Source organism: Poecile atricapillus, chromosome W, assembly GCF_030490865.1.
Source record: "Poecile atricapillus isolate bPoeAtr1 chromosome W, bPoeAtr1.hap1, whole genome shotgun sequence".
NCBI classification, from domain to species: domain Eukaryota; kingdom Metazoa; phylum Chordata; class Aves; order Passeriformes; family Paridae; genus Poecile; species Poecile atricapillus.
The window spans coordinates 22,228,182-22,289,129 of record NC_081288.1 but is presented as its reverse complement, the minus strand read 5'-3'; the positions used below and the strand labels follow the sequence as shown (position 1 = coordinate 22,289,129).

At 40.6% G+C, this 60,948-nt stretch overlaps 1 protein-coding gene across 1 annotated transcript; it reads left to right on the top strand.

Moving 5' to 3' along the window:
• The first annotated feature begins 271 nt into the window (after positions 1–271).
• LOC131591595 (tyrosine 3-monooxygenase-like) lies at positions 272–27,967 on the top strand. The gene is made up of 12 exons (XM_058862435.1): positions 272–445; positions 1,323–1,497; positions 3,424–3,512; positions 5,624–5,691; positions 6,865–6,915; positions 10,502–10,647; positions 15,126–15,261; positions 15,896–15,965; positions 17,663–17,719; positions 20,657–20,752; positions 26,076–26,209; positions 27,808–27,967. Exons 1-12 carry the CDS (start codon positions 272–274, stop codon positions 27,965–27,967), a joined length of 1,356 nt encoding a protein of 451 aa, XP_058718418.1.
• Positions 27,968–60,948: the final 32,981 nt, after the last annotated feature.

Below are 60,948 nucleotides of genomic sequence, written 5' to 3'. Positions count from 1 at the left end.
AAGTCACCCAGGGGAGGAGGGCCATCTTGGGCTCTTGCGCACATCCTACAGAGGCGGCTTCCCTTGATGTGTCTGGCACGGCAAAGATAAATGTCCCAACGCTAATACGCAGCAACCAGCTCGTGTCCCTGCCTCTGGCAGCTCTGAGCTCACCACACACTGCACCTCCAGTCCCACCAATTCCCCTGGCCATTGCTCACACACCCCCCACTCAATATCTGGCTATTGCAATCCACTCCCCTATCTCCCAATGAAGACTGATTTGGTGGGGATGTCAGGCCCAAAAGAAGAGGCCAACAAGGAGGAGATGTGCAGTGCAGAATCATCGAACAGTCAAGGCAGCCTGGACTCCAACAGGGAGGATGACAGAGCTTCTCTCATCCTGACCCTCACTCTCTGCAATGTGAGGAAGATTGAGCTCTCTAAGGCAGCCCAAGTCTTTGAGGTACAGACCTCAATATCCCCTTCCTTTGCTGAGCCCTCTCTTCTGTCCCTACTGCCTTCATGTCTCTCAGTCTGCATCTCTCCTCCTCCTCTCACCCCTCTCCTGCTCCCTGCCTGACTTACACCCCATGCTGCCTCCCTCCTTTCTCCTGAGGAAAGTCTCCTTGTCCTGGTTTGGCTCCAGCTGCTCAGAGAGGTTTTCTGGTCTCATGGCCAAGAGGGAGAGTGCTCTGGAGGGAGGCAGCATCTTCTTTCAGAAGAATCACCATTTCATGCAAGGGCTGTTTAGAGCAGATACCAATCCGCTGTTTCTTTCTAGCAGTTGTGGTGGCTGGCATTTCAAGCACTCAGACTGTGGGGATGTTAGAAGCCAGTGAATCTGGCAGGAGATACAAAGACTTAAAAGAGCTGTGAACCTCATAGGCATTATGTAGCCTGGGCACTTGAAGTCCCCCTACCAGGTGCTCACTCTTATCTGGGAAAATGAATAACTCTAAAGTATTGTATTTGTAACTTATTTTTTGCAATTATTTAGTGATTATGGTGCTATTTTGCATCAATAGATCTGCTTTCATTCTGGCAGGGTTTTAAGTTACCCAGCCACTCATTTGCTCTTTCTGCACAGATTAAATTCTACAGTCAACAGTATCTCATCTTTCATCTCCTTCTTTCTCTACCCAATACTATAGTGTTTAGTCTTCAGCTCTGTCTGCATTTTAGCTCTTTGTAAACCAGACATTATTTGGCTTCATTGCTTAACATGCTCTTCTAGTTAATATCTCAGTCATCTTTTAAAGACATTGCAGAAATGTATCTAGACTTACCTGGATTTTCAGTCTTTGGAGAAGCTTCATCATATCAACACTTGGCTCTTGCAGGTGTTTGCAACTCAAATCTATCACTTTGAAACCCGTGGAGCCAAAAAGCCCAAGAACTCTGTGGATGATCTTGACATTTTTGTTGAATGTGAAGTTCACAGCGCTGATGTTGGTATCCTTATCACCTCCTTAAAGAGAGTAGCAAAGGATGTGAAAACCAGCAGAGAAGACAAAGGTAAGAAATACATGTATCTCTTAGTGCAGTTCTTTTGGAGCAACTTTTTTAGTTTTAGCTTCAGCTTCATAATAATAATAATAATTCAATTTGGAAAGCCAGTGAGTGTGCATTCATTGTTTGTCTCTGCATGGCTGCTTCCCATTGCCATTGGTGCAGAAAGAGAGGCACTTCATCATAGCCAGTGGAACTGAGGTGAGAAGTGTTCCAGCAAAGAGGGAGGTGAGAAGGATACAGCAGCAGAACAAAGCTGAGAAGGAACTAAAAACTCCTCAAAGACAGGAAGATTGTGTGCTGAAAGCTGTGCAGATAGTTTCAGGACAAACACAGAAGCAGACAGGTATTTCTCCTGTTTTCAGGCAGGAACGGGTGAATACAGCTGTTAGAGACCTTTAATACAATCCTGAGGATGACAGAGGAGAAGGCTGAGGGTCCAGCTCACAGGATGAGTTCTCTGAATACAGAATTGCCATAGAATTTCCCTCCCTTGACAAGGCCAGACAGATATTCCCAGAGCACTTTTAACTTACACAGTCCTGTTTGGGCACCTTTAGGTGTTGTTTGAAATTCACTGTCAGGCTAACAGGGAGAGGCAGCTCTCCCACTGTTCCCAGGAACTGTGGGCATATCAAAAGGGCATCACTATTATCAGGGAAACTGGAGACACAAAGAGGGGTTTGGAGCTGGAGAAGCATTTCTTTAGGATTTCCTTGGGATTTGGGAGGTTTCAGATGTGCCAGGATTTGGAACTACAATAAAAACAAAGGACTGTTAAAAGAAGGTGTGTTAATATGTTTTTTTTTCTGTAGGGAATAGGCAAAATGTGTATGGGGACACATTGGGGCAGCTGTGATCAGGTACAGGTTTTGAGGGGATATGGCAATAGATAGCAGGAAAGGTACCTTGCATGCAGAACCACTGGTACAGCCAGAGACAAAGGCTCAGAAAAAAGCTCTGGGTGCACATAAGGCATCTGTCAGACTGGTATTTCTTACTACTTATCACAGAACTGGTTGTAATGTATGAAAACCCTATAATTTCCCCAGCATCTGTGGGTATTTTTAGATTTGTACTCTCTAAACTTGATGTGCTTGGATGTAATACAATACAGCAAAAGTTAAATTTACCATTCCATACAGAGATGTTTGATGTCTTGTCCAGTATGAGATTAAGGTGACCCCAAATGGATCTTTCTGAGTTGTAACACAGGAATTCTGATTATAGCATCAGTCTGACCTTGAAAATCAATATCAACTTTGTGGTTTTCCAGCATTTATTTTTTAATTAATTTCTCATAAATGCTGGCATTTAAATTAATATGATCACATTTTATTTTAATTTTAGTCACTGGAAAAGCTTCCCACTTCATGAGAAGGAAGGTGTTTGGAATTATAGCTAAACAATAATGTTGTTGGAAAAAAAATTACTCAGAAGGAAAAAACTTGAAGATTCCTTTTCACCTCTTTGGTTTCTAGAGACTTCAGAAATTTCATGTTTTCCTTTTAAAATATTGTTTCACTTTTAAAGGTATGAAAATGTAAGACTGCTTTTTAGGCAAGATCAAAATATATTCTTAAATCCAAAATGTAGAAATAAATTTGCTGTCCTGTGTCAAACAGAGAGCATATTCGATCTAAAAAATTATTTTTGCCTTTAGAATTTGTTTCTACTAATTAAAACTGAGAGATTATCACAGCAAGTCAATTTCAAGTCAATTAAAATTATCTAATTTTTCATGTAATGTGCCATTTTGGTTAGGAAATAAGTCAACTACTGAGATATATGACAATTATGGTAACATGTAGATATGAATATTCTTAAGTATTGACAAAAAGTAAGTTTGTAATCTTTAGCACAGCTTTTATTTTCTCTGCCTTCTAAAATGTATTTGATTTTCTCTCACTGAACTCTCTGTTTTCTTTCCAGTGCCCTGGTTTCCCAGAAAAATTCAGGATCTGGACAAGTGTCATCATCTGATCACTAAATATGATCCCAGTTTGGACCACGGTCACCCAGTAAGTTTAACATTACTGTTATTTCCTCTTTTGAAGACAAACTCTGTAGGGAGATTGTTGTAAGGGAAACTTCAGGAGTAAAGAAATACTCATGAAAGAAGAGGAAAAAAGCACAGGGGCAGATAAAAGCTCATCATCAGTGGAATTAGGGACTGTGTGAGTCCCTGCAGGAATGGACCACAAGAAGGGTTTTACTGTAACAGCTTTATGTGTGCACTCTTAGCCATGCCCTAAGCACAGACTCTAGGAGAGGGGAAGAAAAATGCACTGTGGAGTCCTGCTCTAGTGATGATAGTAAGGCAAAGTCCTGGGAACAAAAAACAAACAATCAAACACCCGTTTCTCATCAAAGTTTTCCAGCTTTAGTACAGATGAGATGTGAGCTAGGCACAGACACAGAAGGGATCCAAAGAGCTTTTTGTCACTTGACAAGGCAGGTCACAGAAGTATTTTATTCTGTCAAGCATCACACAGAAGGGATGCATGCAAAGGAAAAAAAGAAGGCATACTTTGCTCTAAGGAATGCAGTGAAGATGTAGATGTGTGCCAACAGAACCTACAAGAACATTTTTGTCGTTCCCTCCTCTACATGTCTAAATTCTATTTAGTCCCTTTCATTAACCTACACCCTGTTTTGTTGTGAGCTGCATACAGTTCTGTGTAATATGAAATAGACCTTTCCATGTCTTTAAGTCTATCTTCTATTTTTTGAGAATCACTGATTCAACTATAACGCTCTAGGAGAGCTTCATATCCTCCTTAACCAGGACATCTTTCATTCTTCCTTACTTCTTTCTGATACAAACCATCCAAGTGTTTGTAATTTTCCTGAGCTAACTCTTAGGCTGTTTCTCATTAGATAAATGAACAGACATAGGGAATTATTTGAACTTAAGTTCCCCTCATCCTTTGCCAAATAGAAGGTGTGAGCACTGAAGAGGTTGAGAGAAAGCAGCAGTGGTGCTGAGTTACTGGAGTATTGAGTGGGGATAAATCTAAATTGAAGAATGTAGAGCAATTTAGAAATACCTAACAAGTCGAAAACAAGTTACCTCAGGCACTGCACATCACTTGTCTGTGGCAGGAGGGAGCACAGCATGGGCTGATTTACCAGGCTTCTGAGCAGAGCTCAAAAATGGGGGGGATGGAGGAAAGCACAAAAGAAGCTGATTTGCAGGTAGCTCAGCAAAGATTTTGCGTGTACATTTCCTACCAAATAGACCCTTTGGGTTGTTTATCTCCACACTTTCCATTTATCTCCACACTTTCCATTTGTTCTTTACTGTCCAAAACAATCAAGCTGATGTCACTGTGGCACTGATTTCTGGGCTACCCTGTCACTGGCTGCAGGTCCCCCAGCAGGCTCCTGCAGCACAGAAGGTGGGTACAGAGCCCACAGGGACAAAGCTGAGATGTCACAGCATCTGCGTGAATCTGGCCCAACAGCTCTTCGTGGGCTTTTCATGGACTTATTACAGCCACTGACAAGCAAGGGTGGCACCTGAATGAACATGTTATCCACAGCACACGACAAAATAAACATTCTCTCAGGATCCAGCCCTTTCCTCAGAGGCATGCACACAACACTCATTAACTGCAGGGTTACTGGTATTATTGCTACACTAAAAATTATGTGAATAAACCTAAGGGACAGATTTGGCTTCTAGTGTACAAAGTGGTTCCAGTAAATTCTGAATATTTTAGGATAATAAATACTTGTACAGTGATGCTGATCGACGCTGTTTTCTGAGTTATATTACCACACAGTTCCAGATTTAAGTTTTAATTCCTTTTATGAATGATGTAAAATTAAAAAGAATGTGATTCCATGTCTGTATGCATATTTAATAGGTGGCAAAGCCTGCTTGAAGTTTAAATTCGGGTAGAAACAGAAGGAGCAGAAAGAAAACACTGGTTTCAGTAGGCAAACTTCCCCTTTAAATAGATACCACTGAGTCTCTCTTTATCACAATGTATAATAAATGGGCAGCAAGAATCGGGTGGGGAGCCTGTACTTCCCACAGATCCAGTGGTGGTTCTGATGGTTTCTGTGTATGCCCACAGACCTCACATAATGTAAAACTTTTTTTCCTGATTATTTTCTAACCCAGGGATACTCTGACCTGGAGTATAACAAACGGAGGGCATTCTTTGCCGACCTGGCCTTTAATTACAGAGCGTAAGTACAAGGCTGCTGAAGGGAAAGTTTAATGGTCCACGTGTGCTTCCATGTGCAAGAAATGTCAGAGATGTGATATTTTTGTCAATGTATCTGTGGGGCCACTTTTGAGACAACAAATTTCAGTCACAAAAGCTTTCACTCCATATGAAATAGACTTTTGTGGTGACACAGCAAATACATTTTATGACAAAATCTTAAGATTGCATTCACATATCCCAACCCAGTGCTGGATTTTGTTTTAGCAGAAGTGATTGCAGTATGACCCTTTGTTTCAATTTTCAAGTTCCTTTAAGGACTCAGTCCTGAGCTGAGGCTAATCTTTTTCAAGGAAATTTGAAGAACAATGTTTATGAACATATTTTCGACAGTGGAAAGTGATTTATTATTTTTGTTATTTGCTTTTTTAAATGTCTCTGTCCATGCACACTAACTACCTAAAAACGTAAAAAGCTCTCAGTTCTTGTGTAAGTGATGGAAAATGTTTCCTTATGTGTAAACCTTCACCAGAACTGCACTGCTTTCTGATAGGGTAAATCAAAGGTATAGGTACAACTGGTCGTGGATTATCAACTGCATGGTGAAGTCTCCAAAGTTTAGTGAGACTTCTGAATAGAGTTTTCTCTCCTCCATCAAGTATGAGAGTCAGCACAGCTCAGAACTGCCCAAGAGCAGAACTGAACTGACTCAGAGCTACAGAAGAGCAGCAGTGAGGAGAAAAGACCACCCATCAGAGAATCAGTGCTAACCACGCGGCGAACGCCTGGGCAGCGAACTCTCTGCTCCTGGGTTTATGAAAGCTTCCCAGTGATGGTACTGTGCTGATCACATCCTCCAGGGAGGGCCCCTCCAGGCACACAATGTGTGATGCTTGCTAGATTGCCTTCAGCAGAGGTGATGGCGAGCCTGGAGGTCTCTTATTCCATCTGTGAGCCAGAGCACAGATCCTGTTCTTACACAGCCCTCTGTTTCCTCCCCACATTGTAACAGAAGAGAGAACACCCACATTAGAGCCAACCAAGACAAATAGACAGTTCATTATTTATTATTTTGCTGTTTCTATTTTCATTGAGGCAAAAATTCATGGTGCAGGCAGAAAAAAAAAAAACCAAAAAAACTTGGAAACTGAACTTGAAATCTTGAGACGTGTCATATTTCTTCTCTTCATTACAGAGGAGATCCTTTACCTCACATTGAGTACACAGCACAGGAAACAGCAACTTGGTGAGTTTGGTACTTATCCATTCCATAGCAGTCCCAGGAAAGACTGGCCATGTGAGACAGCTATAACCTTTTAAAAATTTAATAATTGATGAATAATTTAAAAATTATTCCCCCCCCCCCCCCCCCCCCCATTTTACTCTTTGGTTAAATGTCATCTTTTGGTCATTTTTTTTGCAGAAAGCCATTCTCAGGGCTGGTCTTAACTATTCAATTCCTAGAGCAAAATGCATTTTCCTGACTATCTCCCTGCCTGCAGATCCCATCAGGATACTAGAAACCAGAAAATACCTGGACCCTATAGAATAACTTCTTCTAACTCATCTCTAATACACCATAGCTATGGTGCTGGCAGAAATACCATTTTCAAATGTGTTACCAGGAGAAAATGCCCACTCACAGGACAGAGATTTGCTCAGAGGATATGGCTAATTCAGTACTCACAGGACAGAGGAGCCTTGCTTGCTCTCCTTCAAGTATTCATTGCTTTTAACATGAATATGTGTCATTTTCTCAAACTGAAGGTAGAGGAGATTTTTAAATACCCTTCTAACATACATTATTTACACTGTAAAAGGGCCTTAGATATCATGTTAAATGATGATAAGTTACTTTTGCAAGGGTGCAGCATTGCTTTGTTTCTCCTGAAGATCTGCCACTCAAAAAAAAATCCCAAAATATCCCAAAACCCCCCAAAAAAACCCCAAAACCCCACAAATGAATTAAACAAAATTAATTCAATTCAAAGTATTTTTTTAAACATTATGTGAAGCATGTATCAGATTTGAAAGAGAGCAGAGTTCTAACTTCAAATCCCTCTGTTTCCACTGCCTCCCACTAACTTTAAAACATATCAGTAAGGAGCAGTAATTTCACATTTGTGTGATACTGCAAAGCATTAATATGTCCAAATGTCTCAAGTAAGAGCATAGTCCTGGGATTGTGCAAGGTGCTGCCACATGTGCACGTAAGAGAGAGTCTTTGTTCAGAAATTTAAATGGAAAGAAAGCCTAAAGCTGGGGGAAAGGAAGAAGGAAGACCACGTTTTCTAGCTGTGCAATTGAAAACTCTAGAACTTTAGTATTTTGCCCTAAATCACATGCAAAGTTTATTCCAATGCTAGGATTTAAATCCATAAAAGTAGATGTCTCATGCCAGAACCTCAATCACACTGCCATCCCATCTCTTTCAATACTTACTTTATTTTAAATAGAATCTACTGTGCCACAGAAATCCATGACCACATAAAAATCTTGCATCCAGCTCATCCAGGAGGACACGTTTTTATTAAGCTCAAATAGGTTTTTATAGCATCTTTCAATAGTCAGAGATTGATGGTCAGTGTCATGCTCTTGATTACTACCACCAGCCAACAATCTTGGCATGGGATGTCGTGTGGGAATGTCATATTTAAGAAAATTTAATTTTGTGTTCTTTCCTGTTTTTCTCTTTTGTGGCCAACCTTCGTCATTCCAGCTCTTCTCCACCTAGAATTAGATCCATTATGGCAACAGAATAGGTTTTTAAAGGAGTATCTTCCCATTTCCCTAAACAGCGAACCCCAGGTTGTCTTGTTATGTAAAACTGTTTCCAAAATTAGTCTTCCCAATTGTTATCACAGCCTCCTGAGGCTGTGCCCTGAGGTCAGCTGCTACAGCACAACTTAACTGAGCACTGTGCAGTTGCAGGGGAAATTTGCAGCACAGACTAAATTCCCTTGGTGTCACTCTGAGGAGTTGTTGGATGCCTTCAGTTTGCAGCAACATGGTTGTAAAAATGAAAACCAAGCCAGCTAAGAAATATGACTTTCAGAAAACAGAGGGTACAGATCATCTGAGCTTTTGTTTTCAAAATGACATCTTGGAAAGAAGGCCCTGAAACTAAGTAGTCAGAGATGCCACATGGGTAAAAGCTGTGTAAAAAAAATGGAGAATTCAGCAGAAAATTATAGGGATGCACCTGTCACATCTTCCTAATGAAACTGAATAGTGCCATTTTTTTTTTCCTGAACAATAAGGAAATTTACGTAAAATGAGGTTAGAATGCCTTTAAAGTCTTTCAAGCATCTGGCTCCATCTTTTTTTAGGATGCTCCTTTCTAGAGTATTTAATAAAGTGTGCTTCCAGCAGTTCTTTCATAGCTGCTCTTCTCTTGACTTTGGAGAGTGTACTTAGATGATTGTCTTAGAGGAACACTTAGCTTTGGATAATTCATCACTGGTCTCTGGGACTGCTTGCATTTCTGTGGTAGCCAATGTTTGGACACTCAGCAGAATGACACTTTGATAAAAGAGAACATATGTGCAGAAGTGTAAACAAGCCTGCTCTCTCTAGGCTCCAGTCTGGGCATGGACCCTGTCCTGGTTCAAATCCCACGCAGCCCCACTGAAGTCAGTAGTATTCTATGAGGAAATGAGCCAGGGCAACACTTGAATGCTAGTCCTCCTCATTTTTTCCTAATTCCTCCATGGAAAAGGCCCAGTCTCCCGTGGCTTTTGCAATAGTGACAGCAGCCACTGTTTCCCTCTGTTCTTGTAACTTTTTTTTCCTCCTAAGGTTTTCCTCCCCCGCTCCATTCTGGTTCATTACTCCCACACTGTGGAAGACATTCGTACAAATAAGGAGCCATTACCAGGGACTGGCTATCATCTCCATAGCAACAACAGCATCACAGAAAAGAGAATAAATATAATAATAATAGTGAAAAATAAAAATAAAACTTACAAAACCAGTGAAAGATCATTTCCTGTACCCAGCATTTCCAAGAATGATCTCAATTTTCATAAAACAATGTTTATAAAGTTGTTAACACCCTAGGGCCATGTCTGAACAAAAATAACCATTTCTATAAGGTTCTTTGCCATCCTATTACTACTCACTTATTTTGCAAGAGCTAAATATATTCCAAACCACAACTCTAAATCCAAACACCATCAAGTTTGTGAGAAACTTAAAGTTTGTGCCCAAATCAGGTTACATATATTATTTTCAGCTGGTGTCTTTTTGTGTACTGGGATAAATGCTTCAAGAAGCTGGCAAATCTTTCAAACACATAGACCATGCCAGGCATTTCTGAACTGCAAAAATACAACCTCTTCACCTGTCCAGACATTACTCTTTAGTAACAGAAAAGGTGCTTTTTCCAGAGGTTTTAAGAGGCAAATCTAGGCTAGGCTTCAGGGTGGAAAAGGAGGGACCAGCATTTCAAGTTGTACCCCAGCATAGAAAGGAGGGGAATACCTGATTCATTCCATTCTTAAACTGAACAAGAGAATATCCCAGACTCAGCTCTCTCCCTGGGATTTCCCTGATGCCTCCAACACCCTTAGAAAGAAAGTGCCTAATCAAGAAACACTTCTGTCCCAGAATTAGAGTTCTGTAACATTAAAGGACACCTTCTGAAGGAAAAGTGGAACAAAAAGCTGTAATGATTTGCTACATCCAGCCAGCACCAGCTTTCAAGTGCCAGGTGTCCCAAGCTTATACCATGATGTATGCTGGGGGTTTACCTCTCTCTGTGGATCTGTAGATGGTACAAATAAGCACTGTTTTATTGAGGTGTCTCATGCTGTCCTGTTTTTGATTTTCAGGAGAGAAGTCTACAGGAAGCTGAGGAGCCTTTACCCTACTCACGCCTGTACACAGTACCTGGATGCTTTCCAGCAGCTCGAGAAACACTGTGGCTACCGAGAGGATAACATCCCTCAGCTTAAGGACGTCTCCAGGTTTTTAAAAGGTCAGCCATTATAAGCCATGGTTTATTCTAGGGCTCCCTGCATATGTTTGTGCACCACAAACCATTTCCTAGGGAGCAGGCTGGTGAGCAGAGCTGATGAGCTGTAGTAGATCCTTCACACACAGAGAGATGTCACACGGAATGCTCATGTCAGGCACATCCAGGGACCAAGCTGTAAGTTTGTGTCTGCTCTGTGAGGGGCTGCAGCTGGTGTGGCACTAACCAGCTAATCCCAGTACTAGCAGCACTACAGTCACAGCAGACCCTGCTCAGCACCACTTCCACACAGCCTTTCTATGGGTTTGGCTCTGTTTTATGCTTCGATAGCCATGCTGACAATAAAACCCAAACACAGGTACCTGGTACCTCTCGAGTACACTTTTTTCCTGATCCACCAAGCACGATGGGGATGTGTGCTAGAGAAATGATATCCAGGAGATCCTGCTTATCAATCTGCAGTCGCCTTGAAACAGCTCTGCTTCTTTCTGTCTCCGTCGCACCACTTGTCACACCAAACTTTTTGGTGCCTACCTCGTGGCTGACAGGAGAGCACAAGGACTGTGGTGCTGGTCCTTAGAGGCACAAAGAGGTGACCTTAGAAAAAGGACACACAGGTTTGCTAGGCTGACCTGTTAGCTGGGGGATGACTAGCAAGGAGCAGGAGAGGAAGAGAGCCTGCATAATTTTTATGAAGCCACAGGCTGCATGGATTCCCAAGGCCATGTGCTTTCCGTAAACCACCTGATTATCAAGAATTACTAAAGAAAGGTGATCTGTAAAGCCTCCTCCTCAGTGAAAAAATGTGCCAGAGAGAGGACATTATTATAATAAATAATTATTATTGTTTATTAAATAAACAATGAAAAATATGGCTTAAATATAAATAAATTGTATCAAAATAAAATACTCAGGAAATCAAGTTTTCTAAGACTTTGGCCTTTCTCATGAAGATAAAGTTGCTTGATGACAAGGTTTTTATTGCACATGTAGTGTAAGGGAAGGGAGGGTTGCCATGTGAAAATCGTCTTCCATGAACACCACTGCATCCAGCTGTGGGAATTTTTCTGTGTAGGCATTATGTATCTTCTCATGTATTCCCACTTCTAGTCAACCACCCATCTTACTCTTATAATAACCCTATATATATATATATACATTATACATTATACATATTATATATTATTATATATATAATATATTATATATATATAGGGTTATAATAACCCTATATATATCCCTCTTATAATAACTGGGCTGATAATTACTTTTTGTCTTGAAGTAGTTGATCTCATTTAATTTACACTCTAGCTGACAGCAGGGAGCTCTAGGAATTGTGATTCTGACTTGACTATCACAGATATTCATATCCTTTAAGTGAATCAGGTGATTTCAAAGTGAGAGAATTTAGGATAATGTAAGACTGTCCTGCCATAATTCTATTTGTATTGCTCCTGTTAGTTGACAGGATTTAATTGCCCGGAGTCTGCTCACTTCCTTGACAGGCTCTGGTTCTAAATTTTCTCTGTGTCATAAACAAAACAAAACAAAGTAAACAGCAGCTCTGAAAAACCTGCCAACAATGTTTGGAAAGACGTCCTCTGTGAGTTTTAACTCATTTACTATAAACACAAGGTGTCTACTATAAGCTAATTGTATGAACTAACTGGGAACGAATATCAAGCATTTTAGAGACATTTAATTCCATTCTGAAATGGAAAGCTAAGGAAAATGTTGAATAGTTCTTGGGAGCAGTGATCCTACCCTCATAAAACTGCAGATTAAAATTGGATTATTTTAGCCTACAGGTTATGCATGACTGAAACAGAATTTTTTCAGAAGAGCTGTGTTAAGAGCTAGACACAATTGAGTGTGAGGAAACAATTTTAGTCCTATTATATTAGGCTTTGAATGGATATCTTGGCTTGCTTTCCTCTAACAAGGTCATTTCACTATGCAGAATACTTTCTAGAATAGCATGAAAACTGACATCACTGCAAGGCCCAAACTCAGTCTGAGTCAGAAACATCTGCAAGGTCTAAAATCTGACCAAAAGTTAAAGCATGTTGTTAAGGGCATTGTCCAAGCTCCTCTCAAATGCTGTTAGGCTTTGAAAATTGGTCATTTCCAATTCTCTAGGGGGCCTGTTCCAGTGTTTGACCACCCTCTCAGTAAAGAAATGCTTCTGAATATCTACTCTGAACCTCACCTTGTACAGCTCTGAAAAATAATAAAACATAGGAGGCACAGAGAGAGAGACAGGGATAACCTGGAAAGAAAGTGATCATGTTAAAACCAGCCCACACAGCCAGATAAACTTCCATCTTCTCTTTAACTTAGCAGTATCTGTGAACATAAGAAAGCAATTCCTTTTGATTCAGTCTGAGATTTGTCTGTTGTTAGCTATTAGACTGGTTTGAAGAGAAATGAACTGTTCTTCATGAATATTTCATAATTACTTAAAGGGAATGAAGAGGTTAACAGTGTGATTATTTACACATGACAAGTGTTTTTCTAAAGGGTTAACTAGAGGAACCTAGGCACATCTTTCTTTCTAGGAAAGATGTTTGGATTTAGGCAGTAATTGTGCTCCACAGCTGGAAGAAATTACAGCCAGTGAACTCAAGCAAACTCACACTACAATGCACAGGCTGCCTGTATACACCGGGTTTTAGGCCAAGAATTAAGCCTTGCAGATCACTTTAGGTCAACTGCTCAAGACCTTCTCTGCAATGCACTTTGATTTCCCAGATCTTTGGGCAGCAGGTCCAACCAGCCACACCCCCAATTCTCTACTGATTGCCGGTTTTATTGTGCAGTCATGAACTAGAAGTTCAGATTTTGCAGATATTACCTTCAGCAGATCACTTTTTCCTAGGGCTTTTCGAGGCAACTCTCCAAGTCTGTTCCATCAGCAGACTGTCTGATTCACTGGCCTCTATTTAAAAGGACATCTCAGGGAACACAAGCTGTAATTTTAATTTTCCCTCCTTCTCCTCCAACATGGATGCTAAAGCTATATAAATTCCCCTAGACTCTTTCGTAGTCCTTCCAAGACTGAATTACTAAGGTCTTGGTTTTCAATATATTTTTCAGCTAGTGCAATTTTCACTTCACTCAGAATTCAGCCCAAAGATCACCAGATTCTGAAATTTTTATATTCTTCTGGACTGGATCAGAAAATAGATAAAGGTAGATACATAATCTCCATAGGGTTTTTTTTTTAATTGTTCATTTTTGAGGCAGTTCTGTACTAATTACCTTTGAATTTGAGTGGAGCAATAGAAGAAATTGTGACAAATGCCCACCATCTAGTCCATCACAATGTCATAAAGAAGCACTCCTTGCTGTCCTCTCTTTCCTATATTTCTTTATATATTTTGTCACTTTTTTGAATTTTTTTCTTTTTTTCTTTCTCTGGGTGTTTTGTTTTGCTTTTTAATGGAAAAAGTACTGATAGCCTGACAGAGTAAGACAAGAAATTCTGGAAGAAACATGAAAAAACAGATCAAAACAAATCTTGAAAATGGCTTAGTTTCTGGGTGGGATTTTTTGTTTGTTTGTTTGTTTGCACAAAAAAGGGAAAGAAAAGGTTATAGGCTTCATGACACAATAGAATATGGATAAATAATTGAGAATAAAGCCATTTCTGACTTTTTTTTTAAATGCAGTATTATGCTTTAAAGAAGACGAGATGTCATTTATGGGAGCTGAGAATGCAGCACATTTTGAATATAGAACTTCAAAAATATTATCATTGGCTCACTTTGAAAGCAGTGATTTTGAATTTTCTTAGCTTTACAGACCACCAACATGTTTCCCATGGAAATGTAGTGTGAGTTCTATTGACCACCAGACTGGTTTTTTGTTTTATTTTTTGGTTGTCTCTCAGAGTCTTTTTTTGGTAATTCAGGGTGCTCTGGGGTAACACTGGCTGTACAAACTGAAATCACAGTGCAAAAGTGTTGCATTCTTACTGTCCTCTTTCATGGACTTGTGCAAAGCAAAACGCCTATGATCACATCACTGAGAGGCTTTGGAGTGAGTTCTAGACAAACAAAATGGTAAAAAAAAGAAAAAAATAAGGAAAAACAGAAAAGAAACCAGATGCAGGTTCTGTTCCCTGCTTGATCATAAGGACCACGTGTGACCTCAGACACACCACTGTCATGTGAAACACAGATTAATTGTGTGTATATGTGCAAAAATGGGCACTGAGGTGGGCAGTACCCCCACACCTTGGGACATTGCTATGTGAATGCACACAGGATGGATGGATGGGTGATTCCATGTTGCAGGAACTGGTCCTGTACCAGCACAGGGGCACATCAACAATGATAAGCCAAGGTGTGCCTGCGGTGCCTGGTGGAGGGAACTATTCCAGCAGAGCAGGAAGGATCCCTGAAACTACTTAGCTAAGGTAAATGTGCTGTGTAGTTAACCCTAGAAACAGCTGAATTTGGTGTCCCTTCCCTCTGCAGAGAGAACAGGTTTCCAGCTGAGACCAGCTGCAGGACTGCTGTCTGCTCGTGACTTCCTTGCCAGCCTGGCATTTCGTGTCTTCCAGTGCACACAGTATATAAGGCATTTCTCTTCTCCTATGCATTCCCCAGAACCGTAAGTTTGATGCCCTAATTCCATCCTTCTGAATGTGTTTGGGATCATTCTCTTGGGACTGGCCCTGGACTTCCATCCAGTAGTCCACAGAATGAAACAATTTGAGAAACTGGTAGCCGGAGAGTTAGAAGGGGAAGTCATGCATGAGAGGGTGTGGTTCTCTGTCTCTTGCAAAGTTGTCTGGGGAAGGAAAAGACTGAAGAATATCTGGTTTAATCTTTTCATCCTGCCTTCAGTTACCATCTGCTGGGGTTTGATTTCCTGCTGTGAAACTCTCCCAGTAAGTGCTGGCCAGACAACAGCAATTACATTTCATGAGAAATTACAAGTTCACACAGACGCTTTTGTTGTATGCTGGGACAAAACAGGGACCTTTCAAAGATGTTGTAACATAGAAGCTTAGTGCCCATGCCATCCCAAGGAGACAATAGACAAGGTGGCAGGGGGAAGCTGGCTGCCTGTGGCCCAAGGGAACGCTCTGATCCTTGCAGAGCCAGGCGAGGTGTGGAGGCAGCCACTGGAGCAGCACTCACACCAGCTCCCTTTGGGGTCTAGTGGCTAAAGTCCTTCACAGGAATTCTTGAAAGGCAGGAAAGGAAGCCTTTAATAAACAAGAAGGTCACTTATTTTCCAGAGACTGCTGCCATGAGTTGTTGGGTCATGTTCCCATGCTGGCTGACAGGGAGTTTGCCCAGTTCTCACAGGTAAGAACATTTTCTGCTGGCTCTTTAACCACCTGCTGTGGACAGCAGGCCAAAGGTGCCTCAAATACACACAGCTCACCATGAAATGCAATTCTGAGACTGGATTGTGCCTGAGTCACGACCTCCAGGCATGGTGGGCTAGCAGCAACCTGGGTTTCCTCCAAGGGAGTGGTAGCACTGCTCCCTACAGACACAGTGTGAAAGGAAGGGCAGGCAGAGCTTGTGGGACTTCTCTGTGGGAGGGCTGTGTCACTCTGGAGAAGGATGCCTCTGTGGGGCTGGAGTCTGAGCTCTGCTGACCGAGCTCCCCTGGCTTCCTGTCCTACAGCACATGAACCTACACAGCACCAGCTGCTGAGCCTCCAAGCTGGTTCTGTCTCTGGATGTACGTTCTTGTCTCACAACAGACCTTAATTGTGTCCATCACCATGTCATTCATCAGAGTTGTTTTTCCCTTTACAACTCACCAGATTCTCACAGCATTGCTCACACTGGTGAGGAGGCTTCAAAAAGCAAACAGAGCTCCTTTGTACAATAAGGGGCTGTTTAGTACGAGCAGTCAGTGTCAGACCCAGCTGAACTCAGTGACCTCTCATAATTAAAGACTCCAGAACTACGAATGTTCCTGAAAACCATAGCAGGGGGAAGAAGATATCTCATTGTCCAGGCTTATCAATCAGTGGACAGTGTGGAAACTGATGATAAGATCAGAGGGGTAACATGATGTAGGTATCAACATGATGTAAAGATGAAAATATCTTTAAAAGAAAATCAGTTCACCTCATATGATGTAGTTTCCAGTTTTGTCAGCTTGAATACATGCCAGTAACCATATTGATCATAAATATTGGTTATTAACAGAATCAGAAGAGCAGTACTTTTAGTATCCTAGTCATATATAATTTATTCTGGAAGAAACAAGTTCAGTTCAATGCTGGAACTTGAGACACATTAGAAAAAAAGAGATTACAGCATCTTCAAAGCTTCCAATTTTCTTTTTTTCCTATCAATAACACAGACTATACAACATGAGATCACATTCAGTGAATTTTCACACTTCACTTTTTTGTCCCCAGAAAGTATTTTCACAGTTGAAATTCACCCCATGAACATTCTTTTTCGCTCCATTCAATATGAGACGATGAATGGCGAAAATGCCCTAATTCTGTTTGTTTGTTGCATGATATGGCTCCTGGGATAGCAAAGAAGAGACATCTACAGATTCCTATTGTGAGAGTAACATTTAACAGGGAGAACAGATGAAAGTGATCATCCCTGATCCCTAACAGAATCACCCCTGCACAGATCTGACTCTCTCATAAGGGCTGTCAGAGTGAGGGACAGAAAGGTAATGGCAAAGATAAAACCCACCTTTGCTGTCCTTCCTTCTCATGCCCTCCTGTAAATTTTTGCCTGGTGTAGATAGCCCAGCATTAAGACAAGAGATGGTTAATTTTACACAGAGAACACTGAGGATTAAACACTCATCTAATGTGGCTCCCAGTGGTATGTAGCTGGGGGCCAGGGAGAGGTAGGCATCCTGGAAGCCATGGAAGGTCATTTTGGGTGACAAAAACAATGAATAGTTCATGCTATTCATGCTAGAAATGATGTGGCCCTCCCCCTTCCCCTCTTTCTCTCCCTTGGGCTGAATAATCACACTAGTGTAACACTGTCTGCTTGCTTACTTGCTTTAGGATATTGGACTGGCTTCTCTTGGATCATCTGAAGAGGAGATTGAGAAACTGGCCACAGTAAGTACAGATGGCCGTTTAATATTGGAGGCAAAGCCCAAACGATTCACTGCATATCCCTTGCTGTGCAGGGAAGGCTTGTTTTGTGTCTCAGATTGACTGCAGAAACAGGAGCATCAGCAGGATTGTCTCTTCTCCATAGGTTAGGAAGGTGCTGGAGCAGGGACTGGATTCCCTCTGGGGAGCTCAGAATGGTGTGATTCCATCAGGAAATGCTTACACTTCTTTATTTTATAAGAATATATTTCTTGAGCTGAGTTTTTACAATTTCAGACACAGGATGGTCCCAACTCACATTCCAGATTCACCTAAACACTAGATACCCAGTGGGATACCCGTATTTTCTCCTACACAAGGTGCAGGGAACCGTCAGAATTTCGTTCATCCCATATTCATTAACCTCGCCAAATAGGTGAACATGTAAAAGCAATTTGAGAGCAGGTACTGCCACTCAGTTCTGTGTCACTAGGCTGCCTGCAATCGTCAAAACAATTTGTACAGCCCATTACTGCCATCTTAGCTTGTTCTTGAAAGTTGTCTGGAGGCCAGGTGATGTTTTTTTTCCGATAATGGCAACCATTTACCAGTCTTGATGACTTTTTCAGAGGAGGAGAGGAGACGTACCCTCACCGAGTGAGACTCATTTAGTACAGGTAGTGAATGAGAGGAGAATGTCACTCCTGAAGTTCCCAATCCACAGTCCCACTCAGGAAGGAGGTTGTGGCTCACCTAAAATCCATCTGCACTTATCCACCCTTGGGTTAGGACTAAGTAAGACTACCATTATTTTTGAAGAATGCTACAAGTGCTGAATCCTTTATAACTTCATCCAGGTCCTGGGCTGGTGATGTGAGGAGACAGTGGCAGTGACAGTCCACATTTCCTCTTCTACTATTTGGGTCTAGAGAGGCTAGAGTGAGATTAAGATCCATGCCTTTTCTAGGTTTAAAAAATTCTAAGTCCCAGAGAGCCATTTTATATCATTCCCCAAGTCTTGGTGAGATTGGGCTAAGGCCTGTGGTTTAAAAAGCATTCTTCTGCAGGCAGCTCTTCCTGATCCCCAGCTGAATAGGCCTAGACAAGAGATAGGGTTAAAGTCAGTAGAAAAATGGGTGTCATGTTTGAAACTTTCTTTGTATCATCTAGGATTTGGGGATGTAGAACAAGGACACCTTTTTAAAGGGTTCCCTGCCATTCAGGGTCTGTGAGAATACAATTTTGTAAGTGTCGTTCAAGTATTCTGAACAGCAAACCTATTCTGGATTAAAATCCCAGTATTCAAATGTTTAATATTTATATACCTAATCTAGCCTGAGTTCCTTTTCTAAGAAGTGAAAATAGAGAAGGACCTGAACTGTATTCCTTATCCTGACATGACAATCTAACACTATTTCTATGTTTATCTCTGGAAGTCCCTGTCATTCTCTGTTCTTCATAAAAATAATTTTGGTAACTAACTTAGAAGTTTCTTTAAGAAACCTCTAAATTTTTTGTTGCTATGGTCTAAAACATTTGTAAGACAAATTTTGAAATGCCATTATTTCATTCAGGCCCTTGACTTCTCTAAGCAGGTGGATCCATGCAGATGGGAAACTGCCAGTATCCTTGTCATCCAGAGTGCCACTAATACATTTTTTGTACTCTGTTGAAACAGTGAGAGCTTAAAAGAACCTCACTAACCAAAAGCCAAATACAGGATATCTTAAGAAACTAAAAAGAATTCCTCCTCCTCCAATGTCTCATTTTGCAGTCAAAAAAGCCTCCTGCAAAATGAGAAAATACTCAAAAGACTTCACTGTGAAATAATAAGAATCAAGATTATTAACAGAATATAAACACATAATTATGTGCTGAACTGTAGAGAAAGCAACTCAGGATTCTGCAAAAGGAAATGGCATGTTATTTCTTCAGTGATAAATCTGAAGGCTAAAACCAAGTCATCATAATGAGAAAGTGTTTGAGGGAGGGTGTGAGAAAGAAAGATAATTTATGGAAATAGATGTAATAATACAGAGCTCCCCATAGTTTTACAAATTGCTTATGGTTCTTTAAGCAGGGTCCTGAAGATGCCATACCCATGAAGCCAAGGTCTGTCCCTGTGTATGAGGCAGAAAAGTGCTCTGTGTCTCTAAAGGAACCTTGAAGAGTTGTGAAAAAAAGCCATATTCTTGAAATGCCTCATTTACCATATTTGCCATGTTTTCCCTTTGCTCAATGCCTATCCAGCTGCTCAGGACATCAGGCTGTGTCCAGGACTTGTCCATTTCCTCAGATTTTATAATAAGGGAAGCACTAAGAGTTTGCCAGAGCCAAGAGTTGCTTTCATCCACTGTTGTCCAGCAGATAAAGGAAGTAGGGTCCTAAGTATGTTTTTATCACAAGAAAAGCCCAGAGAAATGTATCTTTGTTTGCTGCTGGAGCATGACTAACATATAATTGGCACAATATGGAAAAAGGCGTTCTTCAATTCTTCTGAGTGAGATCATACAGACAAAGAAGGAGGGAAACTCTCCTTTCAAGTACCTTTCCAAAGGTCTTGAACCCTCTGTCAGGATCTACTTGTCCTTCTGGGGGCTGTGGGTGGAAATCTGTCAGCTTCCACTGACTACGGTGACGCTCTGGGCTAAGAAGTTGCAGGGTAATTTGTCACATCTTTCAAAGAAAGAAAAGTTTATGACTTTATTTACCCATGTATTATCATTCAAAATTTTATTGTTTTTTTTCCAAGTGGGACAACAAGTTTTGAAAAAATACATGTTATGTTTAGTGTGCGTTATATGCTCCGGGGAAAAATAATTTTCTTAAAATATGCAACTATAAAATTTGAAGATACAAAGATATTAAGGAATGAGGATAAAATAAAATTAAAGGAACGATGAGAAGCTTAAAAATTCCTGCTACTTCAGACTTTTTTTCACGAGTTCCTCTTATTCCCAGCTTTACTGGTTCACTGTGGAGTTTGGCCTCTGCAAGCAAAATGGATTGATCAAAGCTTATGGGGCAGGATTGCTTTCATCTTATGGGGAGCTGATGGTATGTGTCAAATGCATAGTATTTAAAGATTCCTATAATCCAATATCCTGAACTCTGGTAAAGGCAAACTGTGTTTTTCTACAAAAATTAATATGATTTGAAATTCAAATTTTTCTTCTACAAGGAAATAATTCTCCCTTCACAGAAGCTACAGAGTAGGGGAAAAGCTACTGTGGTATTGTACCTGTATTTCATCTAAGGAGACAAAATGCAGTGAAAGGAACCATCCCACTAAATATCAGATTTACTTCTTCCTGCTTCTGCCAGTAGTAATGCAGCTGAGTTTGACACAAAACTCACGTTCCTTTCTGAATTACTCGCTAGAGGGCAATATTATGCCTATTATGAGCTTGGCTCTTTTGTCCATGCTATTGACATTCACACACATATGAACCAGAAAGGCACTGATTGACTGGACCAAATGAAGTGCAAAGAAACTGGAAATAGCACGGACACTGACAGAAAGAAATTGCTTTAGTATTTTTCATTCCTAAATACATTTCAAAACTAATGTCAGCTCCGGTTTTACATAGATCAAAATCTGCGAGCACAGGTTTCATACAGCCTTGCTTAGGCAGATTAACTGTAGAAAGAGGACTTGTACACTTTTACAGAAAATAGGATTTCCCTCCTTTTGACCAAACAGCTGATAGGAGAGATATTGGTTTTTCCTTAATTTTGAACAGCACTGATGCAGGTGATCACTTTTTATTTGCAAAAGCCCTAAACTGGTATCAGTAGGGCTCAAATGCTTCAAGCTGTGCAGATATTGGATGACATTTTTAATTGGTAAGAGCCAAAGGAAAATATATACTACTCTTTTCAAGCATTTTTATAAACCAAAAACTTTTTTTAAATTTTTTTTTTCATGGGAGATATATTTTAAGCTTAACACATAAACTCAGCAGCCTAACAGCCAGATACATAATACATTCACACAGATTTTTTTCTGAATTAGCATAGCTTGGACTCCCAGAACTGGAGATAGTTGGGTTGTCATGACAATAAACATTTTAAAAAACTCTCCCAATTGTGTACAGGTCAACTCACTTCCCAGTCAATTGACAGGAGGGAAAACAAAAACATTTTTATGTATCTCAAGGCATTTCAAGTAGGAGTCCCCCTAGAAGGGCAGCTGAAATTAACACACAGAAAGGGGAACCTTCCCAGATATCAACCTTCACTTTTACCACTTGCTGAGTTTAGCATTGTCTTTCCTCACAACACCTGCAATTTTTGAGATTTTTGTGAGGTTACTCTGTGGAGAGCTTTCTCTCTTGATAAGCTGAAAGCTCTGATGTTCATTAGCCCTCTAGAGGAACTAACATCACCTCCTTTCTACATAGCAGCCTGATCTTGGCCTGATTGCTCATCAACTCCACGCTATTCACTGCTGAAGCTACTGTTTATCTGGGAATCTTTCAGTACTTCTTATATTCACTGACAACAAACAGGAAATGCAAGCTTGTTTTTGTTTATGCAGTAAAACCAGAAATGTCCAGTCAAAGCACAATTCAAGGCAACATTTATTCTACTCTGCCTGGCTTAATATTTTATGGTTTTAAATCAAGGTCATTTGCATGCTAAGCAGCATAATAAAAGGCAGAGGTAATCATATTGCTGATATTTATGTAGCTTTTATAGCACTATGCAAAACAAAGTCTATCTGATGTGTTTACCCCCTTTTTCTGTTTAAGTTTGGCTCAAATGAAGGTGAAAATCTGATCAGAAATGCTCCCTTTTGGTGTCTGGAGTAAAGTGCACCAGACTTGTACACTCTCTCCTCTATTTCTACTCTTTTCTTCCTCAGACACCAACAAGCTCTTCTGCTTTTGGTTAAAACCATAGGTGAGGACAGCTTGTGTACAAAACTGTGCTATATACAATAAAAAAGTACAACTGCATCTCAAACTCCCTACCTCTGAGGCTGAGAGTGGAAGTCCTAACTGTTCCTGAGCTGATAAATGGCAGTTTCTTGTCATTACTTTTATCACTGGTAATTGTTGGGTAAAGCTACTGGATACACTTTTGATAGAGATGGGGCTACCTCTGTGTTTATCCATCATATTACTGAAAATGCATGCAGGAGTGATAGCATTTATATTCAACTGGTAATGAATAGGATTATCCCCCTTTCAGCATGTTCACCTTAAAGCACCTAGGTTGGAAGATGGGCAAGCAATTAACCAGCAGTTCTGCTGTGCACCCAGCAGAATCCCTTTGTGAGCTCTGCAAGTTCCTCACTGTGCATCTTCTGGAACAATGGCTTAGTGATTCTGTGAGCTTCACCTTGAGCTCCTGAAACTTGCTGTACACCAGTTAATTATATCCATGAACTTAAGTGCTGAAGTTTCCTTCTTTAGCTGACTGTTTTCATCTCATTGAATTTTATTGAGAACAGAATTGAAATATAGAAATATTTCCATTTATTCATTCTAGTCTGCCTGAGCATCTGACTAACTTCAGTATAGGCTCTGGCAGCATGGGTAAAGAGGTGAGGTTCAGTACCTAAGCACCTGTTAGCAAATTGCAAACCTGTGGCAGCTGCTTCTTTTACAGCTGAAGAGAGAAAGTATGTGTAGTGCAGTGCCTGTTTCATAGAAGGGATTTTTATTTTTTTAAAATAAAGCAGTGTCTAGACAGATCTGTTAGAGAAGATGAACACTGGAAGACAGTGAGGCTCATGGTAGACTTCAGTTTATTGCTCTAGATAGGTTTTGCTGCTGCTCGGCAGAAAGCCATTATCCAACCTAATAATTATCTGCCAGTCTTCTCAGAGGGCCCAGACACAGACTTCGGCATGGACCTCCCAGACTTGATTCCCTATCATTTAGCTGATCAACATATTTGGCACAGGCAGTGAAGTTTTGGCATTTTGTTGGCAGTGAATATAGCAAATGCTGTAGGAATCTCACTGCGGGTCATGTGTTGAAGGAGACAGACTGCAGCAGCCTGGGCAAGGGAGGGGTTTCCTTGTACCTGAAGGCTTCTAGGCCAGGAGTAGCAGAATGATTCAGTCACCAAGGAGGGAATAAGGGCATGAGTTACTGAGGTTAGATGGCTGGCTACAAGAAGATAACAACTCACCAGCAGGGGAGGGCAAGCAGCAGTCATCCAGCTTGTTATATGAGAACTTAGCATCAGCAAGAAGCCTGGGAACATCCCTGGACTGCAGCCTGGACTGCCTGTCTGTGGGTGTGTGACTGTAACCAAGGGAACCACATCCTGACTATGAAATCTTCAAAACATTTCCCTTCTCTCCACAGCACCCACTCTTACCAGTTTGATCCCAGCTTCAGGTAGATAATTTCTGTGGATGAGTTGATGCTGCCCAAACTCAGGGCATAATCTGAGGGAAAGGCAGAGGATGAGAGGTAGAGCTTGACACACTCTTGCACTTGAACCCCTGTTATCTAACAAAGAATTTAGTAACAGCACCTCGGTATCAGAAGGCTAACCATCCCTGAGTCTAAAGTGAGCAGTTGTAATGGGTGTATGACTGCTGGCCAAACTTGCCTCCTCTGAACTGTAAGAATTCCTCCCCAAAAGCTCTCAGTATTGCACTGTTTATTTCACTATATTCTGTCAGCTGTTCTACATTATCCCAAATGCTTCTTCTGTTAACACTCAGCTGGACTCTGTCCTACATACTGTAAAATCTTATGGCTCATACCGCATTTCTGGCAACACTCAGTGCTACATATGCTTTTCTTGCAGCACACCCAGTACTTAACTTGTAGAGGCCTTTAAGGCCATCCGGTTTCAAGCTGAACTTCCACTGAAATCAATGGGATTTCAGTTCTGCTTCAACACTGACAGTATAGTGGGACCCCTGTCAGGTTTTGAGTTACTGAAATCTTTTCCCATTAGTTCCCCAGAGCTTCTAAGATTCTAAGAGCAGCCTCATGTTTGTGTACACCAACCATCTTAGATTGTATGAGTGCTATCCAAGGTTTACTCTTCAATTACACACTGCAAATGAAGAGCAAGAAAAACACCGTCTTTTGTATATTCTTGGGGGGTTTTGGTTTTTTGGGTTTTTTTTTTGGTTTGTTTTCTTTAAAGCCTGGTATTTAATTCTGCACCAGTTCATTGAAATGTCTAAATATGTGCTTAAGAGTACTGTCTGAATTTTTCCAGCTAGCAGATTGAACTGAAAGTCTTGAGCAGCATCACCCACTCTTACCAGTTATTTACAAGTAATACTCTGAGAGCTGACATTTGGATTACAAAATGGTGAAGGGAGCCTTCTGAAGACTGGGGAAGAGGAGAGAAAGGGAAAGAGGCAGACCTCAGAGAAGGGTGGGTACTAAAAGACTGTCCCTAGGTGAATGGGGCCCACTGTCCAGTCTGAAGGTGGAAAAAAGGGTCTCAGCATTGATGGGATGCATTCCTTTTTCCTTTTGGTTTGTACCCAGGACACTACACCAACCTGGCCAGCTGGAGGCCCAACCAGCTTTTAGGCACATCCGTGATACAGTTTGAATGTCAGTGGGGCTGAGCTAGGTTTAAAGTACCTCACCTGGGTTTCAGGGGCAGACAAAGTGTTTGGGAACTCACTTTAAGCCTAAGCAGAGCTGCCTTCCCAGGACTTTGTGCAGGTGCCAGACTGGTGGCTGGTTTAAAGGGCGTTTCCAGTATATGTAAACAAATGATATAGATGTACTTATGGACTGCAGTGTGGACAGAAATGACTTCTATAAGCCTCCTGTTTTCCTGGGGGGGACAATGTAAAAGAACTGGAGAAGAACATATAGAAGAACCTCTGTGGGTTCCAAAATATGAACGTGCACATGCAGTACGGTGTTCATTTATATCTTGGACTTCAGGGAAGATTTTAGGCTGCTATACTGACCCAGGAGCTGTGCATAAAATACCAGAAGCATTCTGTCTTCTGTTCTTTGTTGCAGCAGGAAGCATGACATTTGTGACATGGGCTAGGGGACTTTAATCCTAGACAGGTCTGCAAAACTTCTCTGATACTACTTGAAAAAAAGCAGCATGATTTTTTTTTTCTGGGTATTTATATTTTGGGGGGTGGCATAGACTTTCCCCTCCCTGTCTGAGAACATAGCTGTGCTATCCAGTTGTACATCACTGTCATACAGGAAATACATATTTCTTTTTTCTTTTTTTTTTTAATCTTAAATACTTATTACTTGGTTTATTAACTGCTAATTATGAAAAACTGTTCTGACCTATAAAGGAACAGGACTTTATATTACCCCTAACTACTCACCAAAGAGAATTTCACAGCCCAGCAGGGACTAATTCTTTCTCTGTTCATTCACCTGCTCCAACCGGTATTGTTCCTGCTACAAAGTATGCTTTGTCAAACAAGCCAGAGTACAAGCTTTTTGATCCAGAAGTGGCTGCAGTTCACCCCTATCAGGATCAAGCCTTCCAGCCTGTCTATTTCGTAGCAGAAAATCTGGAAGATGCCAAGGTCAAGCTTCAGTAAGTAAAGAGTTTATGGGTATTTTCGTTGAGGGGGGCACACTGGGTTGATCCTTAATCTCAAATGCATCTATTACTATTGCAACAACCATGCCAGGCTATCTTGCTGCATCTGCATAGTGGCTTTTGTATGAGAAAAGTTAAGCAAGAGCTTGTGTATCTCAGAAAAGGTTCACAGAAATTCAGAATTTGTTTTTGCTATGCCCTGTCCCATGCTTCATCTTAAAAATGCCTCATTTTAGCACCTTCTGAAGTAAATTCTGTAACTGAACTGTAAGAGTGCAATCCCACCCTTTGTTCTAGTCCATACAAACAGATCATGAAGAACTGATTTACCCAAGGTCACATGGAAATTTTATGGCAGTCGCTGGAATTAACATGGATCAGCAGGGGGCTTAAAAACAAAATTGCCTTTCTCCTCTGATTATATCTTTACAAGAATCCAGAATCAGCATTCAGGGGGCAATCTAATTTCTACAAAGTAGCTGTCTGCAAATAACATTATTTTAAGTTAGCTTGAGATGTTTCTAAACACATTTCCTTAACTGTGTGATGTTGTGCAGTAAGGATCCGTTTGGTTTTTTTTTGGTTTTTTTTTTTTTTTTGGTTTTTTTTTTAAGTAAGCAGGGTTTAAATTCTGGCCTTCATCTCCAACAGTTAGAACAACATGAACAATTCTGGCTGGAGGCAGGATGTTGGTTGTGGAGCTACTGGGGAAGCATGTAGGAGCTGAAATGAGGAATTTATTAGAGGAAGAGAACCTGAGCCAGACTTTTCCTTACTCTCCCCACCTCTTCCCCAGAAGCACTGTTTGCTGGGGCTATAACCACGGCTAATTAGGCTCCTCATCTTAAATCTGAATGCTCACATTAAATTTTTAATATGTGTAAAAGCACAGGTGAGAACTCACTGGCAGAAGAGAGAGGACTTGCCAAGCATTTGACTCAGGCAAACCTGCAAAGAACGTACGAGGACAAGGAATACACCACTCAGGCATGAAGCTTTTTCATACATTTTTTTCAAGACAGTTGCACAGCCAAGGCTGCTCAAAATAACTGAAGGCACAAGAATCTGTCAGCACGGAAAACATAAGGCAACATCAGTACAGGGGGTTCCTACCAGCGGGTACTTAATGGAAATATTGTCAAAAATGGCAAGCAGTCATGTTTTTTCTTTTAATAGAGACAGAAAAATAGCCCAGGATGCCTAGTATCAACAGGTTTTTAGAATATTACACAGAAAGAGCTGCTCCAGGTTATTTCTTGGAAGTGAAGGCGGCAGACATGCTGTGCTCCTGCATTCCTCAGCTTGTGGTTGTAATAACTCTGAATTGTGTGAACGCAGAGCTGTGAGAGCACAGACGGGCCTCAGCCAGCCAGGCTGAGATGAGGCTCTGCAGATCTTTGGGGCTGCAAGTGGTTCAGCCGTGGGCAGGATGTGCTGCACCAGGCAAGGCTCAGGAGAAGCAGTGAGGAGGTGTCACAGCATCCTCTGCTCCCCAGTAAGGCCGTGACTACACCCTGAGAAATGAGGTCCTGTGGGTTTGGCACTTAAGGAAATGCCTTTTGAACTGGAAGCTCTGTCCTGTCTCCCCACAGGAGTTATGCAATGAAGATCAAGAAGCCTTTTGCTCTGCACTATGACCCCTTCACCGGCAGCATTGAGGTTTTGAACTCACTGCAGAAAGTCAAGAGGGCACTCCACCAGATAAAAGAGGAACTGAAAAACTTCTGCTTGGCCCTTGAAAACCTCTCATAAAAATGCAGCAGTACATCTCACCTGTCACTGAGATACTTGTAGGTGGTGCTAGCACTTGAAAGCTTAGTGATGAAGTTGTACTCGCAGGCAGAAATCTTAAATGCTCAAATCAGCTCACTTCAGGTAATCTTTTCACTGCAATTTAGGCTGCTGACATAGATGAAATAATGAGCTCCTGCTTAGAATGTTTTGACGACAAACAAGACTTACTCCAATTTGTGGTAGGTGATATGAGTTACACCTCTTTGTAGAATATGTATGAGTTATGGGACTCTTACCCTTTTCTTTTCCTTCCCTTGCCACCTTTTCAAGTTATCTTTCACAAAATAGCATAGTAATCTTTCATCAATACTGTGTTGTACTTGCTGCCTTAGTGACACAATCACAACCTCTTAGGCTGGCTAGCTGTCTCCAGTTAGCAGTCCTTGCATCTAGCAATTAGCATCAGCTATTGCCCACAAACTATGAATGGTCCCCTAAAAATATGCAAATAGAAGAATTTGTTAGAGGAGCACTTCTGCTCACTATTTATTTTTAAGTACTCATTCAGTAGTCTTGAAATACGACAAAATAATTTCTTGTCACATTTAAGATCACAGAGTATTTGTACCTTCATTGAAAGAAAAGGCAGGAAATAAAAGGTCTAAGATACTCTGCCTCTGTCACATACAAGGATGCTTAATTTGAAAGGGAAATTTAACTTCTGGGAAGGAAATACTTGTGTAAAGAAAGATTTGTAAAAAGCCCTTTAGCAAATAGGCTTCCATTGCTTTTTTCATTGAATTCAGATTCCCCTGGATACCATTAGAAATCTTTGCCTCTTATTGATGTCCTGATGATTGTAGTAATGATCAAAAGGCCAAGCCTATAATAAACATACTGGAAAATCTAAGATAAACCACTAGCAGCTGTATAGCTTTCCTATGGAAAAATACCTGGTATGTTCTACAATTCATCTTGTCTCCCTCTCCAGCTCCTGAGATGTGCCTGAAATTTATTTACATTCCACAGGTCACATTTCCCAGAATCAGTTTTATTATTGCCTATTCCAGATTTTCATGCTGTTTGTGTCCCCTTCCTTCCTTTACAATGCACAAAAAGAGGGTAGTTCAGAAAAAGAAGACAGTGCTCCAGACCAGAAGGGTTCCCTCTCCTCTTAGCGGCAGTGCAAGATGGGATCGATGCAGGTTACAGGCATGGCATAAGAAGGGAAAATGTGGATCTCATGGCTCAAGCTGGGTGATAGTTATCTACAAATGTAAAGGCAGATTTATCCCATGCCACTTAGAAGCTCTACTTATTTATTCAAAATTGTAATTATCACGTGGCTGCCTGGTCCGCTGCTACCCACCAGCTGCCAGTGTAGGGGTCTGAGCTCTGAGGAAAATGTGAGGTGGTTTGGCTCCTAATGGAAAAAGAGTTATTGGAAAGTGAATTACCATCTCTGCCTGAGCTGCTCACTGTGGGATCAGAACAGGTACACAGACAGTCACCACAAAGCAATCCACAGGCTGTTACTTCATACAGACCTTATCTCACTGCAATTTGTCCACTTGTCAGGCTCTACAGAAACTGTCTTACTGAAAGTTAATAGAATGCTGGTTCTTAAAGCTTCACGTCTACAGCACTTCCTAAAATTTTCCCATGAGCAGTAATATTCAGGATCTAGGGATCTGTTGCAACTGCTCAATTTTATTAAAATGTGGTGATGACTGAAAAATTTTGAAGTATCTTGGCAAAAATGGCTATGAGACCCCCTTCCTCTTAACAGCAGGAATATCCCAAGCTCCTTTTCTATTTTAATTTTCTTAAAAATTCTACTCCTGGAGAACACTTGCATATCACAAAACCCTGTTTTGCTAGAAACTGAGCCAGGGACAGAGCTGAAGTGAGTTCCTTTGCTTCCAGTATATTTCTGCTGTGATGGAAGATGATCTCTCAGCATGATTTTATGGGTTTTATTCTACTTATCCTGCTCATAAACACACACACATACAAATACCATGCCTCCTCAGAGCAATTTGTTTTCATACATATTGTAATAATTTATCTGTCTGCTTCCTGCCAATTGGTGCATAGGCAAAAATATTTGATAGCTCACAACAGATTGTTTTCAGAAGTATTATTTTCATCAATCAGTTCTTTTACAGTGAAAATTGAATCATGTGTTCCAATTCTATGTGTTTTCCTTTTCTTTCTTTTTAAGTGGAAGATAATGCCAGAGCGGAAGAGCTATCAAAATATTTTCTATAGACAGACTCTCTGGGCCATAGGGTCTTTTTCATGTATTCCCTCTGAAATGGTTGAATGAGGAATTTAGACTTGAGTTTGGCTATTACTCAGAACAGACCTATATTTGGAAGAAATGAGAGACCTGATGGATTTGTTTTGCCCAAGGCCTCACACTTTCTTTGGAGGGACTCCAGGCCCGCCCACACACCCTTGTCTTTTCCAGGTCCTGTAGCAAGGAGAGAAAAAGAAACCATTTTGGAGCCAGGTTCTCCCACCCTTACACATGCTGAGTAGTACCCAGCCTCTCAAGCAATCCCAGTGACAGCACTGAGCCTGTTTAAGGTGCTGCACGCTGGCAATAGGAGCAATATTATCAAAACCACTGTGGGTGTACTTGCTTTTTCCTTGCTGCAGTGATAATCAGCCGGCATACGGGGCTAGGGTAGGCTGCAGTGAAACTTGGTGAAGCTGCAAAAAATAATGGATTTGGCTACCTGCGATTTTAAGATGTGTAAATATTTTTCCAAAGGAGGTAAATCTTTCCCTCCTTGCTCAGGCAGAACCTACCCCAGGCTAGCCACGTTTGACACTCCCCTCTGAGAAGGTCCAAATTCTTTTCTTTTGATTCAGTGTAGTGACAAAACAAAAGCCTTCAGGGGTACATCCTTATGAGTTACATTTACTGGTCATTCTGCTCTTCCAATAGTCATTCTTTCATTTCCTCACAGAAGCCAACAAGTACCTCATCCTCCTGTCAGTCTAAGGCAGCGCTGATGGGAAAGGCAGCGACGGGGCCTCCTGATGAAACTAATGGCACAGAGGAAGAAGCACCAACCAGTAAAAATATGTCTTTTTGTCAGTTTGCGTTTCAGAGGTTTCATATTAATCTTGCACAAAAAGGTTCCAAAGCCAAGTAAAACACATCTTGTGACTTGAAACTGAACTGATGAACTCCCCATGGGCCCTTTGCTTATCCCGATAAACTTATTTTTCCTAGATGGAGTGCATTTAGAACAAAATAGTGTATGTTATTAAAACTGTATTGTGCTGTTCAGTTATACATGGGAGAGTTAGTAAATTCAGTTTGTGGGTTTGGGTTTGTTTTGTTTTTTGGCTAACCAAGTCTGTCCTCTACCAATTTTGGTCCACCTTCAAGCCTCCAGCTGCTTCACTGCTTCCCTGCAGATTTGCTAGTGATGCCAAGGGTACCACTGTGTAAGGAGAATACACAGTTATGCAATTTGGGGAATTTGGCAGGACAGCAAGAGGAAATTTAGGCTGGCCTCCCACCCACTCCCATGAGAAATAGTATTGTATTACAAGGCAGAGCTGTCATCCTCAGAAAGACCTTCTCAATCACTTCCCTCTGGTTCCCTTAACATTTTGATCTTTGTACTACCTGGTGAATATAAACCTTTCTTAACCACTTCAAGAAATGCTGGGGTGGTGGGTTATGGTGAAGTAGGGGTGAGTAGAGGAAAAAAAAAAAAAGAAAAAAGAAAAGACCTTCCAAGAAAGGAAACTTCATTACTCCTCAGTCTTCTTTGTCTCTGCTGATCCATGAGGAAAGAAGACAACAAATCAAGTTTCCATGGAAAAGACAGTGTATTCCCAAAGAAACCTACATCATTAAATTCTTCCATGTACAGCTTCACCCATGAAGATCTCCTTACACCCATCACTGAAATGCCATAACCCCCCCAGTGAATCATGACCACCAATTAACTGAGCACAGAAGTGTTACACGACTTCTTGACTCAGGAAATGAAGCTACCAGGAAGAACCCTGCAGCAGCTTTGCCTTACGCACCTACTGCAAAAACAGAAGGTTCTCTGGAGCCTGCTTCCATAGATATCCTACAGTATGGAGAAATTCCAGTTGGCACAGAAACAGAGGGGTACATACACACATCCCCAGCAATCTCACCCACCACTAATCAGGAGTTTATACGTGGGCTTTGAGATTTAGTCAGAAGACATTACTTCGCAGCATTCTTCAGCTGGCACATGATCAGAGGTTGGCAGAAAGGGTTATTGGCTGTATCATATTAAATATACATTAGGTTTGGGTAAAGCTGGTGGCTGAGGCCCAAAGTGAAAGCAAATCTCTGGCACCCTCTCCTACCACACAAATTCCTCAGGGGAAAGAAAGACAGACTAGAAAAGGAGCAGAAAGGCTGACAACTGGCAGAGCAAAGAGATGAGGAACAGAAAGGGCCAGTAGATATGCCTGAAACATGTTTGCTTTGCATAGGCTGTTTCATTATATTTGAGAAACATTTCTGTCTGAATGGGAGCTTTTTAGTGTAAAGGATGAAATTTTATACCTGTGAGAGTGTGGAGGAGTCAAGGTCACTTGAAGACTTTTTAACCCTGCCTGAGGAATGTTAGCCTTATCTAAGGCATTTAACTTGAACATGTGTTATAAAAGATAGAGAACAGAAAAAACAGATCTTTAGAAAAGAGGTTTTTATATGTTATGTGGAAAACAACACACCAAAGAAGAGCAACAAGTCTTGTGAAGGGTCTAGAAAACATCTTATGAGGAACAGGCTAAGGGAGACTGGTTTGTTTAGTATCAAGAAGAGGAGGCCTGGGGGGACCTCCTCACTCTCTACAACTCCCTGAAAGGATGCTGTAGGGAGGTGGGGGTCAGTCTCTTCTGCTGTGCCTGCAGTGAGAGGATCAGAGGAAATGACCTTCAGCTGAGACAGGGGAGATTCAGACTAGATATCTAAAAGGTTTGTTCCCTGCTAGGGTGGTCAAGCATTGAAACAGGTTGCCCAGGAAGGTGTTGAGGTCCCTGGAGGTGTTCAAGAAGTACCTGGATCTGGCACTGGGGGATGTGGTTTAATTGTTCAGGAATTACAATGGTAGTGCTGGGTGGACAGTGGGACTGGATCATCTTGAAGGTCTCTTCCAACCTTAACAATTTTATGATTCTACAATTCTGTGAAAGTTGAAGCTGACAAGATCTTTCTGCCTTGCAAGACACAGGAGGCCTAAATTTTGAGTGAAGGCTGCCTTAGGAAGGAAAATTGAGCAGCTGTCCAAGCACTGCGATCTCAACAGAAGACTGTAAAATTACTGTTGCTGTAACTATATGCTAGGTCCTGTCTTTTACCCTGTTTAACCATTTAATCAAAAGATTTTTTATTTTCATTAGTTTAAAATGTTATTTATTGATCCCTTTGATTTGTGTTTGTAAATGGGAAAAATTAGCTCATTGAACATGAGAAAGTTCAAGATTATTTTCCCAGAGTTTTGGGTGGAACTTGAGCAACACATGGAGATTCTTAGGCTTAAACCTGGCCCTTGATGAAGGCAGTTCAGACCTGGCAAAATTGTTACACTTGGGTAAAGAAGGTGACAGCCACCATCTGATGTATCCAAAAAAAATCTCTACTCCCATCCACAACCAGTGGTGTTAATCTTCAAGGTACGTCTTTCACAACATTAACTGTGATAGATTTAAACACAAACATCTAAATATAAAACATAGCACCTCACACTTGTCAGGTACAGTAACAAGAAGGATCCTGCCTTAAAACAATTTTGGATACCATTTACAATCGTGTGTTTTGTTTCAGCTGTTGCTGAAGTTGTGGAGTTTGGGCATGGCATGCAATAAAACAGGATGTACTGCTGACTTTAGTGAAGCCAGTTTGATGTCACTTGAAGACTCAGAATCAACAGCTAAATTTCTGTTGAGCAGGCTAATAGCTAAAATGTGGAAGTAAAAATAGAGGATCCATTTACAGTCATATCACTGTGCAGATTCAGTACTTTCCTATTATATTTACTGACAGAGAAAGAAAACTCCAACTGTCAGTATTATGAAATATTTCTTGAAGTGGTAGACTGGCACACTTTAGTTACTCTGATATAAACAGACAATTAAAATGAATTCATAGAAGGAAAATATCTATTAATCTGTTAATTAACAAATGCTGTCTTTCAATAACATCTCACAAGATGACACAGATGCTCAATGTGTTTTGTACAAGGCTGTTAGGAGCAGTCTCAATAGAACCTGTAAGATAAAAAAAAAAAAAAAAGAAAAAAGAAAAAAAAGGAAAAAAGGCAAAAAAGCCTGTTTTTAAGTATTTCCTGAATGAATCCCAAAACTGATGGGTTAGAAATGGAATGTGTGTTGGATGATGATATAAATTTTGTACAGTGTTTAATTCTTGCACTTCAGACATTTCAATTTGGTTCTGACTCTTGAATTAGTTCATATTTCTTGGTTTAAATCTGAGTAAACAAAATGATTGAACTTGATTCCTGTGTCTCTAGTGTCCTACAAAGGCAGGCTTTGCAACTGAATCTGAGGTTTAGCCCCTTTGTGAAATACTGTGTGAGCTGCAGGGAGGCTGAGGAGGAAGGAGTGTTGTAAATTAAACTTGCTAGCCATTGTTGCTTAGTAACTTTTCTCCAATTATAATCTTTATCCTTGGGCAGAAAACAAATTAAAGGTCACCAGAGTGGGTTTTCTGTTACAAATGTATCATCCAATATTGCTATCATGTGCATACACAGTGTGGGAATAATTCCACCCCATCACTAATGTGGTACTGGCTTTCTGATGATATTGGCTATCTGGGCAATTTCTCTGTACTTTGTTATACATCATTAATTTCTGTACTGCTATATTACTCGGTTAAAAGGAGCTAAAGATAGATTAGGGGGAAAAAAAAGAAAATCATGGAGAAAATTGACTTCCTATTGCCTTGACATCTCTATTTGTCCAAGACTGAAAATGTGAAGCAAAGAAGCAATGATGTCATTATAGAGAAGGCTAGAGAACACATCACTCTTTACTACTTAAGTGGAAAAGAAGAACTCTACAAAGAATTTCCTGATGAACTTCTGCAAATTCTTCCTCACATTCAGGAAGTTTACCAAAGCCTTAGAGTGTTGACTAACAGCTGAAGACACTAAAATTATTACAGAGGACTTTGGGGCCCTGCATGATTTGCACTGATGGCTTAGCCCTGTATTAGGCTGATAAAAAGTGGTATTACAACACAACTTCAGAAGAGCTGTCTTAGGCTATGCTATATGGTGTGCTATGTTGCCTGAGAATTTAGGCCAGGAAGTTCAGGTCTTTTGCTTTCTAACATAGATTTGGAGACTGTGAAATCTTGTTTATATTTGTGTGCAACACAGAGCAAGATATATTCTATCATTTAGGAAGCATGGAGCAAGACGAAATATTTTTTTACATAAGAAGCAGCACTCATATAAGTGAGGAAGAAGGTACTCATGTAGCTGAGGGCACCAACAAAAACCATCAAGAACTGTTTTACTCTGAATTCCTCCTACAACGCCATGACAATCTTCTGCTAGCAATTTCTCTCCAGAGAAACAGGTTCAGCATTTGTCACATTAACAGACTTCCACCCTCAGCAAAGGAGTTATTTTGAGCATGACATAAAAATCTTTCACTAACAAGATCTTGGTAGATGAAATTAGCACATCTTCAAGATATGTAGTACACAACCTGTTACTCCACAGCAGCTCTGCTATTTCACACTTTTGGTCAGTGGAAGAGAAAAGCAAAAGCACAGCAGGTGGGAAAAAATGGGAGAGAGTCCTGGATGCATGGTAGTTCTGAGCAGCAATTTTGCTGTGCTTGAAGCAGAGTAAGGGGTGTGTGATCTGTTCCTGAATTAAAGGACCACTCTCAGACAGAGCTGGAATGGAAGAGTGCCTGCAGTGCACATACTGTTCTTCATGCCTCAGGCTTATCTTGTGCTCACACCACACGAAAGGATAATACATACTTTGGTATTTTCCATGTCCTTGTGAGACAGAAGCTGGGGACAGAGATGAGCTGTGATGCTTCAATAAGTTTCCTTGGGCAACAGGAGAAGTAGGGCATAGAAAGCTGCTGAAGAGAGCATGAGGATTCACTCATGTCCCACAATAACTGTGGGTTGTATGTTATCCTGAAAGCAGAATCAAAAGATAGAAATGTTTTTCGTCTCTGCCACAAAGGAAGAAAAGAAGTTGTACATAGAAGCACTGGTCCTATCAGAACTGTGCCTGGAATAATAAATGTGTTACTGTACAGAATTACAGAGTTTGGAAAGGACCTCTGGAGATTGTCTATTCCAACACCCTACACAGAGAGGGAGGGTCAACTGTTGCATTATGTCTAGGCAGGCATTGAATATCTCCAAGGATTGAGACTACACAAACTCTCAGGGAAGCCTGTTTTAGTATTTGACCATTCACAATAACTTAAAAAAAAAAAAAAAAGCTTTTAAAATTTGAAAGGAATTTCACATATTTGATTTTGTGCCCTTGACTCTTTCACAGGATACTGCTGAGAAGAGTATCTATCCTCTTTACTGTCTCTATCAGGTATTGATAGAGAGATTGTTCAGATCCCATTGGACCTTCTCTTTCCCAGGCTGAAAACAGTTCTAACTTTTTCAGCGTCCTCCTGTATGTCATATGCTCCAGTCCATGGATAATCTTCATGTTCCTTCGAATCTTCATGTTCCTTCATTAGACTTGCCCCTGTATGTTTTTGTGCTTATCCTGCAGCACTCCAGACATTGCTTCTACACTGGTGAGCTCAAAGGAAGGTGCACCTGACTCCATCTGCCTGCAATGGTCTTCTTCAGGCCATCCAGGACGCTGTTGACCATCTTTGCTTCAAGGGCAGATTCCTGGCTCACAGTCAATTTGTTGTCCACCGGCACCCACAGCCCATCAGGCCCTTTCTGCCAAGGTGCTTTGCAGCTGGTGGATCTCACTGGTCTGTACTGGTGCCTGGGGCTAATCACCATCAGGTGCACTGTCTCACACCAAGATTCTGGTTGTCCCATATCTCCAGCCAAGAAGTCATTGGTCTTTTCCATGGTCTCATTCAGCAGCAAGCCTACATTCCACTCCCCCCTTGCCCTTTTTATTTCCTTTTCCTATGAGTAAATACACTCATAGAAGCCCTTCCTATTTTCCTTTATATCCCTCACCAGATTCAACTCCAGCTGGGCTTTCATTTTCCTAATCTCATCCTTGCATGATATAATGTGCCTATATTCCTTATGGGAGATCTGAAACTAATTCCACCTCTTTCATGTTTCTTTCTTTTGTATTTGAGGTTTGTCTGCAGCTCCTATTTCATCCATGCAGGTCTCCTCCTATCTTTCCTTGGCTTCCTGTCTGTCAGGATGGATTATTCTGACAGAATGATCTTGGAAGAGGCAGTACTGGACTAAATAGTCAATCTATCTTATGAAAATGTGGAGGATGGAGGAGGTGAGAGAGAAGGAAAGCAGAAAGAATTCTATTGTCTTCCACTAAGGCAACCTGTAGTCATGTCAGAGACCCAAATTCACCTGCTTACTCCAGCAGACACCTAATTTACCATGTGCAGAGGACTGCTCTAAATGAAGAGCAATAGAGAAAGGCTTGTTCTATAATATCAGATTAACTGGGTTTATTGGACAGATTCTCTGGATGTGGAAACCCTCAGTAAGATTTTGCATCACATCCTGCCCCAGAATTTGGCATCTGTATCAGTCTGGAACTCTGGCCTGTTGACCAACAGGAGACTCAGTTCCCCAAAAGCTTTTACCTTCAGCCAATCACAGAGTCATGGAATCATTAAGGTTGGTAAAGATCTCCAAGATTCAGCCTTTGACCAGCTGTCACCATATCAACTAAAGCACAGCACTAAGTGCCAGGTCGAGTCGTTCCTTGAACAATTCCAGGGCAGTCTTTGGCATGTAACAGATGTCAGAGAAACCCTTGTTTTCCAAATCCCTCTGTACTTATGTGTGAGGAGGCATATCAGACGGTACATCTGATTGTGCAGAGTCTCAGATCTTCTGGAAGACTCCATCCATTTTAGAGAAAAGGATGATAATGTTTTGAATACATCGTCTCTTGGAATCTGTTAAGCACCATGGGGTGCTAAATCCTGAAGGGATGAAGAGACTACCGATAACATTCTGATTAATAATATATTCAATACTTGACTTTTAGGTAGCTTTCTCACTTCTATTCTTCCCTGAAGCACAGGACTGAAATTCAAGAGAACTGCAGCAATCCTGGAATGTGGAGAGAAGACCATGGAGGTGTTGGTACTCCAAGGCAACACACTGCCAAGGGACTTGTCAGTGGAGTTAGCAAGTGGAAGGAACTCATAAGTAGCTCTGAGGATTGTGGTTAAGAGCAGGCAGATCAGAAGAGTTACTTTATATAAAGACATTGGTACTCTAGTATAATAGGAACATGATTTCATCCTACTTGCTTCTCTTTATATCCCACAGGAATACCATTCTGTCACATCCCTTCGAAGGGTACCCTTCACCTGCTATCACACTTCAGAGCTCCAGCAGATTTTCACAATCTGCTCGGCTTCTCTTGGCTGCCCAGATCCCGAGCTGCCTCATCCTGAAGGATCCAGGCTGTGCGGTCCTGGGCGAGCAGCCGGCCCCGGTGAGGTGCCCGGCCAGCGCGGCTCTGGCCCCGCAGGAGCCGCTCCCCGCGGGAGCGCCCGCAGCTCCGCGCTATTTACCTTTCGCCCACAAGGTGGTAGCGCAGCATCAGAGTCACGTAAACACGGGGCTTGGCTGGGCTCTCACCCTCTTACCTGACACACTCCTGCTGCTGGAGACACGCGGGCAAGTTTCTTCCTTTTCACTAACTTTCTAATTAAAGAACAGCCCAATACATCTGTGAGGATAAATATTTGAGAAAAAAGAAGATATATCTATTCCATGCCCCAAAGGGCTGTGTGGAAAGAATGAGTGATAGGGATAAAATCATGTAATCCAGCTTGGAGATTTTGATTTGTTTCCAGAACTGGGGAGGCCAGATATTATCAAATGCTGCTCCAGGGGAATGAACCAGTCTGGGCTGCAGTGGTCCCTATCATCACACTCGAGTGGTTGCAGAGTGTGACAGATTGTCCTTTCAAGGCCCACCAGAATCCATGTCCAGCAGCTTGTAGGACAATAAGCTGGGCATCTCTCTAGTGAAATATTTGAGCTCTTTTCTAAAACTAGTTTAAGTGACAGTTTTCTCCTTGGCACTACTGCTACTGCTACTGGTTTCAGACAGCCCCATCTGAGACCTTCTCTGACTTTCCATCGCTTGTTGCTACACACCACACCTGACAGCACAACTATGACAGAGCAGGAAACTACTTTGCCATTATTATTCCCTCCATTATGCAAACTGCTTTTCCTCAACCAAATTCCAGCAGTCCAACTCAGATTCATGAACTGCTGTGCTATCAAAAACAAGCAGACAGTCTATCTACAGCAGAAAGTCAGGAGTGGGCAGAAACATTAAACCAGATCTTAGCCCATGAATCCATTTTGTCACTGACCTGTGCTTAGTTTCAGATGTTGAACAAGCTCCCCTGCCAGGATTTGTGTCTTATTTTTCAGTCTGTTGTACTACATGAGGTAAATTTTACTTTAAAACATGTAATTTCCCTTAATGTTACAGAGATAACTACTTAGAAAGTTACTTAATAAAAAAATACCTATTCATTTTCATACCATAATTAAAATATAGCTAAGCCAATTAACACCTCATGAGGATTCATACATGTTCAAATCTTCTTCATAGAATTAGGTCACAAAATAAAAGTAAATTTTAAGAGTGTTTATTTGTAGGGAGTCTTTTGTTCAATGGAAAATCAGAGTAAACCCTTCAAGGTGACACCCTACCCCAGTGAATTGTGCTCAATTCTGGGATATGTAACATAATCAACTAGTGATTTTTGCTGGAGATGAAGAGGTAGGAAGAGAGCTTTATCTCCTAATTAGCATGGTCTCTTTCATCATATCACATAATAGTTAGGGCTGATTAGTAGGGCACTCTCTTGACTGTCTAAATTGTTCTCTCTTTCAGCAGGTCACTAAAGTGTTTCTAGCCTCAAAGCCAGGCTGGGCTTCCTACACAGGGTTGAGAGGATGTGGTGTATCAGCACCAAAGAGATCAAAAGATTTTCAACCTGGCTGGTCCCAGAACCTAGTACTGGAACAAAATTCCCTTCTTTGAGTTTATTTACCAGTAATTCTAGGTGGTCTCCCATTAAAGTGCTGGAAAGTCCTCCTCAGTGTCACAGTGATTGCCCACAGTCCTTACAACCAAGACAAAGTGTTGCACAAACTACGCAGGCTCTTTGTTCCCCAGGGCATCACTGCATACCAGGGGTCTGACTACAATCCTTCATCTCTTACTGTAACTGTAGTAGGAGGCCTTTATTTATGTCAGAGTACCCTTATAGTGTGCTGATAAAGTATTACAAAGTATTCCAAGGAATGGACATAGCTGTCTCCAAGAAATGGAACTGCTGTTCCAGTCTAGTGAAATTATCCAGTTGAGTGAAAATACTTGTACTGATAAAAACAGTTTTGCCAGTATGCTCATGCCACTGTTGGGGATCTCACACTCCTGACAGACAGAGCCTGGCAGGAATTTGGAGCATAGATGGGACCTAGATCAAATGAACAATTTGGAGTTAGAATCATATAGCAGTGATCCTTTCAAAATGCTTTTATTTACAGAAACCCTCAACTGAAATAAAGTCTCTTAACAGGAGGTCTTGATTACTTTTCCATTTCCAAACCACACATCATAATGGGGATGGAATGTGGTTACCATAAATTGTTGGTTTACAAATCATCACTGACTTGTTAGCAACAGCTAGGATGTTAGAGTTAGAGCAACAGTTTGGATGTGATAAAATAGCAAGGGCCCATTTTTTATGGCATTGTTGGAAAGAATATAAATGAATTCTTCCCAGAGATTCATTGTGGTGGTTGTGGTAAATAACAAAGTGCATATTTCCTGCTGATGTTGAAATCAATGGGAGTTTTATTATTGGCATCAGGAGAAGCAGGATTTGACCTTAATAGAAAAGAGAAGAGGAAAAGAGAAAAAGACGAGGAAAAGAGAAGAATGAGATTGAGAGTTCTAAAATGACTACTGCTTCAGTTGCCTGGGTGGAGGCACTTCAAAAGAGGAGTCTGAAAAGCAGAAAACTGGGGCCCCTTTTCATTTGGATTTTCATCCAAATTTTCCTTTGAATTCTCTGTTTGTGAACGTTGAAAGTGAAGAATAACCAGTAACAGTCACTGCTGAAAATGCAGATTTTCAAATTTTCCTTTTTCTTGGAAATGTTTCTGCCTCTCTAATGGCACTGAGGAGTTCACTTATTGAGTTTTGGATGAATCCTATAAAAATCAGCAAAGGCATTCCTTCAGGGAAGGCAGCACAGACTTCCTCCCATACTTGTATTTAAGTCATGACACAGATCACTATCGGTCATTTAACCTTGCTCAAGGAAAATACATATTTGTTAATATGCAGGATTAGCAACCTTCCCTCTGTCATAGAGGCAAATCTTTACAAGAGAAATTCTGCATTAGAAATAGGGAAACTAAGATCTAGACCAAAAGAGGTCACTACACTCATTTAACTCACAGACTGAACTATACAAATTTATGTATTTCTCCTCAAGTACTCTATAAAAACAGATTAAACCAAACAAAATAACAATGCATTCTTACCACATGGGACAACACATTACGAATTTTCGTTATCACATGAATTCAAAGCACTCACCAGCATCATGATTCCTAAATATAGTTGCTTGAACATTTAAAAGAGCAAAACCTGGTGCTCTAAAGTTGACAGATGAATTTTCAATTTCTTCAGAGACCAGAAGAAAAAATTAGCTGAGTAAATTTAGTATCAGTGGTGTTATGTTAGTCTCTATTTTCTGAACATTTAGTATTTGCCCACTTTGATTTTAACAAACATATAACCATCCCTTCCGAAGTGTAGATGTCCTTAAAAATAGCTAATGAGGGTTGTCAATAAATATACAAAGAGCAAGTTCAAAAATAATTCTTCTGCCCAAAAGAAGTATGTGTCCATTTGATTGATATTTTATCTTTCAATATTCACAAACCACACCTCCTGAAGTACAAGTCTATATCAAAGGACCCTGGTCTTTAAAGTTCACCAAACTACTTCTCAAGCAGTAATGCAAGGCAGGGTGAATTTAACCTTTGCTAAAACCCCTCAGAATCTGAAGTATAAATTAAATGGACCCTAGCACATGGAGAGGGAGAAGCCAAGTCCAAAACCACTTTTTTTTTTTTTATTTTAATTGTAAAGGGCTAATAGAGTTCATTATTTCCCATCTGACATAATTTTTTGGTTATCCATGCAAAATTCTCATTAGTTGCAAGACAGTCCTTTAAATAGCATATGTTGTCCCAGTCAGATGAGGAAGGTTTGTAAAAGAAAGTTGTGTCTAATAAATATCATTTTTCCTTAACAGATTCGGACATTGCTGAACTCAAGCATGTAGGAGCAGATGATCCAACTGAGATTATCACAGGAAGTCCAAGAGGAATTTAATCCAATCCTTTGAACTTTCACTAAGATTACTTAACTGTGAAGTACACAAGGAACTATGTTGACTATTGTCCTATTTGGCTAAAGACCCCTCGTTTACCAAAGCATTCTCTAGAAAATGATCCTTTATCCCCAAAGTGTTTCTGTTGTTGCTTGAAACAGACAGCAAATGCAACTGAGACTGATTTTGAAGGAAGAGCTCTTCTTGAAGAAAATATTGTGTTCTAGAAAATCCTGACCAGTCAAAATTTCCCCCTCCTGGGGCAAAAGGTAGTTTATGCTTCTCAGAAGATGCACTTAAAATATTAGCTCCATTTATCTTTTGCCTGGATAAGTTACCCCAAATCTAATCACTGGAGTACACCAGGTCTCTACTGAAGAGGCAGCCATTGCCCATTTCACTAATGTAACAAATTTGTTTCTCATTCCTCCAGAGTGGAACAGAGGTCTTGGGTCCAAAATAGCAAAATGCATGCACTCCACAGCAGGACAACTTTCCCTCATCAGTGCACTGCTCTGTAGAGGCTTTCAGAAAGAAGCATTTCAGCTTCACTACTTTCCCCTGACCACTGGGATGTTCAGAGAGAAGCATTTGAACTGGTACCTTGGAGGTGTGTGGTCTCCTTTTTTTGGAAATGGATGTGATTGCACTAGTTTGAATTAATTACTGTGGCTATTTACACACTGAATAAGTCTGGACTATGGTTTTACTAGGTGATACAATTTCCCAGACTCATAATGAATAAAGGCACTGCTAGTAGAGGAATTTCAAAACGTTTCAACATTTTTCTACGTGGCAGATGGAATGGTTTTGCAATGTAAACTTATCTAACCTAAGCTGCCTTGCTTGCACACCGGTAGCTGACTCACTGTGCCAGCAAGGAGCTTAGTCAGGGCTAATTTGCCCATCTTGGGAGAGTTTTGCAGCCTCTGCTGAATTTCCTGCTCCCATGACCAGAATTGCCCTGCTGGCACTCATCTGCAGCTGGAGGCCAAGTCTGCCACCTCCACAATTCAGTGGAATCACAGCTCACTCAGAACTCACTCCTAAGACGTCCTAGTATGTGTCACAGTAATACCAGTTAATAAAGTACTTGCCTGACCTATATCAGTTTTGTTAAGAGCAAAACAGCACACAAAAGCAGGCTTGGGACTCTAGGAAATATGGACCAGAATATTTAGAGGTATGCACACCTTCTGCAGCATTCAAAGTTGTCTTTGAATGTACTAAAATTCAGGCATAACAAAGTCATTTTCTCTAACAAGGTGTTCAGGTCCAGTTTTCCCTAATTCTGTACTTTTCATATATTTATTTGCCAGTACCTGAACAGTTCAGATAATGACATTATTTCAGGATTATCCTTTTATCCACAAGTGCTTCCACATCCCCTTTCAACTACACTTTTCTCCTTGGACTCAATTCTTGGTTAGAGCATTCTGGGGCTTAAGAGAAATGTGTAAGTGCTTCTTAAAAGCCACAGTTAATGCAGGGAACTACTCCCAGTCAAGCAGTGGGCCGGGAGAAAGGTTCATTGAGACGTCACGTTTGGGAGGCACTGAGGGAGGCAGCCAGCACAATCCTAAGGATGCCCAAGAAGTTGACAGACTGTAGAAACTCCTGTGGAGATCAGAAGATGCTTCAAACTGAGTGCTTCTCACATCCTGCTCGATGGATATAATAGCAACTGTTCAGGCATCTGGTAGCCTTTGGCTATGTGCTTCCAAAGGAGTGTGTAGTGCTGCACACTGGTCAAACAGCACAAAGGCTCTTGGGTCTGTGGTTTATAAACAATGCACAAGCCAGAATGTGGTATTTGGAAAGCTGATGTGTTTCTAATGTATGTAGACATTGTTGTAAGTAATATCTAAATTATAAACACTTCCCCCTCCCCTCCACCTTCCAAACCGAGTCCAAAGTACCAATCCTTGCCAGGGACAATAAAGTAACCCAAGTTTGGAGCTTCTCGGTCAAGATAGATTTGAGTCATGACATTTCTTTAAAATAAACATCAGGAAATTATCCAAAAAAGTGAGATCACCCTACTTTGTAAAATACCTTTCTATCTCCCAAATATTTTGCCTAGTATCAGTCACGTTTTCCTGGAAAATTGTAGTCTGACATAGAAGTTTCCCTGTGCAATTTCAGGTGGATTAATTTCAGCTTGAAAAAGTCAGGGTAGGGTTCGAAATTGACCTTAAAATGGAAGATCTTGCATCAAACTAAATTATGGAAGAGCTTCTCCATTTCATATTTTCTCTCAGCCACCTCACATTAACTATGCCTCTACTACCGAACAGCCAAGCCAAAAAAACCAGAAAGACAAAAGCCAAAGCCAAACCAAAAGACAAGAAGCAGAGACAGCAGAGAAGACAGAGAAAGAAGAAAACAAAACTACCTCACATACAGACCTTGCTCTGAAAGCTCAAAGATAAAAACAGCCTCTGTAAAAGTCAGTTTTAACATTACAGATGACAGAAGCAGCAGAGGTGGCAATGCACCTAACCTGACCTACTATAAAGGAAAGCTAATAAAAAAGATGGGAAAAATATGGGAAGCTTGTCACTTTAAAAGGAAAAGGTAATTTTTAATACTGAATGTATGCAAACCAACAAAATATTCAGAAGTTGGATCAGATCCATATCAAAGTAACTCAGCCTGTAATTACATGAGAATCAAAAAATGTGTAATGAAGATACTGTAGAATACTTTGTCTTCTGTGGAGCAAGCCCATTCACACCACCAAATAAGGAAAAAAGTTAAAAGGAGTTCAGCTTAAGGATTACTGAAAGGGAACCATAATGGATGGGAATGGGCAGAACTGGGAAGGAGAGAAGAAAATGGGCTGAAATTAACAGCAGTAGTGAGTGAAAAACATGAGGCAGCCGTGTATGAGACTGACACCTGAAAAAATCTGTTACAGACAGTCCCATCTTGAAGAAATCCTCATATCTAAGTTTGCAGAGAAAGGTAGTACCTCACATCAGTACAAATGATACCATTATAAAAAGAATAAACGTGCCTTCAGAAAAATAGATCAACCTTCAGGTATGAAATGGGAAAAGGATTTGAAATGCCCTGAAGGTTGTCTGAATTTCCAACAATATAAGTTGGAGTAACAAGCATACCACCGCTTCCCACATAATTAATTTTGCCTGTATACTTAACCCATCACAGTTATATCAGTAAGTCATTAGGAATCCCCAGAACAAAGGGTCAGATACGAATTTATCCATCTGCACTGAGTAAAGTGAATCCACATCTAATTTCATCAGCTGATAAATCACTTCAGGATCCATCCAGCAGCAATGCTTAGTACTAATTCCTTGACAGGGAATGCTACCAAATATGCTCATTATGTATCTTTGCTCCTATTGAAGAGAAAAGAAACCTTAACCTGTCATTTTGGTGGGAGAAGCCAGCTTTGAAAAATCATACCTATATCAAAGAAAAAAATTCTGTGCCTTAAAGATATATCCCATCATTTAAAAATCAAACACCAGAGTGCATGAATTAAATCATTTTTTGTGTGTACAGCATCAAATATTTTTCACATTTCTTCATCAGACTTTGAACTGTATATCAAAAGAAAAGAAATGCAGAACAAGAAAGCAAAGTTATCACTAGCTATTCTACCCAATGGCAAATGGAAGGATCAATCCCTCAGCCAGGTAAAGCCTACATGTCTGCACATTTATACTAAAGGGACAGCGACCTTCTGTCCCCAGAAGCAAGTTCTTTTTCTTCTTGTAGACACCTCATTTAATCTTGGAACATAAATAATAATCCTGAACTTCCTGCATTTTACCCTAGATCTACTACTGCCATCAATGGGAGCTTTGAAAGAGGAAGGCATAGACACTGGGATAAAGCTTTAGGCTAAAAGATCTATGTCCAAGTCCATGCCATTTTCTACGTCTGAAAAGTGCCCACAATTTTATGGGTAACCTATAAAAACAATTGAAGTAATTGTGGTGGTTGTACATTGTTGAGATTGTTTTCTTTCCACTCCCCAACCTCGTAATGTGAACAGAGCCATGACAATGATCTATTAGAGCTGGGGCCAGACTCACTACAGAAAACTTAATATGACCTGAGAACCAAAATGCAGTCACAGCCCCAAACAGCTCAGGGGTGAGATGGATTCTTTGTCCATCCTGTATCCTAAATGCATCCAAATTTTCCAGTATCCATATATCTATGTGGACCACTTAACTCCCTCTTGAACTCTCCTTAGTGCTTTAAATTGCTTGTCAGCCACATGTGAAAATATCTAGCTCATCTAAAATTTACATTCCAGGGCTTTCTATAACTGATTTCTCTCAGCAGTAAGGCTTCTTCTGATCTCAGTGCCACTGAAATGGTGGGACTGAATTTTGCACAGATATTCAGAATTGTGTGTGGAGCAGAAATGTAATGAGCCCTGGGTCAGAATTTCAGCAGTCCCTTATTTAGGGCATCAGCATGGGGGAGGGCTAGCTGAGATAAAAAGGTAATATGATTGCTGCTGCTGGCAAGAGGACAGATGTCAACATTGCCTCTCCTTTTCACGGAAACATACCTGGCTTTATGAAGAATAGGTTAGCAAATATTTTAATACAAATAGCAACCTCAGCAGAGCTGCCAAAGCAGGCTCCAAAGAGACTGACTTGTTTACAGTCTGGACCAGTGCCTTAAAACCTGACGTGCTTATTCAACAGAAAATTAACCCCAAAACAGGTATCATCATTACTGTAGGGAGAAGCTCCAGAAAGATAATATCCTAACTCACTCCAGCTGAACTCAGGACATTGTCCACTTTTTTATCACATCCAGTGCCCTTGTAGTCATTCAGAATAATCAAGCAAATAAAGAAGTGAGGTATATCACATGTGATAGCTTGGGTCACTGGGACTGCATGGATATTTGGATCTGGCCCAACATCCTGCCTTCACTTGAATTACTACTGGAATCTAACTTCTTGCATTGTTTTATGAGACTAAATTGTTCTCTCTATGTACTTTGGTCATCCCAACTCAGATGTTATCTTTTTCTTTCCCACTCTAGTTTTTGGCCACAAAAAATATACATGAAGAGTGCTGAGAAGAGCCTTTCTTTCCCAGCTGCTGAGTGTGTGTGTATGTGTCTATGTTACTGTTCTCTCTGAAAAGCCTTTGACAAAAAGTGCACTTATGAGGTCATTTGTTTAAGAGGTTACTAGTGATCCTCATGAAAATGAATTCTGATATAGATTTGACCTTGGAAGCAGCACTAGTAATACCAAACTGGTGTGGTCAAAAATGAGAGAAAAAACTGTTTCCAAAGCTACTGTAGACGTGCAGTGACAGAAGAAACTTTCACAGGGAATGGTCACTGCTCTGGAAAAGTCACTCTGCAGAGGTGTCATAATCTTTAGCTATCAAATTTCTTGGAAGATGGAGAGAAAGACTGGTCCTGGAATTATTATGCAAAGGCCTGTAATACTGGATTTACCAACAGAGACCTCGGTCAGCTTTCATTGCATAAGTCAGTTCATTTTGAGCAAGTCCATGGGGGAACAAGAGAGACAGCTGAAGAGGGACAGGTATGAGCCAGGGCTTTCCTGTGTGAGCCAGTGCCAGAACTCTGTGTCAGACCACACACTGCCCTGCATCCCAGCTCTTTGTGAGAAACTGACCTCAGACCTCCATAGAACCCGGAAACTAAAGTAACTCGATTTGGATTTCATGCAGGATTTAATTTTTTCCCCACAAAACTTTTACTGAAACTAAGAATAAAAGGGGTTTTTTTTCTATCCCAGACCACTGGTATCCCAGACTACTGGGATAATACCACTAATATTAAGAGACAGTAGTTGTGATCTAGAAGAAAGGGTGAACAGAGGGAGTTATTGCTTGAGATGGCCAAAGGGGATCATAATTTGTGATGGCCACCCTTGATGAGCAGCATGGAGGGACATGACTTCCTTGTTCAACTATTCTTTCAGTGAATTTGTAGCTGGACTTTCTGGGACTGCAGCAGCATGCCATTTCTTGTAGGGATGGAATAACAATCCCTGTCAAAGCGGTGAACTCTTGAAGAATGCAAAACTGAAGCAACCTGCAGTTATCAGGCCACAGGAAGTTTTGTGGATCAAACACATAATCCAGCTGGGATTTCGTGAGAACTGAAAGCACATACTTGCTTCCACTGAAAATACCTGCCAGCGCCACCTTCATACTGAAAGTAGAACAGAATGCAATGAAATCTGAAAGGTTTCTCACAATAACCTGAAAAGCTTTTTAAAATAATTGTATATCTTTTGTAGAATTCTGTAACTGTTTAAAAACAAAACAAGAAAAAACCCCACACTGCTTCCTCTTGTGTCTGTATTTTTAGAGTACTATTCACAGAAACTTATTAGAGCCAACCCCACTAAATTCCTTACAACTGTCCCACAAGGGTGGTTCTCAAAGTAAAAAAGGAGAAAAATGCTGGCAGTTTATGTAATTTCTTTTTAACTTATACAATCTGAGAAGATATCTAAGAATTTTAGTGGTGTACAAGTCTCTGGTGACAAGAATCAGTCTGGAAGAGCCTTCTCTACAAACTCAGCCTTGTTTATCTGCCTGTCCTCTTGTACACCCTCGTCCCATCTCTCTCTCTGCTCCTGAGAGGACAAAGAGAAAAATACACCCTCTTGAAAATCAACAGTCTGAACTAGAATGCAGTGCTTGAATGACTGAAAAAAAACCAAAACCCTTATACATTTTATAAGAGCTGATTCTGGGTCTGTTTTGCTTGAAACAAATATTTGCCTACTGAAAAGTCTGGTTGGGTTCAAGTGGCATAGTGAAATGTTCCCTAAATAATCCTAACTCAATTCCCTGACTTTTCTATAAGAAGCCCAGTTACTTTAACCTTTTCTATAAAAACCCAGGAGCATAGTCCCCCTCCTCTCTCCTTTGCACCATACATAACCTGGAATTCCAGACCTTCCAGTGCCCAACTTGTACCCTTCTTGCCATTTAGTGCGTTAACGACTCTATCCCTGTGCTATTTTTCTTCCTTACATGTCTGATACAAAATGTTAAGCATCCTTGTGACCTTTAAACATCCTGCACAGTTCTCCAGCTCCTCTTTACATGATCCAGACTCATCTCCACCTCCTGTTAGAAAATCCTGTGCATGCACCTGGCTTGATTACATCAGCATATCTGCACACAGCTGAGCTAACACATTTCAATGAATCTACTGCAGAAGCAAAAGGAAATTAATACCTCTCCTTCTGTCTGCAATCCAACAGTTGCTCCACCATGATATCAATTTGGCATTAAATGAGAGTTATCTGTAAATGCATTGCACTGCTACCTGGATGCCATGATGTGGAGCTGGAAAAGAACCAGCCTGACAAGATTTTGATGGTGGCCACTAAAAAGTAAAACTATTTCATTTCCCCACACTTGAAACATCACCTCTTTTTGGCACTATTCTTTTTCCTTCCTTTTTCACTAGATGAAGTAGCCACATATTCCAGGAGTAATATGTGAGTAAAGCAAAAGTTGTATGAGAGACACATACCTCTCCCTGAAAGCTGCTACAGAATTCACATCACATGCAGACAGCCCAGCAGTTGTATTTCTCAAGAATACTGCTGCACATATGCATTTTTCAATGTTATTTTACTATACATGAGTAGGTGATGACTCTTTCTTTAACCTGGACAACGAGCATTCAGGAATCACCAGAAGGAGTCACAAGGGTCATATAAATGCACATGCACAGCAGTGCATTTGATCTGTAATCCTGGGTTTCACTGTGCATCCACAGACCTCTTTCCTTCAAGGGCAGAGGCCTAATGGATTGCAAGGTTCTGTAAATACCTTCTGATTTCTGCTGAACAGACGAACCAGTGAACAGAAACACGTGTTCATCACAGGCACTGGTTAGCTGAAGAGAGCAGCACTGTAGGAAAACAAGTGTTACTAGGAATAAAAAGTCTGCTCCAGATTCTTGTTCTGAACTTGACACCAGAGTACCAGGAAAGTCTCTGTGGGAGAGTTTGGAAGACTTCAATTCATGTCTGGTGGAGCAAACAGCAGTTGTAAAATCTCAAGAGATGAGGGCCACCCAGAGTGTGTCAGTTTATCAACTGGACAGCTGTGGTGTGTCTACAAATGCCAAACCATAAGCACATTGGCAGGGGAAGCAGGAATTGTGGCCAGAACACAGAGAAGTGGCTCCTGAGTTTCTGAATTGCCTGCCTCTCTGAGCACACTTATGGTCCAGGCCAGCCTGCCAGCTCCAGCAAGACTACTGTGCAGCAGCCCAGGGACATAAACACGCCTCACACCTGGCTCCACAGCCTTTGGGAAGCGCTCTGCATTACAGAGGATGGCAGTTTGGGAATACTGCAGCACTCAGCTCAAGTCCCTGCACTGCACAGGGCAGCAACATAACAGTGTAAATGAAAAGACCTTAAAGCCTTATTGCTCTCTGGCTCAAGAAGCTCCTGTGGAGAGCCTTTTGGGAGTTATGAGCAGCATAAGAAAGGGACTTTCTGGTGGTAAAGAAACCACTGAGAGACTTGATCAAATGCTTTGGGATCATGGGACTGGGAGCAGAGCAGTAAAGCCACTTTTATGCATCAAAGTGGTCTTACCAAAACAAAGAGAGCCATGTGTTTTCCATGCAAAAGAGCCACTTGTTGCTGATGGCCATATTTTACACCCAGTGGAAAGCTGAAAATCAAAACAAATTACTCAGGAGAAGGCAGAGAATCATGCCTCAGAGAGAAATTTGTACTACAGTGACAAGAAAACCAATGTCAACGTTGTCAAATGCCCGAGGAAAGTGAACATGAAGTAGATTAAAAATTGAATGAAATGTTATCTAAAATATACATAGTCTTTTATATCAGTCTTAGGTGTCCTTCAGGTACTTTATAAGCTGTAATATTTATGATTATTGGTATTTATTGTCGTAGCAATAGCAACATTAATGTATCAATAGGCTGTGAAGGGATAAACTCTATTCCTAGTGTATTCCTAATGGAGTTCTAGTAAATCCTAGAGCATTCCACCTAATCCATTCTGAAGACATTGACTAGGGCTTAGTTTGTCAGGATTTTAAGCTCCTAACACTGGAAGCAGGGACAGAGGATTATCCAGGCTTCTTAAAATCCTCTAACCAGTTAAAAGTTTGGCAAAGGCAAGGAAAAATAGATTCTGTTGTTGCTGATCCTCAGGCCTGGCTTCATGGGCTGTTAGATATTCTGGCCATAAGCTTTCTCTTGCTTTTCTCTACTTTCTTTGGAGAAGAATACAAACCAGCAGGCTGGGATGCACCCTGGAAATGCCTGAAGCTCTTCTGAGGTTAAGAGAGAGGGAAGGGGGTCTTTAGAGACTGACCAAAGATCCAGTCTGCTTCTCCACTGACTTTGCTTTCCTAGTGAAGAACCAGTGTCCCAAGAATCCTTGAAGTAACATAGACACTTCTTCCCTGCAAATATGGGAAAACAGCCTTGGGGTATTTATATCAACCAGGAATCAAGGACTGATGGTGCTGGATCCTATTGATAAAAGCTTGCAGCAATGACTCAAATGTCCCAAACTACAGCTTATGGTGACTACCATGACCATAACACAGAGAACAGCATAGACGGATTTAAATTTATTTCCCAGAGAGAAGACAAATCAACACGTGGTCCACATCAGGTGCATTGAACTAAATGACCATTAAAGGTCCCTTCCAATCCAAACCATTATATGATTCTATGACCTCTCTAGTTCTTCAATAGGCATTCTGGAGCTAACAGTTTGAGAGATGGGCATCAGAGCACATTAGGAAGCAAGTGGTGATTTGGGGTATCAGGGAACCTCGAGGTGTGTGCCGCTGAGAGAATGAGTGCACCCCTGACAGTTCTGCTTTTCTGTTCCTCTACACCTGTGAGATTTTGTGTGTATTTCTTAATAACTGAGCCCTGGCCCAGGCAGCTCCTTCAGGCTGGTGTGAGGGAAGGCAGGCAGGGCTATGCAGGGTCCAGCTCTGGCCATGAGCACAGCTGCCAAGTGGCACTGTCAAGGAAAATGTTAATCACCTAAAAAACATGGTCCTGACACTGAGCTGATGAATTCTTTCTCTTTGTCAACAATCAAGATGTGGGACCATCAGACACAGGGTGACTCTGGTTATCTTAATCCCTGGATCTCTCCTCATAATCACGGCAAAGCATGAAAAAGGGGGAAAAGTCACCACCAAGCCAACCTCACTTGTTAACTCTTTACCTGTAAACCCACACCTATTAAAATAACCTTTTGGCTACTGAGATCAGAGTGAACAGCCAATTTTGCCTAAAAAGTGAGAAGAGAATGAACTTCCCCTTTGAAACTTTTATGGGAATATCAAGCACTGCCTTGCAAAAGAAAAAATGTCTATCTTATTAGCTACAGCTCATAGCTATAGATCTTGTTAGGACAGCTCTAACAGGACAGAAGGGGGAAAAGGTTGATGATTAGTCATTAATGAAATGCAGCCACAAAGAAGATGACAGCTATGACTCTAGCATGTCTTGCTAAAGAAAGGGAAGAATTATTGTCATTCCAGAAAGCTTTGGCAAGCCTCCACTCTGAATACAATACAATTCTGACCACCCATGTGTGGCAAAGATATATTGAAAATGAAGCAGGTACAAAGAATGGCCAAGCAGCTGATCAGAACCTGCCTTGCAGAAGACCTAAACCAACTGTTCGCTCAGCCCAGCAAATCAAAAGGTGCTGGATGTCCCAATGACTGCAAGTTCAGCAGACGTAAGGAGAAAAACTAGACAGAGAGAAGAAATTTGAACATCTAGACAATAACAATCTCAGTGGTTGCACATTGTCTAGGACTAAAGTTAGGCTGGAAATGAAAAGGTTTCAAATTTCTGGAAGAGTAAATGGAGCTTTAATGCTCCTCTCCCTGCAACCCCCACTCTTTGCTGTTCATGGTCTCACTGAGTGGCTATTGATATTTCTCCTATGTAAACATGAGCCGAGATTACAAACTGGCTATTGGACTGAACGAGGCCTCCAGCTTCCATGGTTCCCAAGAAATCTAGTGAGTAGCAGCTGCCCTTCTGTGCACTAGGAGTGAGCAGGTTTTTCCCTATCTGTTGATCCATAGTAAAGTCAAAGGGCTCACATTCCATCCCACTCTTCAACACAGCATTCAGATTTACAGAGCAGAACAACACCTTTTTTTTTTTTTTCCCCCTAAAAAGGAAACCCCACAACTCTTGATGGCAAAACCACAATGTTTTTCCCTTTAACAATGAAAAAGACATAAGGGAAATCCAATTTTTAATAAGGACATATAATTCAACAGAATTCAACAGAAGCACTGAAGATGAGGCTGAATACCTTAAGATTATCCACCATTGGGTACAAAATATGTTTCTTACTAACTGCTCCTTACCAATTATTGAAATATCATTCATCCATTCCATGCACTGCTTTCATCTCTGCCACACATTACAAAATGTAATACCAAAGATAAGAAACCATCAACAGCAGCTCCACTGCTCTCAATAAATCTGCTTTCTACTCCTCTAAGAAACAACACCAATATCTGGATTAATCTTTAGTTATTTGCAGTAGCAAATCCTTATCTTTAGTCTGAATTCTGGAATAAACTCATATAAACAAAGACTAGAGTAAGAATATTGAAATGCATTTTATTTATCGCGTGGGAACATGCTATTTTACCCATAAACAAGGGAACTGTCATATTTAAATATTTCTCTAGTACAGTCATAAATCTCCCATAAATTAATGTCTGAGCTCTCTCTTTGAACTTTATCTTGCCTTTACAGAAATGTATTGTCTATGGTTTGGTCTTTTGATTTTTTTTTTTTTTTTTTAGTTGTTTGCTTGCAGTTTTGCCTGCTGTCTAACAGTTATCTGTGACTTGTTGAGTAATCCTATGTTACAAATGAAGATATTATGTCTACAAACATAGGTATATAGGAGGATTTACACTGGAAAGACTATATACTCATCATTCTTTTCCTAGGTCCAGTGAAGTTAGAAGCAGTTTTTACCCACTCCATTTATTTTTAATTAAGTCTTCTAAGAGAGACTGGCTTTTTTTCCCCCTCCCATCTACAGAGTTGTAAAACTCAGGAAAGTTGTTAGAAGGTGTTCCATAGGTCTGGTGAAATGTTTATCTCCATAGCTGAATACTATAGAAAAGAAAATAAAAGAAAAAGGAATTTCACTAGAGTTTACTGGGTCTTGAAAAAGCTAGTACTGGAATCCAAGAATTTCACTCATTAGGCTGTGGTACTATTCAAAATACAGAAGTAAAAAGTTAAATGGTGATACAGTGCAATTTATTCTGTACTGCACCAATAACAAAAGCCTGGAAAGCCAGCCACTTAGAGGAAGGTTCTACTCTAATCTGTATATTCCATACATCTCCCCTGAAATCTCTAAAATTTCTATAGGAAGGTTACATTTTCACTTTCTGTTCTGCTGTCCACGATCAAATGTTATAGTGCCAGACATCATTGCTGGCCATGAAACGATTCGTATGTTCAAAAAATGAGTGGACTGTACTGCTATGAGACAAAAAGCTGAAGGTGAGAGAAAACAACTCTATTAACAGCACCAGAGAAATCAAATTCTCAAAGGCCAGTATCACTGTAAACCCTGTTTCACCAGAGCTTTTAAAAGGACTGTATCACAAGGCACTAGTCTTTGCCAGAGACAATCCCACTCGTTATCCAAGCCGAAGCCTGCAGGGAAAGGTTGGATAGACTCTGCTGGCTTACTGAGGTAAGTGCCTTGTTATCCATTCTGACATAAAGGAAGTGGGAGTGATCCCCCAGAGAAGGGCTCCAGAAGACAGACGGAAAAATCTGGCGGAAGGAACCCTACAACCAGACAAGCCTGGGGAATTGGCAGAATATATGTGAAATTATTGCTAATGCATGGATAAGTAACAAAAGCCCAGAACAGATGGACTCTTGGGATCCAGCTTCAGATCCAATAGGAGTACCATTCCCCATCCTCTAATCCCATGCCACCCATCCCAGGCACTTTGAGGGCCAGTAGGGTTCTCTTCCGATGTACTTGAAGCACATCCAGCCATTGTCACTTTCAATACCTCTTTGTAATGTCTGCAGCCCTAAAGTCACCCTGTAGGAAGCAGCTGCTGTATGAAAAGGGAATGAGCTTCCACTGGAAAAAAAAAACCAAAAAACTTCTATTATTGAAAATAGTCATTACTTCACCACTCAGCATGTTTAAACATTAAATACAGGAAATTGCCTCTCTCAAATCTAGTATTGCTAGACATATCAAAAAATACACAGTATTTGCAGGGCTACATCTTTGCTACTCTCAGTTTAAAAACCAATTTGGGCCCCCTGTGGAGGGAGCAAGAAACCCTCTGAGTACATCTAATGACATGGACAGCAGCAAGGCCTTTAGTCCGCAGTGAAGAAAATTAGGAAGGCCAGAAAAGCTTCATTAAAGATCAGGTCATTCCAATGGTGGCAATCATGCCTCCATAGAAGACCAGAGCCCAATACAAATTTCATGCAACCATCTGTGTAGGTCATCAGAAAAAAATATCAAATGATGCAACAGAAAACCTAGCACACCTTCTAGATCATCTCAAAGGAATATTGTTCCTACAGTACTACCAGCGCCTTATCATGATGTGGAGATCTTTCCAGTCATGCTCTCTAAGGAGTATTTACCTCAAAATGCTTATTGCAAACTACCACAAAGCACATGCCAAAAACTGTGAAAAAATGTCAAAAAGAATTTTCCTCAAAAGGCACTAAAGCCTGAGTAAGAAATCCTTGCAGCTTTCTTTTCATCCTTTTCTTTTGGCCATGTTTTTAGGTCTTTTCCGTGCACATGAACTGTCCTAACTCAAAGCCAATGAAAAAATAAATGTATGCACACAAATCTAATAGGGTTACTGAATGTTGAGGAGGGGAAGGAAAATTTATCAGGTCAAGTTTTCAAGTCAGAAACTAGATCTCCTTCTAAAAGATATTGTAGCGATCAAAATGAAGAAATATGTTAAATAAAGCATTTTTTAGGAAATAATTTATGGCTGGGATTATACAGGCGGGGCTTGAAATAAAAAGGAAAGATTAATATAGGTCAGTAAAGGGGGATCCAAAATCTTTTGCCTCTCAAACAGAGAAGATTCCATCCCCATGGAAGCTGGGGCACATGGTAAACTTGTAATTCAGCTGGATCCAAGAGTCAGTACCACCGAGTCGGGATATGGCCTCTAGCCTGAGGCAGCTGTTCCTGACCCCCGGTTCCCTCTGAGATCTCTGTCCAGGGAGAAAGGCAGCTGCTCCATGCCCTCTTAGACTAGAAGCTGCTCTTCTTTAGGGCATGTGGGTTCTGAGGTGGTTTTTCCATAAAGGAAAGCAGTGACTGGGCCTCACATGAGTGTTCTAATAAACACAAGCACAGCCTCAGAGAAGCTCTGCTAAGCCCAGTAGCCTATCTCTGACAATAAATGCCTAGTAAACTCTTTAAATTGAAGGGAAAGTACACTGTATCAAACTCCCAGAGCTCCTTTCAACCTCAGCATTTGGCAAAAGATATTCTGATCAGTGATGCGCCTCAAAAAATACAGAACAGTACATATGGAAGAAGTAACATCTCTGAGCCAGCATGTGCAATTTCCTCTGTGTAGAAGATCTTAATGGGAGCCATCACTGAATCACTGAATTTCTGGGGTACTGCAAGAAAGAGATATCTCAAAAGAGAATACACTTGCATTAATAAAAAAGGAAACCAAAACACACCACAAGCTCCACAAACTTCCATACTCCCTTGAAATACTTGCTGTAGGAAATCTGATTAAATGAACAGCAGTTGCTCTTTCTGCTCTTCTGGAATTAAAATCTGTGAATTTCTATGATTTAGTCACCTTTTCATCATGAAATATATTGAGGGGATTAAACCTCTGAAACCTCAGGAATATTTTTTGTCGAGAGACAAAAAACGGTATCCATTTCTTTACATATAACACAGTAACTCACCTCAGTCTTCCTTGCATCTGATCTCTATCACTTCTAAGACAAGGGCCAAGTTTGTAGTAGGAAAAATAGAAATCACTTTAATCTATACTGGAAGATATGAATATTTGTTTTAGTTGACAGGCTGGCAGGAACTCAGTAGACCAATATAAGAGACAAATCTCAGAGAAGGCTATTTATTCTTGTTCAACCACAGTACAAATTTCCTGATGAAGCTGGAGGTCTGGAATGCTTGACCAGATCTCTGTGAACCTTGTTACCAAGGTTGAAATTATCATGAATTACTGTTGTATTCATTAGTGGAAGTTCTTAGAGACATTAAGTCACCTACTGGCTGACCTTCTGAAGTAGTAGATTTACATTACCCAAGACTCAAAAAATACCAATATCAGCACTTAATCACTGAAGTTTTTTATATAAAACTTGCCAAGTTAAATGGGTTGAATATATCAGTCTCAGTATTCACACCTGCTCAAAAACCTCATTATTGATTAAATTTTTCTACCTGGGTTTAAATTTATGCCAGGTTAAAAGTGACAGCAATCCCTGATGGTATAATACAACTTCAATCACTTTTTAAAAGACAGCTCATTTTTGCATGCAGGCAGAGGGCCAAAAAGAGCATTTGAGTTGGGACTAGAAGCATTTGAAACATCAATGGCCAGTTCTTATTTACACCTGAGAAAATGACAGTATAGGAAAGCTGAAGAATGCTAAGGGTAAAATTTCAGCCATACTAAGGTTAAATAACACCAGAACTTCTACCCTGAAGAAGTTTTTCTGCAAAAACTCCCTCAAAGTTTTGTAAAAATTAAAGTGGTGTGGTTATGACAGTTACATACATCTTAACAGGCAAGAAGTTTGCATAAATGCTTGAGGTTTTGGACTAGATTCATTTGAAAGTAAGTAACAAAATTGGAACAATTAGTCCCTTTTCTTCCAGATCTCCAAAATTCAGGCAATAGTTGGAGAAGATCAGATCTGACCCTTATTTCCACCTTCACAGTGTAAGTTCTAAGTGTACCAAAGAAAACAACACTGCTCTTCATTATGATGTCTTAACAGATCCTTTCAATAACTAATCACATAGATTTCCTAGTGATTTTCCTTTCTATTTCTTCTCCTCAAAATGCCTGATGTAACTTTGTCTTTAACTTATCCATAATAAAATAAACACGACTCCTCTTCCCTGCTGTTAGTTTTTAAAATTCTGCAGCTTCAATCTCATACAATTCTCTGGCTTTCAAGCTATCAGCAGAATTTCCCTAGATGTGTACAGCTACAGCTCCAGTATATTTTGTTCTTCATTTGTGTTGGACATGAAATTTTAGTTTGGTGTTATGCATTATGGAGAGTCTGGAAGGGAAGGTTGTTCTCTTTGCACTTGGCCCTGAGGGTTGGCAGCAACACTGCAAAATGACTTTATCCCCAAACCAGATGTTCAAGTTGTTTTAATAATATCTTATGTTTCCTTCACAAAATAAAACAAAAACTCACTGTATCAGAATGTTCCAGTGTTACAGCAATGGGAGTTTTGCTGTCTGCATTTTGCCCACCAGATGGTAGCACTGAAATGAAATCAGAACTTTTCTTATCTAAGCAGTTATCACCCTCATAGGTTGGACAAAATTCTTCCTTTGCAGCAGTGGTAGGATTTAATTGCAGGTAATTCCCCGGGGCACCTGTATCCTACAAGCTTCTGTATTATCTGACACAATACAAACATAAGTAAAATGGTGTAAGATGGGCCCTCTTCTTTCATGGATTAGATGTTATCTAATTTACTGGCAGTTTATATCCTTATTTTTTTCTCTTCCATTGCAATTTTGTTTCTCATCATTATTAAAGAGACTAGCAGAAGGAATGTTATTCACATATTGCCATGGCTAACGTTAGCAAACTAAATTCAGTAGAGTTGAAAACAGCATTGATTTTCTATGAAAACCTTGTTCTTGATTCAGAGAAAGCTAAAGGCAACCAGAGGACTGCTAAAAACAGAGTGTAATGTGTTGACTTAGAGAGAAACTACTTTTATCTCTCTGTTATCTGCTCTTGTGTCTTATTCATCGACTAAAGATGCTATCCTGATTCACATTTGTGATAAGAACATTGCTCAGATACTGTGAAGAGTAGTTTCTCTCAGCTCACAATGGATAACAAGCAGCACTGGAACCATAGGTAACAAAACTTTTACCTGAGATCCTTCAAGCACGTCTGTGCATATAAACTTTCAGTTAGAAAAGAGCCTTTAAATACATTTAGCAAATTTAAATTCTTACTTTTTCTTTTGGATGTTTCATTCAAGTGTCATCATTAGCAGATTTTCCCAAGAAAGATTTTATTAAAATCATAATGATTTTTTTTCACCTGACTTAATTCCAAGCTAGTGACTATCTAGTTCAGGCTTAAGCACAGTACTCAAATTCTGTGAGGAAAGCAGTGCAAATATCTTCAGTGAGATTTGAATCAGGACCATTTTCTCTTAGGAGGTTTGTTCTTTTCCAGCCTTTTGCTCTGTGTAACTGGCCAATAAATCATTGTTTGCAGACCCTTATCTAACACCGTTAAGTTTTAGCAAATGCATTTTTAGTCCACAGGAAGGATTATTGTCTCACATTTCACCATGAAAACAAGGCTCTCACATAGTACTGAAGATGAAGCTGACAACTGTCAACTGCTGCAAGAACAAGTCTTCATGAAGTCTAGCTCTACCAAAATTACTGATTTGCTGCATATCTACAGTCTTGTCTTTTTACAGGCACTGTAGGCTGATGGTGTGTCTTTTAAGAGAACTCTTGTACTGTATTTACTTTAGACCTTAGCATTTTGCCTCCTTTGTTGGGGTGGACCTGTCTGAAATTAAAATTCTTGAGAATAAAACACCAAGGAACACGGGAAGTCATGAGTTTTCTGGTAGGATCAACACGAGTCCCTGAGGTTTAAATGCAAATGCCAAAAAAAAAAAAAAAAAAAAAAGCTAAAAAAGCTTAGCAACTGGTTTGGTGGAGAAGACTAGAAATGTCTGGTAAGTATCTTGGTACTATACCATTTGAGGTAGCTGCTGGATTCCTGCCAGGCTTTGAAAGTGAAATGAACCTAGAGTACAGCAGGTTTAAAATATTTTGAATCTGTGCCATCAATCTGGAACTTGAGCAGTATTACTCAATTTTCCATACTTTCTTTCTGAACCTGGCTGTGCAGTAAGAAAATTTGAAGTGGTTTTCTATAAACCTGGGTGGCTTCATGTTTTTTTATATAGAAACCATCTGAAGTGTTGTTTTCCCTAGGTTTTGACCCCAAACCAGGCAAAAGTTGGTCATTTCAGCTGAATTTCCTT

Coding starts and splice junctions, on each gene's coding strand:
- LOC131591595 (XM_058862435.1), top strand. CDS start 272: ATGTCAGGCCCAAAAGAAGAGGCCAACAAGGAGGAGATGTGCAGTGCA. Junction 17,720..20,656: donor AGATTGAGAAACTGGCCACA/GTAAGTACAGAT, acceptor TCTTATTCCCAG/CTTTACTGGTTCACTGTGGA. Junction 20,753..26,075: donor CATCTTATGGGGAGCTGATG/GTATGTGTCAAA, acceptor CCTGCTACAAAG/TATGCTTTGTCAAACAAGCC.